Source organism: Sylvia atricapilla, chromosome 4, assembly GCF_009819655.1.
Source record: "Sylvia atricapilla isolate bSylAtr1 chromosome 4, bSylAtr1.pri, whole genome shotgun sequence".
In the NCBI taxonomy this organism is placed as follows: domain Eukaryota; kingdom Metazoa; phylum Chordata; class Aves; order Passeriformes; family Sylviidae; genus Sylvia; species Sylvia atricapilla.
In genome coordinates this window covers 5,683,453-5,755,225 of record NC_089143.1, presented here as the reverse complement: position 1 = coordinate 5,755,225, position 71,773 = coordinate 5,683,453, and the positions used below count along the sequence as shown (strand labels likewise).

The window sequence follows — 71,773 nt, the reverse complement described above, 5'->3', positions numbered from 1 at the left end:
ATCATAAATGGTATCAAAAATAATTCTATGCAATTAGAACAGGATCAAGCAAAGGAATCTGATGTACTGGATTTTGAAGCAGCAAGGAAAATTAAAAAAAGAAAAAAAAAAAGCTGTGTGTCTGTCAGAGAGCTCAAGACATTTCAAATAACAGAATCCTGCAGGCCTAGAACTCCCAAAGGGTCAGGCAATATTGATCTGGCCAAATTTCATCATATAGAAAACCTTACTGTGCTGTATGTCTTGAACAGTTACAGAGCCTGTAACATTTTCTAAGAAGACTTAAGTTCTCATGTCTGGGCCACAACTCTACGAACAAAGATTTATTGTGTTATGGAAAGTTTTTCCCATGGAGGACAAAAGGCTTTTTGGTTATGAAAACTTTATAGATGTTTGGTTTGGTTATGCTTAAGGCTCACATTTTTCAAATTGCATAGCAATTTTTTATGGCCAAGCTATTATAAATTAATTTTAAGAGCAAGACTTTTCAAGGGACTGTATCAAATGTTGTTGCTGTTTTTAACTTAAATTACCCCTACCATGGTTTTTTTTTTCAGTTGCTAATTTATCAAAAGAATTAAGAGCCAACAAAGGAAAGCTATCAGGTTTCTCAAGCAAGATTTGATCTTTATGAGGAAATGCATGCATAAGTTTCATTCTTATTAAACACTTGTGAGCATCCAAAGATAATGAAAATTAGGCTATGTCTTCCTGATTTCAAATGTGTAACTCAGAGGCGAAAGGCGCTTTGAGGATGTATCACAGAGAGAGACTAGATCTGTGAGCTTGACATTAATCGTATTTTTCATGTCATGCTTCACGCCTGCTGTATTGCTACATTATTTGCATTATGCAGTAAGCCCCAGTCATAAACAAATATATCTGAAAATCTGTATTGTGAAGGTTCGAGAACTGCTTGAAGACATCGTTCATCCTGCAACACTCAGGTACGTTGAAAACTGCTGGTAATTGCAGGAAACATTTGGAACTTTTTGGTAATTTCACCTTCCCCCCACCTTTTCCTTGATTGAAACTCAGTATTTCAGAGATGCCTGCAAAAAAGCATTCTGAAAAACCGTATTGTGAAGTTTTCCTACCAAACTAGGTTTGCTGGAGACACGCAACATACACAGAGGGAAAGTTAATTTACAGTCTGAATCCAAATTCAGATAGTGCCTGAAGAAGCTGTGAGTGCCAGCAGGATCTCCCCCAGCACGTCAAGATGCTGGACATGTTTGAATCAGAAGCTCAGTGCCTTTTCCAGACAACTGGTAACTTTAAGCTTCTTTAGAAAACTAGGATTTCTCCAGGAATTTCTGGAGGAATTAGATGCTGCAGAATCAAGCTGCCACACAGATCTATGACCTCTTAATTGGCAGGGAAATACAGGAACTCAGAAGGTAACCAAGCTTTTCTCAGATGTCCTGTGTTCTGCTGGACTTGGGGCTTGCTGCCACGCTGACAAGACCCAGAGGGCCACACATAGCATCACATGTATCCACCAGAGCTGCAGCTCCAATAAGGGCTTTTGGAAATAGTGGAAATTCCTTGCTTTTTGGAAAGTGGAAATTTTGGAAAGTGGAAATTCCTCACTTTTTTTTTCTGTCTAGAATTACGAAAAGGCCAACGAAACATGGCCTTTTTTGGTGCAGGAGTTATTAGAAAAATGAGGGAAGACCCCACATGGTTCACACATACAAAGTATTGCCACCTTCCCACGTATGCATCTCTGTCACTGGCAGCAGCCCCTGGCCCATCTCATTAAAGAGACACTGTAAAATTTAAATCGTTTTGAGCAACTGAGGTACAAGTAATGTGCCACAGGCTCCACGATCACATCTGGAGAAAAAGATGCAATTATTAGCTCCCTTTATTCCAGCCTTTCACCGGGAGTCTCAAAGGCCAGGATAAATGATCACCAAGTCATCTACAGGACGGTGCTGCTTTCCAAGCTTGAGTGAGCTCTTTGCAGGGCCACTGAACCCAGCAGAAACTCAGCTGCTTATGCTGATATTTGGGGTTGCAGCAGGATCCCCACGGGGAAGCTCCCTCAGCTCTGTCATACCACAGTAACAATAAAACAAAAGTGCATCAGCAAGAACAGCAGCTGCTAGAATAGTGATTTCTATAATCTGACATCAGTTTTAGTAAACTTTGTCTGCATCTAATGTGCCCACTGGGATTTTATAGAGGTTAAACCCTTCTCACATGAAACTGCAGCCTTGGGCTTTGCTTGCAATTAAAAGAAGTGGGACTAACGTAATATTTTTGTAATTAACAGTCTCCTAAATATGTGAGCAGAAATTGCACCAGATACAGGTCTGTATTAGGATGATTGTAATTTATATTATGTTAATAAATTGGTTTTGGTTCTTTTCATCCACTTTAAAATATGTTATAAGTATGCACCTTAATCTTTAGCACATTATCCATAAGATTTAAACACAATGCATGCTCTCTTGAGTTTGGTTATATCTTCTGTGACATTTATATTTACTTTCTCTTTTTCCTGTGCTGATAAGTTAAAGATGCCCTCAAGCATTTTTAGTTTATATCTGTGTATTTGTTTCCATGGAATTACACATTTCATGTTGCACAGAAATATGCTTATTTGGAGACTGGGGTTTTGTTTCTTTTTATCTTGCAGATATCAATAAAACCAAATCTCTCTGTTTCTCTTCTAGGTCAACAAAAAAAAAAAAGTAATTCTCTTCCCGTTAATGAACATTATTAGTGATGTTTTCAGTTTCCCAATTTAATAGTCACCTCCTGTGCTGACAACTCTTTCTTTCTTCACAGAACAAGGTCACAAAGCGTCTCATATAGGGAGAGCCTATGACAGATTGCCCCTTCACTAATGGGGGCTCCAAATATATGACTGAAACATTTACATCAGAAATGGATTGCCTAGACCTAAATTTTTACCCACTTCAAAGCCTGAGGGTGACCAGATCAATTCACAAATACATCTTTCTTCTTTCATTTCCTTACTGTGTCATCATCATGTGAAAGTCTTAAAGGGTTAGATCAGAAATAATTAGGAAATTTTTATTTATAATGAAGTATAGAAGCCAAAGGAAAAAAAAAAAAAAAAAAAAAAAAAAGAAAAGATGAAAGAGACCAAAAGGAAACTGGGGGAAGTCCCAGTAAGTCTGCTTAATAGATAGGAAACAGGTCAAACAAAGAGGGCAATTTGTGTGTGTCTGGGAGAGATTTCCTAGGGTTAGCAGAGATGCAGATTTCCTTGGCATATTAGAAAAAGTGAGATTTACTTTCTCCTACTTGGATGTTCACAGTCTGGATGGGGAGCAGTTTCTCACATTCAGCTCAGTGTAGCATCCCATCCTGAACACCTGCAGAGATGTTCCTAATTATCAAAAGTTGAAATAACTACCCACCACTTTCAGCTTTCCAAAGTCATTACTGTCAGTGAGGCACTGTGACAGGAGAAGGGGCTGGGGAGGTGGATGAGAGGCTAGGAATGAGAAAGGATAGGCTGGAAACAAAAAAAAAAAATCACAATAACATGAGACGATGGGTGGAGGAGAGGAATTCATAGCCCCTAATAATCATCAGTGATGTGAAAGTCTGAGCTCAGGTCATGTCCCACCATGAAGCATGGCTATCCATGACAGATCTTCCTGCAGCAGGAGCTCTGGAGACCCAGCTCAGTGCAAGAGAGAGCTAAATGACCTTGTGAGTCTCCCCATGAGTCATGGAGAGCATTAAAGGTAGAGATCTAAGACTGTAGTTTTAGGCTTTGAATATTTGACACTTTCTACAGCTAACCAAGCACACTCATACGCCTCTCATTTAGCTCAAAGCCAGACTTTAATCAACACTGACATCAAAGTTCCAGATACTATAGCCTTCCCCTGGGTCACAGGTAACGCTCCAGCTCTTTATTACCATCTGGGAGAGGAGTTTTACACTTAGTCTTCTTGGATGCTGAGGACTAAGCATCATTCTGAAGACAATATATCCCCAGGGGCTGCAACTCCGTCCTGAGCCATCAGTGGCTAAGAAATCTCAAAAATTTCTTGGGAACTTTAGTTAATGCAGTTTAACCTTTCTGTGCCAGCTGGGTGTAAAAACTGCAGTGCTGGTTGCAGCAAGAGCCACTGGTCATACACTATTTCTATGTCTAGAAAATTTAAAAAAAACGTTGCTTTTAAAAACTTTGTATCTTACCATGGGCTTTATTCTCAAAGAACAAAGCTTGAAGAAATGGCAAAGGTATATATAGCACATGTGTATATAAATATATATGCAGTGTGTGTCTCTTTAAAGGTATACTGCAATGGAATTTAGGCCCAGCACATAGATGGAGCATTGGTCTGTTTACAAACTTCATATTCTGTAAGGAAAAAATACTGGCTGCATATTTTCTGCATACTGTTTCCATGTGGAAAACTGAATGTCACTTCTGTGCTAGTTCTCTTGGTTTACACTGCTAATCACAGCATTAGCTGGGTCCAAAATTTTTGCTGAAATAATGATGTCAAGGAGGAGTCAATAGTACACAGCTCTCAGAAACACAGTCGTACTTGCAAACGCTGCTGGGACAGCAAAATTGTTTTTGGTATTGCTGCTTCTGTTCAGAAAACTGGAACAAGCTCTAGTGGGAAATCACTTTATTTTGGTGCAAGCAGTGATTCTTCATGAGGGTTTGCCAGGATTTCTTTAGAAATAAAAGCCCTCTTCTAGCATAAAGAAAGACTTTGCAGTTGATTTTTTTTCTTTTTTTGGCAGAGATGCCTTACAATTCCACGTTGTATTTGCATGTCTTGACTCTAATGACATTCTAGTTAAAAGTAAAAACATTTCTTGTTGCCTGGTTTGATTTAGCACAGAAATTAGATACAGTTTGTTTTAAAAAGAACTTTTAATTGTAGCTCAAAATAGAGTGAAATGGCATAAAAACTGATGTCACGGTCCAAAAATACTATTCTATTTTGAACATCTAAACGATGTCTGGTCTTATAAATGTTCAGATTATGATAAAAGTAAAAGAGAATCAGAAGAAAACTGAAAGTGGTTTTTTTGTAGATTGGGCAAAATCTATAATTTGCGTAACAAAAAGATGCCCTCTAAAGATATGCTTGCTGTTCAAACTGAGATACTGTTGCATACTTGTCTGAAAAGGAGTTAGGAAACATTTTCCTTTTTATCCAGCTGCAGTCAATCAAATAGTGCAAGCAGGCTATGAAGGAATATGAATTAAAGCTGTTTGTGGGAAATTGAGCATTTTCAGAAACAACATACCTGAGAATGTACCCAAGTCTACCAGCAGCTTGTGCACAAACAGTTTGTTTCCATGGTCCTTTCAACACAGGTATACTCCTGCCAATGCTATTTAATGCAGTGACATCAGTGATGTGACACTGATGTCACACACTGGGTGTCCCAGCTTTCTGGTAGTGCCCTTTTCAAAGGGGATCACCTGGACAAGGCACAAGTAGCCCTAACCCTCTGTTCCCAGCCTGCCAGTGACAGCTTTGGGTGTAAGTTGGAGCACACTCAAGAGTTCCACAGTGCCAGGAGGAAATCCCTTTTTGAAATGTAATAGTGCAGAGCTTTCTGAGTTCAGACTCTTGCTGCCAGTGCAGAAAAGGTAATCCCACACCATCTCTGACTGCCTGGGGAGCCATTTCCACCCCGTCACCTTCTCTTGCCCCAAACTGCACACTACTTGATGATGCTCCACAACTGTACAGTAGATGCAGTGCAAATGAACTCAGAAGAGCATTCCCTGTCTGTCCTTTAGTTTGTCTGTGAAAAAGAAGATGCAATTTATCTCAAACATCTTCTGTAGAAGGAAATTAAATCTATATGAAACCACAGCCTAGCTAAAGGAACTGAAAACAGAGCCAGTGGCCAGAATTTGCAAGCGCTAGAAAACAACAAAGAGTTAGAATACAACTGCTGGGGCTGCAGTCCACAATGCTCCTCGTTGACAGGGATGTGAATTTAATCAACCTGGTTCTCTACCTCCCTTTTGGTATTACTGTGATACTTCAGCTCAGCTAGTTCCCTGCTTAAATTCCACAGTGTGGCCCCACAGAGCTCTGCCTAGCACAGTGGAGGGGAGATAGCCAGGTAGGTCACAGAGAAGGCAGCAGCAGCCTACTGACACCTGCCTCACTGGGTTACCAGCCCTCCTAGAGAACGGTGACAGTGTGCACCAGTGGAGGAATTTACCTACAAATAGAGGTGCCAGGCTTGCTGCCTCCATCAGGACATTCTATTCAATCCACATCACTGTTAATGGAAGGACAACTCCTCAGGCAAGGTACTTTGGGAAGCACAGTGGGATGTTTCAGTGGGAGAGGGCATCTGCAACCCACAGCCTTTGTGCTATTTGTGTTGGTTTTGATGCATAGAAAGCAGAGCAGCTGCAGAGAGGAGTTTGTATCACCCAGCTGAGGAGGCCCTCTGGAAATGCCAGGAGGCATACTGGAAATGAATGCAGCACACTGGAGATGCTCAGAAACTGTTCTGGGAGGCTAATACCTAGCTCTACATTGCCCTCACTAGCCACAGAACACAAAGGTCAGTACAATTCATAGCTGGGAATAGCATGGCACAGAGAAACTTCACCAAATTTCTCCAGTGGGGCAGGACAAGTGGGGTCCAAAATCCCACTACCATATGGCAGTTGCAGGTTCCTTTTTTTCCCACTGAGCAAAGAGACTTGCAGATGTGTTTAAGGCTGTGCTGGTCACAGCTGAAAAGAGCAAAGAGATATGAAACAGAGCTGGTAGTGATAAAGATCTGGACAGATCTGTGCTTGTAACTCAGTCTCCATGTCCAGATATTTGGTTAGTTTTGCTTTGGATTTATTTACAGAGAAATTTCATTGATTGTATTTGTCCCCTTTATTGTTTTTTAGACATCTAAAGGAAATGCCTGTTAACCTTCGAGACTGAACAGCACATGCAACTTTCACATAATTTCAGCCACTTAAAAGTGAGATATCTGTCTAAACCATTTGTCTACATTCCCTTTGAGGAGGAGAAAGACATCTCCAGAGGACAATTCATAGCACCTGCAACAGGTTAGGTGACTGTCATTCCAGAGGTATCTGCATCTCTGCACTACAGACAGCAACTAGTTGTCCAGCTTAGACACAGGTGAATCTTAACCTCAGCTGGCTCATTTCAATAGAGATCCTGTCTTCACTAAGTAACCAAGAGAAGCAAAACTCAATGAAGTTTCAATCAATTATATTTTTACCCACTGTAGCCGACCACAGAGCAATATGACATGAATACAAAATGAATGTGATGCCGAATTGATTTTTTTGCCTTTTTTCTTTTATGTATTTTCTGTATTCTTTACACATATATTTGTAGCTCTGTAGCCTATCATAGTGTTTGTAGCTAGCATTTTACCTACTCTATTAGACAGAATGACAAGATAAATTCCACAGTGGCTCCAAGCTGGGTTCTAAGGTCAGATTCTCAGGGAAGCCAAGGTTGAAACTAGCTCTCTGAGACACATTTTCATTAACACAAATTAGTTCCTATCTAAAAGAGGGGGAATTCAAAGAGGGATGAACTGGGGAGAATGACCTCCACACTTATGTCTTTAATTGGGGATTTTTTGTCAGATATGCTAATGTGCTAAACATATAAAAATTGTATATGCATTTTGTTAGGGGTGCATCTTTGCTGTTTTCCATCCAGTGAATTGCACATCCAAGGATCATTATAAAGGTAACCCCTTTTCATCACCTAACTGTGCCTGGCTCATGATATTAGGACCAGCAAAAAGGCATCAAATGGACAGTTATTTGCTGATCCAGGACTGTGTTATGGCTTTGAACATAGGCTGCAGTTTTCTCTTGCATCAGCAACTGATAGTATAACTTTGGTTAGGTAGCCAAACTAACCCAAGGACTGTGAGGTGTTGCTAGTTCTGGATATCCCCAGTGGTTTTTTGCAGGATTTCTGAAGTGATTGGAAAGGAACTGGACATCTTCATGTTCTTCCAGGCTTTTAAGGGTCAAATTGACACATCCTTGATCATATGATTATTTCAGAGAAACTGAGAAATCATCTGCTAAAGAAGATGAAAGAAAACTTCTAAGTATTTTTTTTTTTACATTTTGTGTATGTTTCTGCTTATCAGCTGAACAGTAGCTGTGCAGTGAGGATTATTAACATGGCATCAAAGTTCTACAGATAAAAATGCCCCAAGACTTAGCTGCAGGTTGAGACACTGACTCAGATTCAGCTAATAGCACCTCTTAAATTCGCCTTTGAAAGGAGCTGCCCTACTGTGTTATTTTGATTTCTTGTCACTGTCATAAATCCAGTGCACGTTGTCATAGACTATTGAGTGGGCATTTGCCATTGCCACACCCTAATTGCACTACTAATTTCATCTCCAAAGCCCCAAACCCAATGATCCACTTCTGACACAGGAAAATTGAGCAAAATCTGGGAAGGAATTGCTGCCTGCTCTCTGAGGTGTAGCAAGAAAAGCAAGCTGTTCCTGGGCTGACATCTGTGTTAACAATGGGCCATATGCAGGCTGTACAGAGAGAGCTGGTAACACACCCAAGAGCACGCATTTCACAGATTGTATCTATTACTGACATCCTCTATAATATTTAATATAAGGATAAATAGAGGCAGCAGCTACTCGGACTGGGCACAAAACGATCAGCCAGCCAACCCAAGGCAAGGGAAAACAGCTCCACAATAACCAAAATAACCACTCCTAGGAGGAGCTGACTGCTGCCTTCCAGTGTATCAACCACCCTGGCTATTTATGTGTGCACCTACAACGGGGAAATCACCTTACAATGGGGTAAGTAGCTTCACATCTGGCTTCAGATAGAGGCATTATGGCATTTACTTTGGTATTTTGCCTCCTGTAGAAAAAAAAAAAAAAAAAAAGTGTCTGCTTGTATGAGATGCTACTTTTAGCAGCAAGCCAGTGTAATTTCCTTCTCACTGCTTGTTCTCATTGCTTTTCCTCCCTCAGTTTGGCAGTAGACCTGTTCACAAAGCCACACAGCAAACCAGATCACAAACTAGATTAGGGTGAAAAGTAGCCTTTTCTGTGGTTCCTCAAAATATCTGTGACAGCAAAACAAAGAGCTAGCCACTTAAAAGTGCCTCAAAAGGGGACAGAAATAGGGCAAGAAGGGTCAGGAACTTCCCAAGCCCATTTCATGGCCAGTCTCTCACAAACCAATGTAACAAACACAGGTCTGAATGACACGAGGAGTAGTTTGGGATGGACACAGACACAGAAACCAGCTATCAGCAAAAAAAAACCTCCCAGTCCCAGCAGAGACCCCTCCCCTCAGCAAAAAATGGCCTAGAGGGGTAATGGGCTCTTAGGATGCAAAGCTGACATTTACATCTGCATTATTTCCAACAGGGAGCAGATGGCATAAGGGATGCTCTGTAATTTCTATCTGAACCCTAAAGAATCCATAATCTCTCATTTCAGTTGGGCACTTTCGGGTCCTAAATCAGTGCTGTGTGCTGCCAGGTGACAAGAGCTCCCTCCTCGAAGGCAGCTGCCTTTCAGCAGGGGATGGCTGTCCAGGCAGTCAATTAGGGAGCCCGACTTTCAGATATAAATGCCTGTAAGATTTATCACAGGCAAAAGCGAAATTGCGGCTTTTCCACTGCAGGTACAAAAAGCTGGTGAGAATGCAAGCTGGTAGAGATGCTGAAGGTCACCTCCTAAGAGGTGAGTGTGGGAACCTGTACACAATTTGTGGCCTGGCACGGTGTCCACAGCTGGGATCAGGGGTTTTCCAGCAGCGCTCTCAAATTCAGAAGCAGGAACAACATACAAGAGGGAACCAACTTAAAGTGCCACAACAGAAACAGATAGGGTCTTTTTAAAATTTTTTTTACACTAATGCAGTTGTTGATATTGCATTATAATGCAAGATTTGAAGGGGGAAATGTTTAGAAATATCTAGATAAATTGCACACCTAAGTAATCATCATTTTAATAATCAACTCCCTAAAAGAACCGATAAAATAGGAAAAAGATCACAGAAAACATATTCTGAAACTCATTTGTCTGAATTTGAGCATACTGAAATGACCCTAGTAAATATTCTCAGACTCAGAAGAGGAGGAGAAAAAATGATGAGTAGCCATCCTATTTAACAGAATATCTAAATTCACGAGTCTTCTAAATTCAGATGATTTCATTAGTATCAGCAAGCTTTACAATACCTGTCTCACAGGGACAAATACCCTTTTTAATGCTGAGCATTTTCACTGTTTTTTATAATATATACAGCATTCACAAATACACAGAGCTGAAAAAAAAAAAATTAAAGCCCTCAAGCCTCTGGCAGTACAAGATAGCTGTAGGAAATATGAATAAGACTGATAGGAAAATAATCTCTTGCAGACTTTTGGTTACCAAGAACTGTGGAACCAGACAGTAATGAAAGCCTAAATACACACATACCTGCTGTGTGTATGTATGACCCACACCCCTTGGTAAGAGTCACCTACTCCAGGGAGAGGGGCAACAGCATTCACAGCATTTTAATTTAATAGGGATTTCTCAAAAAGGTTGCAGGGGCAGAAGTGAGAGGAGAAGTTAGCTCTGTGGACATTTCATCCATCGGTAGAAAGCTGCAAGACTAGCTTTCCCAATGATGGGAGTTACCCTCTCAAAGATGGAGATGCCAACTAGTAAGTGTCTTGTTCTCTAATTAGTTCAGCCACCCATGGCCATCCTGGGAATTGTGCAAAACTGAGCAGGAACTGAGACAAGCTTTGTGGAGAGGCAGCCAAGAAGACCTTGTGTCTTTCTACGAGAAACAGGTCACATGCGCAGTCTGTTTACTACTCTAAGAGCTGTCTTCTCTCAAGTAAAGACCAGCTGTTTTTAAGGCCAAACACTGATATCCTCGTTCCAGACAAGGTGGCAGAGCTGTGACAAATCCACCTGGCTTTGTACACGGAGACAGGCAGAGTGGGCACTGCAGATGGGACAGGGATAGAACAGGAGGCTCACAGGATGTTCTTCTCACAAAGGCTGAAGGCTCCACAAAAGACATGTGAGAGCAGCACTAACAGGGGAGTCAAAACAGGCAGCTTGCCCATAAAGTACAACCCAAGTTAGTAACAAATTTTAAAGCTGAATATGGGGGAACTGACACATTTCTTCGAACTACACAAAGCTATAAACAAAATGGTACCTAAAGAGCTTTGAAGATACCTTGTAAAGCTAAAAAGGAGCCAAGCAATTTATGATACACCTAAAGAATGCTAAATTAGAATAGGCTAAAGGAAGATACTTTGAGAGGCAAGGTGACAAACAAGACATGATAAAAAGTCCAAGTTTTTAGTTCATCTACTCAGGAAACATAAGCAAGAGAAACACCCTCTTCTCCACATCATGCTTTTGACATATATTATCTCAGTCAAGGCAGTTTCTTTGCTTTTGTTTTAGTTTACTTCCTATTTGATCCCCAGATTTATAAGCAAAATAGTGCAATTTAGCAAATATGTCAGAGGAGTCAACTGGATTTCACGTGGCTTTAATCACCTCAGAGAAAAATGCCTGACAAGCCCCTCTCCAGCCATTAATTTAGATTGCAGATATGGCAAAGCGCTGTAAGAAAACAAAGAAGGACTCTTTATAAACTGCAAAGCAAAGTTCGTTCTTGTCATGAGATTCAGAGTCTGGATATGGTTTCAGCAACCAAGGCATTAATATCCTGTGGGGAGCAGGCAGACAGGGTAAGGACAAGGCTCTCTGGGTCTGCAGCCCAAGGCTGCTGTATATGTGAAGGCCAGGGAAGAATGGGCAGGGCACAGAGCTGGGAAAGGAGAACGCCTTTGAGGAAGCCGCATCAGCCAGTTCTCCACAATTATTTTTATATGCTCAACTCAGGGGGAAAAAAAAAAAAAAATCAACCCCCAAACCAGGCCAGCAACAAAATTAAGTAAGACAAAAGAACACTTGGAAAGACCTAGGTTGCTGCATGGAGTCAATTCTCAACAGCAGCCTGTGCAAATAAAGCTGCAAGCGATAAAGGCAAGAACTTCACTTGGCAGTTCATAAAGACAAATCTCTTTTCTTAGTAAGATTGCAGGCTATAAACTAACAAAAAAAAAATGCTATCAAGAAGATTAGAGCCTTTATTTTCCACTTAAGCTTAGACTGATAAAACAGTTTTTACAATAGCGTGCTATGCATGCGATAATGCGAGATGTCTCCAAAACCAGCATATATTTCAAGCTTCAATGACAACTATATCTAGGCTCTTGACATTCAGTGCTGGAAAAATCTTTAATTAACTAGGATGGCAGTGCGGGTTTAAGATCACAGGCACAATGGGATTTAGTGAGTAATCTACACAATTGAATTAAAAGGGAATAAGACACACCTCTCACTTTAGTAATACTGAATGGATTCACTCTGAAGATTCTTATTCCAGGGGGAATGAGATAAAGGTGTCCACTTTATCTAAATTTATTTTAGTGTTATCCCTCTAAAAATAGTGGACGTTTCAGCAGTGCATGAAGACATTATAATCCTGCCATCTACAGATGAAGTTTTAAGACATATGCCTATCAAATGCTACCAGTTTTCTCCACTTACCAACCCTAACATGCCAGGGTGAAGTGCAGAACACTAGAGATTAATAAAAATAAATGCAATGGGATGTCCCAAAATCTCAAGGTTTCTAGAAAACAGGTCCAGCTGGATTATACCTTCCTGTACCAAGAGCTTAGACCAGCAGGCTTCACACTCTTTTTTAAAAAATTAATAAAACAAGAGGCTGAGAAAATTCACAGCTACAGTTTTGTTGATTAGGATCAAGGTACAGCGGAGTGCTGAGTATATATTTCTGCACAGTGGTCATATGACATTCCTAACAGCCACTCTTCAGAAGTGCTGTTTTAGATGAATGCACAAGGCAGAAATGTAACCACTTTTCACTTTAAAAAAGCTTAACAAACTTTAATGCCCGTGATCAGATAGCTTTTACAGCAACATTGGTAAATCAATATGTGTTTCAAACTCTCATAATTTCTCAAAGCCTTCAGGAATCACAGAGGAGTTAATTCTGGAGCTGTCTGGCTTGCTGGAGCTGCCAGTTTATATGAAAGAGCCATGCTCCAGCCTAAAGTCTGTCAATCTGCAATTTAGAAAAAGGAAAGTACAACCTTATAGAAAAAGTTGTTATTGTGGGTTATCAGGAAGAATTCTAGCCAGCATTGATTGGCTGTATCAGAAAAGTATTTTCCTCTCTTCTCAGTAGATATATTTTGTCACAGATAAAACAGATTCTAAGATTATTTATGCTGTAAGAAAGGTTTTTATAGCTCTGACAAATAAATTGTTTGAAACCATCAAACTCACTAATTTCCACATGCATTTCCATTCAGATAGAGAAATGCCAAGTCCTTTATTAGAGCATCAGTTTTTTGATGACTTTAGCTTAATCTTAGCAATATTATTGATCTATTGAATGAATGTTTACATCATGGATGCCTAAAAGCAATCTTTTGAATTGACTTTTCAAAGGAGCTCGTCCACAAATTTTAAATCACTTTCAGGCTTTCAAGCTGAAGTGAACTTTTCAAATATAATTTCACGTATTTCTCCAAGCTTATCATTCTTATCTCCAAATCTGTATCATGTCCAAAGTCTGTAGATCTCTCGTCTCTGTCTCTTCATGCTGCACTCCCCCAAATGTCAACCTACTGCAAGTTGTCTCCAGCAGATGATGAGCAGAGATGGCATTACCTGTCCTAACACACTGCCACAGCACCACAGTGACAACTGAAGAGAGGAACACGTGAGGCTGGCTGCAAAGCCACAGAAGAGCCTTTCTGGTTTATGCTCACATATTTCAGACAAAGGTAGGAAAAAGACCTAAGAGAAACCTCCACTGATTAAGAAACTTTCTTTTGCCTCTATAAAGCAACCAGGATATAGACAAGAGAACTTACAGCATTCAGTGCAACACACTGGAAAGGGCAACTGCATTTATAATTATAATTATTAAAAATAAATGAAGGGGCAAGGTTAAAAGCAATTCACCTTTGTTTCTCACTTGCTGTTGCTATTTATAGTCAGTCAAAGCACGTGGAGAATACTGTTGGTGCTTTGATTTTGAGATCTAACATTGAGCTAATGCTCGTGAAAATGAGGCATATGATGAGCCACGCGGAGTTTGGCTTCATGTGATCAGGGATGTGCAGGACCTTAAAGGCAGGCCACTAACTGAAAGAGCACTAATCAAGGAGAACAGGGGAAAACCTGCCACAATAACAACATCACATGTTCCTTGATAATGCTTTAGTGAGAACCTCTTGCAGTATACTCTGCCCTGCCTTTGCATCTTTAAGAAATTAAATTCTCCGAGTGTTTACATTAAAAAATTCCAGCTCACTTTTTTTTTTTTTTCTCCTACAGAAACAAAATCCAGAGACACCTGGAAAACTGGGGGGAAACATGAATAAATTAAGTGTTTCAGTTATTTCTTCCTCCCTAGGATTAATTTGATGAGGCTAGCACCTAGTAAGAAATATGATTTTAAAACGTTATTTGATTTTGAAATTGTTGGTGTGCTAACAAAAAAGTATTCTGTTTTGCAGCAGAGGAGGGATTCACCTATCAAAAGAGACTGGCTGTCAGAGATGAAAGAGAGTAAAGAAATGGAGAGAGCCACTTTAAACATATAAGACAAGACTTTCATCTCATGCTGGACCATGTGGGACAGCGCTATTAACCTTGGGAAAAAATCTGACAGGAGTGAAAAAAGAAAGGAAGATGAAGAAAAAAAAAAAAAAAAAAAAAAGGAGAATATTTTACCTTCAATAATTTTTCTGATCTGTTCCACCACATTTCAAGAAGCCTACATTTATGCTTTTCCAGGGGTGAAAGTTTTGCCATGTGTCCTCTACATCCTTCTGTACATCTGGACGTGTTGTTACGGGTTTTCTGAGAGTCTGGGTGTCCTTCACCCACCTGCCTGCTCAGGGGCTGCCTGTGCATACCTTGGGCAGAGCGTGGCTGGAGAATGCAGGCATGACTCCTTTGCCTGGGTTAGCTGTACACCTTTCCTTCTCCTCAGCAGTGTGGGACACTGACTGCCAAAGCAGTGTTAAAGCTACTCATTTGTGTAGTTTGTCTCATTTCTGCCTGCAGAGCAGTTCCACTCCAGTTCTGCAGCTGCAGAAGGGAATCCTCCCAGATCCTCGCCAGTGGTCTCATCAGTGCTCAAAAACCTCCCTCTGTGGGATTCCACAACCCCTTCTCGCAATGCATTTGCAGTCTAAATCCTCCTTGCTCTTTGCTATTGCCTTCCTTACATTTAAGAGATTTTCTTTTCCTGAGAACTAAATGGATAACTTTTTACCTTGCCCTTGAGGGACATGAAAAACAATCGCTCACAATCCTTTTCTTAAGGACCTTTTCCATGTTTAAGCTCCCTGTCAGCTTTCCTTCTTCCATACCAAACCAGCCACTTCAAGTCTTCGCTTTGTGCCACAGCATACACTTTTAAGTCTCACTCGAGGTGCTCTGGCACTTGTTAGGTGGTGGCCCCCAGCGGGCTCAGTCCATCTCAGCCAGGGCGGAGGCGACACCTTTGGCGCCTCCACAATCTATTGTAACACCCCCAGGAGCGCTCAGTGAGGATTTCAAAGCTAGGCATACGGCTTTGTACCTGCCCTTTCAGGGATGCTCTCTCCGTTTCCAGCTCCCCGCCACCTCTCTCCGGTCCACGTCCCACTCGTGCCCACGCAGCCCCGGTTCCCCGGGCGGGTGCTCGGCACGGCAGAATGCTGCCCGAGAGGGGGGCGAGCGCGACAGCACTGCGCGCACATTCACCCACCGGGCTATGTCCTTTTTAATCTTTAACCATTCGGTTTGGGGGCTTTATTACGAGCCCGAAGGAGCCACCCGGGAGCGCTGCCCTTCCCCGGGGGGCGGGGGAGCTGCTCACCTGCGCCCATCCCCGCGGCGGGGCGGGGGCGCGGGGCGGGGCCGCCTCTACTCCGCCGCGTCCCGCGGGGCTCGGGCATCTCCGCGCCGGGCGGTGCGAGCGGCGGCGGCGCGGGGATGGAGGGCGCGATCCTCGCCCGGGAGCTGGCGCGTACCCTGCTGCTGCTGCTGCTGCTGCTGCTGCTGAGCCTCTTCCCCGCAGGTGGGAGCCGCGGGTGGGCGCGGAGCCCCGCGGGGCCGGGGTGGGCACGGGCGGAGGCGGCGGTGGGGAAAACTTCGGCGCTGGCGGCCGCTTCCACGGGGCAGCGCCGCGCCGGGGGTCGGGCATCGGCCCGCGGTGTGCCCGGCATCGCCCCGCCGCTGCCCTTGTGGGACGCCCCGCCGGGGGAAATAAAGTCCTTTGTTTCCCGTGCGCCGGGAGAAGGGCCGGCGGGGAAACCTCTCCGCCCCCCTCCATCTCTCCGGCCGGGCTGTTTTGACAATAAACTATCCGGGGATCAGGACAAAATGTCCCCGCGGTGAAGTGCTCGTTGAACAATGGGCAGGAACGGCGTCAGGTGTCCAGCGCTGTGCAGCGCGGTGCAGCTCCCGGGGCCGGCTGGGCTCCGTGTCCCCGGGTGGGCTCCGTGTCCCGGGTGGGCTCCGTGTCCCCGGCCGGGCTCCGTGTCCCCGGCCGGGCTCCGTGTCCCCGGCCGGGCTCCGTGTCCCCGGCCGGGCTCCGTGCCCCCGGCCGGGCTCCGTGCCCCCGGCCGGGCTCCGTGTCCCCGGCCGGGCTCCGTGTCCCCGGCCGGGCTCCGTGTCCCCGGGTGGGCTCCGTGCCCCCGGCCGGGCTCCGTGTCCCCGGGTGGGCTCCGTGTCCCCGGGTGGGCTCCGTGTCCCCGGGTGGGCTCCGTGTCCCCGGGTGGGCTCCGTGTCCCCGGCTGGGCTCCGTGTCCCCGGCCGGGCTCCGTGTCCCGGGTGGGCTCCGTGTCCCCGGGTGGGCTCCGTGTCCCCGGCCGGGCTCCGTGTCCCCGGCCGGGCTCCGTGTCCCGGCTGGGCTCCGTGCCCCGGGTGCAGGGCTCACCGCCGGACAGGGCATCGGGGCTGGTCTGTCCTGCCACTGACCGACCTTCGTGGGGAAGAGGAGAGCGACGGCTGCCTTTCAGGCCTGCCGGGGGTCAGCTGGTGCTAAAACTTTGGTGTGTTGTAGGTTCTTTTCCACGCCTTTTTTAAAAAGGGATTTATTTGCTTGATCTCACAGCCCTGGAGCACGGGTCTAATGGTTTTAAAATACTGCATCTGGCTGCAGAACTGGGCAACTTCGCACGCGGCTTTCAGAGGCGCCGTGCATCTACGCGCGTGGTTTGTGAGGCTTAGGAGGCGTTTGGAGATGTCCAGGGGAAGGTGCTGGAAGGAGGTCGCTGCTAGACTTGGGAAGGAATTTGGCCACGGGCACTGAAGTCTGACGGGAGATAACGTGAAAGGTTCTTTGGCTGCTTATCTGGGAAGGAGCCGAGGATCCAGGGAAGCGATGCACAGCGATAGGTGTTCAACGTCTGCTGCCACCAGCAGAGAGGAGCTTTGCAGAGCACCCCGTGTGACACAGACAGGGAGGGTTCCGCCAGCCTCTGCCCGTGGGGAGCAAAAATACCGCCAAAACACCAGAAACTAGCAGTAGTGACAATGTACACTTCTTCATTGCAAAACACTTCGCTTTAGGATGCATTAATGGTTTCGTTTAGGTGACTTTTTTGTTTGCTGCTTTTTGCTTATTGGTAATCGGAGTAAGTGTGGTATCTGGCAGTTTGGGCTTTCCTATTTAGAAGTAGCCACATAAGGCTGCAAAATGCTGTGGCCAGAGGAGTGGGAAAGTCTCTGACCAATGAGTTATTCCTAGAAAGAAATTTTAAAAACGTTGTAATGATTAATACCTGCCAACTTTCTATACTTCATGCATTTCTTGCCTGCACTTTAAGGTTATCCTTCATCATATAGTAAGGCTGTCCTTAAGGAAAGCTTGGGAAACAGGTCGCCCTGGCAGCGTGTCCTGGAGGACAGAGGTGCAGTTTCCAGAGTACTGGAGAAACAAGGAAGGAACCTTTCTCCCAATCTTTTTCCTCATTCTGGGTTTATACACTTGTGGGAAACTTCAGGGATACATCAGACAAAACCTTGTGTGAACAAAACCACACCATGTTGTAAGGAATAACTTGCTGCTGCAAAAGACAGCTGTCCTTGGGTGTGTATGTGCATCATCTGTGTATCACCCAGATGTAGGAGTATTCTGGGCTGGTTTTGTGGTGCTGGGGGAGGTATCAGCATGATGGTTCGAGTCCTGGCAGCGGCATAGGAAGATCAGAAGTGACAGGCAGGACAGAGCTGACGTGCTGTTCTGGATTGCTCTAGAGCTAGTTTGACCTTGTGTTACTTTTGGGTTTGCCTCTGTGCAGACACTTGTCTGGGATGATCTCTGACAGTCGCTGTTGAGACCTATCCTGTTTATCAGTATACAGATTTATAATAAGTATCTTTTTTTGGCGGTCGGTCAAGAGCTTCTTCCTTTGGATGCAAACTGGGAAGGAGGGTGTAGAAAACAACTTAATGTAGCTTCTCAAAGGGTGAACCATTCATCTTTTCTCTTCATAATCCCTTCCTACTTTTTGTTTTTCTTGCTAACTAACGTGCTTCCATGCTTCCTTCCATTTGGGACTTGCCTCGTTCTCATTTTGATGCAATATTCTGGAACAATCTTTTCTCTCTGCTTCTCCTGTCCTCCCTCAAGGCTCTCTTTGTCCCCCACCATCCAGTACCCTGCCAGAGTCTTGCATTTCCATCCTGTGGTCATGGAAGACAGGACATGGTTCCTTTCAGCATCCATCAATTTATTTTTTTTTTCCAATCAGCTGCAGAGTAATAAGAGACTCTGCCTGTGCCCAGAGGGAAGAATGTCTGTTTTCATGATGCTCCCTGCTACCTGTCTGCCATGAGGGAGAGGAAGCTTGAAGGAGGAAGATTGAATTTGATGAGGATTCTGATTGCTGTCTTTCAATCACTGCCTTGATCCCCCTCAAGCCATCTGAGTATCCTGCCTTTCCTACTCCTGTTTCCATCTCTGCTCTCTCCTTCTCCTTCTCCCCTGTGGCAGTGCAGAGTCTCCTGTGCAGAAATGTAGCCTAAGGCCACTGCCAGGAGCAGAATGGAAATGTCAAAGATTGCTCAATATTCAACTCTTCTTCCTTGCACTGCCACTGGGAACCCTTTCCCTGCAAGTGCCTAAGTGATTTTTTTGTTCAGGCTTTATAATAAAGAATGTGACAAATTTGGCAAGAAGTGAGGCTCCCATTTACATCCTGTTTAAATACCATTCACAGAGACCGAAGGCATTTCCATGTGCTTGTTTTGCCAGAGAGCCTCTTGTCAACAGATGACTGCAGCTGGTAGTACTGTTGGGTTGTGTTGGCTCTCTGTGGGTTTTCCATCTCCTTTCAGCTCTCCCAGTGATTGTCCAGACAGTAACAGTTCTTTGCAGGTGCCTGAATTAGGCAAAGGATCCTGAGTCACCTCCAGGAGGGACATGCTGCACCAGGATACAGGTGGAATTGGAAGGGATATGTCTTTAGCATGTGCAAACATGAGCTAGGAAAGGTCTTGGGAGAAACATCTGGGTCATATTCCAGTCAGTAGGAGGTTCTCCCAGTGAAGCTTGTCCTTTCTGCTCTCTGGTCGGTTCTGAGAGGCTGACGGTGTCTCTGTAGTATTTGGATTTCTGTCTGAACTACAATTTATTGCTACTGTAAGCTATTAGAAAGATTTTTAAGGCATGTTTGGAGCTGCCAAACTAAATGCCAGCTACTAGGCATTTGTGTTTTGAAGGAAAGCTGCTTTCTAGTCTGAACAGTAAACAGTCTGATGGAATCTGAAGGTAAGGAACAACAAATTCTGGATTAAACAAGAGCCCACAGCATCAAAGAGTTTAAACAACATATATGTTTACCTGCAATACACAATGACTGATACAATCTCATATCAGTCTTGTAGAAGAGAGGCAGTAATTGCTCAAGGTTAAGTCACTTTTCAGCTTTTTTTTCCTCTGTCCATGAAGATGAATGCCATTACAGAGCTCAAGTGTTACACGCTGTCTTGCTCTATGGATGTGACACATGATTTTACAGATGTTGTTTTCTTTTTCATCTAGTACAAACATCTTCCAGGATTTTGACTCATTTCCTTAAGTCTCTTTCAGCTGTTCAGAGAATGGCTGGAGGAAATGAGGTCTGATATCCTAATGCATTGCATTTACTCTAAGTACCTTCTCACTTTAAGTACAAAGCTTTACCTTTTTAAAATTTCTGGGTGTCTTTCTGACCATTCCCATGCACAAGAAACAACCTGCAGATGTTTCTGTCCCTTAGAGACTCAACTTCCCTGGCTGGGGCTTTTCAGCTGTAACAGAGTTTAAGGTGTTCACTTGCAACTTTAGGCTGGAGAGAAGAACAGATGCTGTGGCATCTAAGGAAAGTGTGTTACATCTTTTGGTCATTTATTTTAAAAAGTCTGAAGAGAACGCACACAAATTATGAGACCTTGCCACAAAAGGAATTTTTAAATTACAATATTCTTCTATATGCCTGTATTCTATAGTACTGTGCTTGGCTTTTCCAGTGACTTTTAGGAAACTAGAAGGTTGTTTTTTTTTTATTCCAATAGGCTCCTGTTTGACAATGAATCCTGCAAACAGTCATAAATGAACGTAATTTTACGTGTGTGAGCAGTCCCCTTGGCTGGCTGCCAAACATAATGACAACTGAAGTGCATTGTCTGTCCACTGGCCAAGATTGCTGCCGTTGTGGTAAAAGCATAAGGAGAGTGTAAACATCTGTGTTTGAGGGGAGAATGTGACTCCTATTTTCTAGGGGATACCAATTAGAAAAGCTCAGTAAATGTTATTCTCTCAGTGGATTTCCTCTTGGGGATTCTATTGATTTATTCTGAAAACACAGGTTTTGAGATTTAATGGATTTTTAATGGTATTTTTCATGTTGCAGAAGTTTGGTTGGTTTTTTTTTTTTTGTTTTACGGCATGTAAGGCTCTTGACTTTGACAACAAAGAGGCATGTAAATAACAGACAATTTTCTAATGTTGCTACCATGCTATGGAACTTGTAGGCTGCTCCATAGGGATCATTCCTGGAAATTGAGCTAAAATGAAGCATCACTGGGTAACATTAGGAGCTACAGGGCTTTTTTGTCACTGAGGAGGCTGACTGCATTAAATGTCTATAATTTTAAATGTCATCTTGGCAGCTGAATCTGTGATCACGTAACACAATCAAATACCTGATACGGAGAAGAATTCTCTGGTCAACCAGGCACTGGCAGTTGTACATCTTAAGTGATAAAGAGGCTGATTTAAGTTAAGAAGAGATGGAAACTGTGGCAGGCAAATGTGAAAATCAGCAAGATGCATCTCTTAGAGGTTCTCCAGAAGCATGGCAAATGCCAGGTTAGTCCTACATCTCCTGTCTTTTCCTGTCAGTCACTGGGTGAAGCTGTGCTCATCCTGGGTGACCATGCTCCTCATGGGGGACCAGAGGGCTGCAGCAAGTCTCCTCTGAAGACAGGCAAAGAGTGCTGGGGTTGTTCAGTCTGGAGAAGGCTGGAGTGGATTTGTTTTCCAGAAAGGCACCGTGCAAAGGCCACACACGAAAAAGAAATCAAGCTTGTTGGTTATAACCTGTCATTGAGAAGCCTGCATGCTTTGAAGGGGTGGAAAATCCCAGTGAGCTGTGTAATAGAAGTGTTTTGGGTGTTCACATACCTAGGCCATTCAGAACAAACTAGATTCCTGCTGACGGGTATCCTGAGATTTAAAACCTGCACCTGGCTCTCTTACTTAATCTCAATTTTTTTTTTTTTGTTCAGGAGTTAATGGTTGCACTGGATGTCAATGCTGAATGTTTTATCTGCAGGCCTCAGGACCTGCAGAAAGTTCATTCTTTGCTGAATGAAACGTGACTTCGTCATGCATTCATCTTCTTCCTGCAGCTGGGTTCCTAAGAGACATGGCAAGTCTTAGGGAGCTGCCATAGACCTCCCTGGGTAAGGCTGGAGGAGAGCTGCAGGCACCTGGTGTGTCCCCAACTCTTCCTTGGAGTCAGATGGAGCAGATCTTCCCCACGCAGACTTCTGTCCTAACCTGCTCTAAGGCAGATTTGGCCTGCAGACTCTTACCACCTGTTTTTTTCTTGTAAATAGTTATTAAAGGTCAAAAGCTTCTTCTGATACCTAATCTCCCTGGCTGGTTGTTTAATTCCACCCTTTTATTCTTCTGATCTTTTGGATATAGTGAACTACTCACCACCATCCTTTTTATAATCATATTTTGGCACACCGACAATATAAACCCTTCAGCTTCTCTTTTCTATGATAAAGCTTTTTTCACCTTTTCTTTTGGAATGTCTTCTGTAATAACTCCTTTTCCTCCTGCTCTTCTCAGCCCTCTCAGACTTGTTTGTGTTTCATTCAGATATGATGTGTAAAATTGACATCTGACTGCAGATGAGAAATGCAGTTTTTCCAGGTTCAATAAAATAGTTACTTCCCCCGTACTATGTGCTTCAATTTGATTCAAAGCATTGTAAATCTGATTTTAATCATGATTTAAATCAGCCAACAGTAAGCCTCATTTTAACTGTTTTGCATTTGTACTTAATCATTTTGCAAAGAAAGGTTTAACCTCCTTTATTACCATTGAGAGAGAGTTTTAATTAAATATAGCCCTTGCAGTTAATGTTATACTTACTTTGATTAATCACTGTGCCTGTATTTAAGCAATTATGTAGCTTGTTATACATACACTGATCCTGATTCTTCATGTGTATGTTTTAGTATGAAAATAGAAAATGTTGACATTTCTTGTATTAGCTAATTGATTTTTACTGATGATTTGCATCGATTACAATGAAGGAAACAAGAATTCCGAAATGTTCTTCCGTTAGATAAAAAATAGCACCACATAGAAGCCAGCCAATTGAGAAGAAAAAACTCATTGAGAAATGTTTTGAAATAAAGAATTAATGCCTGAAAGGCCTATCTGTAGTCAAAACTGGTGGCTTCTAATCACTGTGCTACAAAAATTTTAGAATGAGTCCATGTCATTCTCTCCTTGTTCTTGGAATAGCAATGGAAAGAAACATCCATGGGTTTTTTTTTCAGCTCCAGATCAGTAGCTCCTCTTTGAATGGACTAGTTGCTTAATTGAGTTGTACTGAATGAACCAAAATAAAGGAAATATTTTCTCTGCACCTGCTAGGAAACTCCAGATGCCAAAGGCTGGTTTATTGCTGTAGCACAACGTACCTAAAGGTGCTCAGGGCCTGACTTTGATGAATCCAGTAGTTGTATTATCTTTAAAATGTTGACAGCAAATGTACAGCTTGAATAAATTTTTGCTCTTATTTTTTTTAATGATTGGAGAAGCTGTAAATTTAAATTTACGTTGCATTTTCAAAATCACTGCTGAGTATTTTTACCTTTTCGGAGGAAAACGTGCATCATAAAAACGCTGTGATTTTACTTTTCATGTGATATTAAATTAAGTATGCAGCTTAACAGGGTAGTTTTACCAGAACTAGTTCTGTTTATGTGCCTTATATACAATTTCATGTCAGGATCTGATCTTGAGGCATTCATTTTCTGCTGCTTAGTGGCTGGCTGATTCTCTTCTTCACTTTTGGTGCTTGCTTGCAATTGTCTATGCCATGGAGGTGCTTTCTATGCCTGGATGAGCAAAACTTTTGTACTTTGAACAGAACTTGTGTTATCTTCCACAAAATAAAAGCTTCCTCCCGGCAGTGTTCATTTTAACACAAGCTGTTGAAGTTTCCTATTCCATAGCATGTCTGACTTCCAGGTATTATACATAAAATTGCTGACTTTGCAGTAGTATTAATGTTATCATACCTAGGATTTGAGGTATGCAGCACAATGAAAGAGGTCAAATGGAAGGAGCCTGAAGTAAGCCCTGTGTTTATGGTCTCCTGGAAAGTAGATATATTCAGAAGAGATGCTGAAATGGAATTCCCTGTTTAAGCAGGCACTCAGGCTGCCCTCCCATTAAGCAATCCCCTGTGTATCTCCTGAGCAGGAGGGAAGACTGCCTTTCAATAGGTAGTTACCTATATCTATGCAATGTATATGCAATTTCTGATAAGGCTAATTAAAGTAAACTAGAAAATAAAGTACAATTTAAAAGCAAAACCTACAAGTTGGACTTCCCTGATATTGGAGATGAAGTTCAACAGCCAAGTTATTTCTCTCACTGCCAGAAGACTGAGGAAATGAAGCTGAATTGTCAGAAATATATCCCAGTCTCTGTATTCAAAGCACTTCTATCTAAGACAACACCAGTGACAGATATTGCTGGCTGGTGGTGTGATTGTCTGAGGTGAAATTTTTCATCCGGGGTTGTTCTGAAAAATGTACCAGTGACTCCTCCAGAAATTCCTAGTCATAGTTTGAGAAGGCACATGCGAAGATACTTATCTAATACACTGGGTACTTCACTGAAAAACAACTTAATAGATTTGGGTTTGTCTGTAAAACAACGCTTTTACAAGAATTTTTTACCAACATCTTCACAGAAAAGTTTAAGTCTTGTTTAGACAAGGGCAATCTAACTTCTTGCAGGCTTGTCAAAAATCTCTGAATAGATACAGTTAATTTATATGGACAAATGTGGAGATATCCTAAAACCTGCCCATTAAATGGATCCTGTGCCATGATGCAATGACATTTATTTTAGTAACACAACTATATAAATGCTCTATCTTATTACTAGACCCAGAATTTTTCTCATTAATCTGTCAGTTCTTTCAGTGAAGGAAAAGAATACAAAGTATTATGGACATAAAAGATAGCTGTGTCTTTTCTGCAAAATTTGGTGAACATGTTAATCTGAAAGTCTTGTTTATTGCTGTAATCTTCTAGGAAAATGTACTGAACTAAATATCTAGAGAAAGTAAAAAGCAGTCTTCCTCTTTGTGGTATTTAATGTGGTCCATCATTCGAGCAGTGATAACATAATTATGCAATTATTGGTATATTTTCCCTCTGGAAGCCTTATGTAGATGATTACCAGTGCACCTTTTAATGAAATTGCTACTATTTGATAAAATTACTGCCAAGTCTTGAAATAATTAGAATTCTCATTGCCAAAAGTCTTACATCTCCTTCCTCAGTTGAGCCTTTTCCAAACAGGCATTAATTCAGATTGCAAAACGATTTACTGTTCTGCAGTTTTCTCATTTCTCTTCGTTAAAATTACCTTTTCACTGCATTTCAGAAAACATGCTTTCAAGCCTGTGTTGCTCATTACAAGGAACCATTCGTTCAAAATGGAAGTTGAAAGACACTGCACCTTTTAATGTAAATGTCAGCAAAGAGAAGTGAGAAGAAAGCCATTAAGGGAGTAGATGGGATGCTTGACAGCTGAATATGAATACACTATGCATTAGTGTGCCTTTTCATGCCTTCTAATCATTCTCCATACTTACTTCATAATTTGTTTGTTTATGTGTCTAACAGCTGACAAAACTAACCGTGGGAACAGCTGGTTAATAAGTAATTTTGGAAATTAGAGGGAAGAAGGCAATAATTCAGTAAGAGTAAGGATCAGTCTAAATGTATAAATCTCAATACTGACAAGTGCTGTGGCATACAGCTGTTTTTTTTTGTTGTTCGTTTCTTTTTTTGCAAATCTACTTGTGTGTGTACGTATATACATATTTAGCTGTTCTCTGTATTTGTCTTTGAATAAGAATTACCAGGTAGTTGTTGTAAGCAGAGACCATTCTAGTTATAAAAACAAAACAAAAAACAAAACAAAAAAAACCAACAACAACAAACAACCTGGCAGGTCAGTCATGCATTTGGTTTGGTTTTTATTCTTTAATACATTTCCTGTAGATTCCTTTCATGGTGGGAAGTTTATGTATAAGAGACCACAGTGCTTCAATGTAATATAATGAAATTAATTAATCACCTAGCATAGGTTGTCACACATACTACTTCAAGATAAGTGACTGGGCTACTGTAGTGCACATTGTACTCCTTCAAAAAAACAAACCCTGAAACAACAGGAAAATGCCCCAAAGCCACGACTTTTCGAAAAAGGAGGAATAAGGGAGGTACCATACTCAGCCTTGGAAAGGAACACGGTGTTGGATCCTGCTGTAGCCATTGAGCCTGTGTGCTAAACTAGAATTATATTCAGCTGTATGTCTGCCTTTGACAAATGGCTCTATTTGCAGAGTGAAGGATGCCTGTCAGAAAGGGCAAGCTGCTCAGCAGGCAGGAACAATAATAGCCTGTTTGCATGGCTGGGTTCTCCTCACCCCAGTAAGGCACATAAAGCCAGTGGGGAGGAGGAGGGTGGGTTGTGTCTCTGGAAGGTGCAGTTGCCTCCCCCAGCCCCTGGCCTTGAGGGGATGCATGCACAGGGCAGCTCTCACATGGTTTTGGAGGTCATGTGAGGAATCTGCTCTAAGCCAGCTTCTGAAGTACAGGAGCAGAGTCCTGGGAGCTACATCACTAATTGGTGTGACAAGACCCCCCGCAGGAGGATCTGCTGGCTTCCACCCACAAGTCACAGCTTGTCCTAGATGCTGGTGGTTATCCTGTCTGAAGATTCTGTTTTCTTGGAGAGTGGGATGTACAGGGTCCGTAGAGCTGGCTGGATTTGTCTTCTTGCTACCGTGTCTTCTCTGATACTAGTGATGTCAGGCTCTTCCTGATTAACCACATCTTGTTCTGAGGGGGGCATCACCTCTCTCCAGATGTGCCTGGGTGTCCCCTCAGTCTCCTGAGCTCTTTTCACTGCAAGTGGTAAGCACCAAGTGCTTCTTACTTGTTCAGTGAAGTGCCCTGCCAGGACATGAGGTGTGTCATGGGGCAGGTCTGTGTAAGTGGAACCCCAGACTGTGATGCTGGAAGGTTACCGTGGGCTTTCAGTGCAAAGGGGGGTGCCTCACAGCCCCAGCCTCTGTAGTTCCTCATGCCCATGCCTCCACAGACGATAAAGACAGCCTTTGTTCTAACCTCCTGCCACTTCCTCTCTTGGGTTTGCCATGGGTGGGAATCAGCTGGCTGGTTCCACACTTGCTCTTTGTGTGGGAGATCTTCATTTCTCCTCGATGCTGTTCGCAGATGGAGTCAGCTTGGCTGTGCCTTTGAGCGCTGTGCTGGTGAGCTCCCGCCTCCTGCTCTCCTCTGCCCTTCCTCTGCCCCCTTCCCTTCTGGGGTAAGGGGGCAAGCAGGGCTGGGTGACAAGACAGGGGTTGTCCTCATGCAGCTGGGTAAAAGTCAAAGCCCTCATTAAGCCTTTACACTGGTTTTCTGCCTGTAATGTATAGCTTCCAAGAATTGAAAACTTCAGAGCAAGCGCAACCTCGCGAGCTCTTAATTTTTTTGCTTGGAAAACACAACATTGAAGAGTCTGTTGGTCAGCAGATAGCACAGACCCTGGGAGATGGGTTAGAAACAAACCGCTTCGTTCTGCAGGGAGGTGTAATCAGCCTTCAGTATTGTGTCCAGTGACAGATAATTTTTCAGTCTCTGAAAAGAAGTTGGGGCAGAGGAGACAGCAAGGATTTGTCTTTCAGATATGCTGAGAGTCCGTGACACTTGCAGGGACAATCACGTGTTGGGTATTTTTTGGTCTGTGTCTTTGAGGAAGACACTAGTGTGGGTGTTGATGTGGCTGGTTTATTTGGCTGGCCACCTTTTCCCTCACAGCCTGGCTGAAACGGGATCTCATGTAGCTTTCAGATCAAATAATTTAAAACTGACATTTGCCATTGCTAAACTTTCATCTAACATAAGGGAGAGTGTCTGTTTAGTGAAGTGGAACGAAACAAGTAAGCATATGATAGCGTCTCTTCTTTGAAAAATCTGGGAGGTTTTATACATCAGAGTAAATTCAAGTTGTTCCAGGGCAATTAACATGCACGTTTGACACTTTATATTTTTCCTTGGGGCATGAAATGGCAGGACAAAGAAAATGTAATTGGAAGGATCTTACATTTGTGTCCATCATAGCATATGTCAGCTGTCATAGTGGCTTTGACAAATAAGAGACAGAGTTCGAAAGGTGATATTCCTCAATTAGACCTGTGTGTAAATACTCTAAGAGAAGATTGAGCGGGCTTCTGGCTAGGACCTATGCACTTGTATAAAAGAGATAGTTTTGCTTCTGCTCTTCTTTCAGACCTGCAGGGGACTTGTGTGTCCAAAAACATGTTCATTTTTTCCAGCAGTGCAGGGTATGCTGAAAGAGGATATTACTTCCCTGCAAGCCATGTCTTGCTGATATCCCTGGACCACTGCATCTACAACACTGCCACTACTTTAACTGATAAAGCCTATCTCTTGTTTCTGCTCTCTTATGTTGTTGCAGATGAAAAACCACGGTGAGTGAGGTCTGTGTGATAGCCCTTGAAATGAAGCCAGTGCCCAGAATGCACGGGCACTGAAAAAAATAGTCTCTCCAGCTGTATCCAATCCCCACAGTCTTACACAAAAGTTGTGGACATTGTGTAATTTGAAGTTTAGCTCCTCTGTGTATTTATGATAGAAAAACGTTAACTGCTTTAGAAATCGTGGCCAGGGATCAGGTCATGGTCAGGTCACTGTTTTCGTTGCGCCGTGTTTGTGCAGCTCAAATGATGATGAGTATGAGGGATATGGACAACTGCAAGGGGGAAAAGGCAGAAAAGAAGAGCTTTGCCATGCCCTTTCGATGTGTCCCAGCCCTTGGGGAGGCAGGGTGAGGGATTTTTTGCCCCTGCTGAGCAGCAGTGACCCTGTTGGCAGGGCACTGCCATCCCGTGGGCTTGGCAGAGAGGCTGGCACTGGATGTGTGCAGGTTGTGACTGTGCTGTGAAGTCTCACTGTCCTTCTGCCTTGGGAGATGTTTGACACGACATGAAAGTGGAAGGGCGTGGGATAAGGCACAGGGTTTTTTGTTTCATTTTTCTTTGGAAGCAATCTGTTGTGTTATAGAGCTGCCACAAACTTCTTGTTCCTTTTAATGCTTAGATAAGAGTTGAAAGAGGAAGCTGCCGCAGAGAGACTAACCTGTTGGCCTAAGGTTGTGCAGGAAATCTGTGGCAGAGCTGGGAATAAAATCCACAGTGTCTGACTCTTCATTTTATTCCACGGCAGTCCCACATCCTTTGTTTGCTTGGCAGCTGGAGATGGTTTCCAGTTGCTTGTGAGCTTGATGTGGACTTACACCTGATGTGCTCTTCCATGCTACAAGAGTGTTGTGCTGAGGCTGAAAAGCTGCAGCATGAAGTGTTTTTTTTCCCAGGATGGTTCACTCCTTAGAGTGAGCTTTTGTTGTTTGCACATCCCTTAATTGTTACAGGAACATTCTGCTGTCCTTAATCATATCCCTGCAGTTTGACCTGCATTTCCTATCAGTATTATCTAGAGCTGTTTGATTTTCTAATTCCTCCAGCCTGATTTTCCCAGATGTTCCTTCTGTATGCAGAATTCACAACTGCTCTACTCCTCCTCTTTCCTCCTTCTCTCTTCATTTTAATATATTCATATATTCTTTTTTCAGTTACACAGCCTTGTTCTCAAGTGATTCCAGCATTGTAGTTCTTAACTCAAGTTTGTTGTACAACAAAGAGAAGTTAGGGCTGTGGAAGTGAAGCTCTTCAGCTGTAGGACTCAAATTTAGAATGTCCAAAATGGAACTTGGGTTGTCCAACTCTGAGCTTATAAGTTTATTTTAGTTTTTTTAGAATTGTATTTGTTTGCCATTATTAGTGTATTTTTGTTAGCATCTAACACCCTCTAGTTGCCCTTGAGAAGAGCTCTAGAGGGTCATCCAGAATCCCAGTGTGGTACTCTGGCTATGCACTGGTGGGGAATGTTGAATGTCACAGTGGGATCCACAATCTGTGATTTTCAGTGGGATCATCTGCCCCACTTGAGGCCACAGGACCCATGTGAACAGAAGACAGGTTTCCTCTCTCCTGCTTGTCCTGAGTTGTTCCTGTGATCAGGTGGGGCCTCCCTGAGATGGGGACACTCAGCTGACGATTGAAGTACTACTCCACCTCCTTTTCAAAGGTGTAAAGAGGTGGAGAGAGGGTGGAGGCATGCCCAGGTGTGGGGTAGGTAACAAAGCAAGGATGCATACCCACACTTGGAAAACTTCAGCTGGGACATAGCAGTGGGTTTTTCCATCCCATTGCTCAGAAAGTTTGCAGTCCTGCTAGTGACTGGTAAAGCCATTATCCTGCCCGAGCTGAACCCAGAGCTCTGGGAGGAGACAGCAGGCACTGTATCATGGGCTTTGGCACCTGGACATCTCACACCATCTCTAGCATATATATTGCCGACACAACTGATTCCTGAATTATGACTCTTGGTGCCATGGCCATGGTTACATGGTTGATGTTACTGGAGTCCCCAAGAGCAACAGGGAGCCTGGAAAGAGCCCCATCACTGGGGTGCCATACAAATGGAGCAGTCTCAGACACGAGTCTGAGGAGAGATGATGAGAGAGCAGATGGACACATGCTGTGGGGATTAGTGCACAGGATTAGTGCCCAAGTTGTTAGTTAAACTCTCAGATTTCTGTCACTTAATTATTCCTCCAAAAAGAAGATACAAAGTCATTCTCATCTTTCTAAACACCGTTTTAATTCTGTTTTTAAAGACAGATGATATTTTGGTGCATAATGCAGAGCAGATCTAATAGTCATTGTGTTTACAACTGGTTGTCCCTACACTGTCATAGTTTTTTTAAAGAGGCATTATTTTCAGAAGACAAGAGGAAAAAAGCCACTTTACACTCTGGGAATCCTTAGCACGAGGCATTATTCAATTTGTAAATTGCTTTGCTGATAATTCATAGATTGCATAAAATGAACTATAGCAAAATAATCTTAAAATATGAGTGATGCTTCACCACATTGTGCTAGTCTCATAGGTTTGTTTTTACAGTTTTGCTATATAATGTATTTCTTGTGCCTCTGGACAGGTCACGCTCTGCTGTGTTGTCTACTACCTTTAAAAACTTTCCAGTAACTTGCTAGATAGTCCAGCTAGTAAGTGTTGCAAAAACTTGAACTCCTAACTGGAATGCATAGGATGAGACCTAGGAGAAAAGAGTAGGTAAGGGTCATAAACATTCCATAAAAACATGAAATGATGTTTTTCTAACCTTCCTGGCAATTATTTTTTCCAGGATACTTTTTAATCTGTTCAGTAATGTGAGTTTATGTAGGGAATTAGCGGAACTCCTCCATAATTTCTGGTAGTGTTGGAAAAACACTTGGTGGACTTGTCTATTGGGTTTAGCACTGGTAAATCTTAATCTCAAGGAGATGGGGGGAGAACAAGGGTTTCCTCCAAAACCCAGACCAGGAACAAAGTAATTAGTATCTGCAGGTGGTCTGACCATCCTCTGCTTCCTATTTTGTGATGGATTTGTCAGGAAGAGAAGCAGTTACCTGACCTGGTCTTAATCCAGTATATACCTTAAGAGCAACTAAAGCTGTGAGATGAGTGAATTAAGTCTGGAGTGTATAACCTCATCCCAAGTCATTATCCGATTGTTTTTCCTGAACGTCTGTTGTTATCTGTGTGGGTAGGGAAATGCAGCCTCTGAATGGAGCTGCAGAGTGTGTTTTTGCATGCAGGCGGTGTTGGGTTTTCAGAAATGTTCCCTCCATCTCAGGCATGGCTGTTACACATCCAGTCCAGCCGTGCAAAGCTGTGCTGTGCTTCAGAGGGACGTGGCAGTGAGTATTTGTAGGACCATTGAGCTGGCCTTCATAAGGGGAAGGGTTTGTTTCTGCAGAACCTGTCAGCATTTACACACAACACAGTGATATGTATGATTTGACAAATCCACCCTCTGGTAGCAGGTCAATTGTGACATTAAGCTTTACACTGATGGTTCCATTTTCTTTTGCAAACCTGTTGGTGACACCCTGCACTTGACCTTCCCACACCCCTGTGCCCTAGGGCTGTGTGCTGGGGTTTGGGAAGGAGGAGAAGCCTGGTGTCTGTCTGCAGGGCTTTACAGGCCGGTTTTGGCTGGGCAGTTTGGAGCCCTGTGTGTCATTTTTGGGTGGGTAAATGGCCAGGAGGGGAGTGGAGGGAGCAGTTCAGCAAGCCAGGCTGGTTTGGCATTTCCTCAGGGGCGAGTGAAGGAGTTTGTTCTCAGTGGAGCTCTGGACACTTGGGATGAAGCCACCTCGTGCTGCAGCTGGGGCTGCTGCCCAAAGAGGGGGAGCAGAGGTGTGGCCAGCAGGCTGGTGTGCTCATCCCTGCTGCCTGCATGGTGCCAGGGGCTGGGAGCTGGGGACACAGCAGCACGTCACCTTGTGCCAGTGCAGGAGAATTGGGCCAGAATTGGGGACATGCTGGTGTCTGCTCTATGGCAGGGTCTCTGTGACTCCCAGGACTGTGCTCCTTGAGACAGTGGGGCCATCCCAGTCCAGCTCCATGTGCACCTCCCTGGCAGGGCCCAAGCTGAAACCCTGAAAGCTGCAGATGGAGTGATGCCAGTGAAGGTTGTCCACATGTTCTGCTTTCTCTATCCCCCTGCCTCATCTGTTAAGCTAGTGCCAGGATAGCTGTGCCACACCACACTTTTCCTGTTCTATGCAGCTCATGTTGTTTGTCACTTGAACTGCCCTGTGGGCTGTGGGAAGCAAGCAGAGTCGTCTTCCAAGGAGGTCCCCTCCTTGTTCAGGAGCTCTTCTCAGAGGTCTTTGCCCTCCGTCTTCTCACATGCCAACAGTTCCTGGCTCTGATCTGAGGGATTTGAAAATCAGAGGTTTTCTTGCCTCAACTCTGCTATCAGGCAACTTTTTGCTCAGGGCAAAGGATTTTTTCCAGCTTTCCTGTTTACCATGCCACTGCTGGCTGGGGCTTGTTCTTCTGACACCTCAGACTTTCACTCTTCTTGTTCGAGCTACTGTACCACAGCTCTGACACACACCTCCACTTTGAGGTAGCAGACTTGAAATTAAAAGTTGGGGTTTTTTTCTGCCTTTTCCTGGCAATCTTTATTTCTAGGATGGTTGTTTATTCGAGCAGTCATGGAAGCATACACGCAGGATTAGTGGACCTCATGTGGAAAATTGCTCGGTGACACTGGAAGAATAAGTGCCAGTTGACTTTAAGGCTGATAAATTCTAATTCCAAGGAGGGCTCCTTTCAGACTACAAACAAACAAAATAATTAGTGTCTGCAGGTGGTCTGACCATACTCTGCTTCCTGCTCTGGGGTGGATTTGTCAGGAAGAGAAGCAGTTACCTGACCTGGTCTTAATCCAGTATATACCTTAAGAACAACTAAAGCTGTGAGATGAGTGAATTAAGTCTGGAGTGTATAACCTCATCCCAAGTAATTATCCGATTGTTTTTCCCGAACGTCTGTTGTTATCTGTGTGGGTAGGGAAATGCAGCCTCTGAATGGAGCTGCAGAGTGTGTTTTTGCATGCAGGTAGTATTTTCACTGGCCACTACACACGGATGTTGTGCAGTCTTGTACAGCTGCGTGGCATGAGCAAACAGCACAGTTATTGTAGGCTAAGGATTACTTGTAGCATTGAAGAGCTGCTCTGAAAGGGGAAGGGTTTGTTACTGCAGGATCACCTCAATATTTGAATATGCTCTTCAAGTGGGTCGGAAGCAGTGAGAATTCATCTGGATTTTTGTCTATGAACTCCATTTTTGTAGGCTTACCAAGACTTTCAAATCGTGGGTATGCTAACTGGAGATGGTTTGCTAACTCAGCCACCTCCTGGTGGGCTTGTCCTAACAGTAGAGCCAAGGAAGCCTAAATGTGCCCCTTTCTATGTGTAGACACTTGCCAAGTGATTGGGAACTGTGGACTGGAGCTGTTAGTTTTACAGAGGTTTATTTTGTGGGAATGCTTAAAACGTGTTAGGATGCAGTGAAAGAAGCTGATTGGTCAATCAGAGCAGCTTTGGTGACTGGGACATTAGTGCCTCAGTGAAACTAATTTGATAGCACTGGGATGGAAACTTGAAGAATATTTTGCATGGAGTTTTTTTGTTTTTTTAGTGTAAGAAATGTTGACTTGGCACTTCAGGTAAAGAAACAAGTGAATATGGAAAGCATGTACTGATGCCTTCATTAAACTGGACACTTCTATTTCAAGAGTGTGCGTGAAGCAGATGAATACATGAGAGAGCAGTTATAAAAAGATAACTGTTGAGCAAGGAAACTTTAGTTCTTGGCAACATACTGAGTAAATGACAAAGAATGATTAAAAGTGCTGCCATGTAGGATCAGACTCATATGTTCTTGAATTTAATTTTTAAATAGCTTGGGTCTGTTCCCATTCAAAAGCCAAAACATTGCAGAAAGTGGTGTATCTGAAACTTCAAAAGGTTTTTTAGTGGCCAGTTTCCACTTGCACTTGGTTATTTTCTCTGTGTGCCAAAGGTCTTACAAGCCAAAAGGTGTCTGTAGAATTGCACCATTGCAGCTTAGTATTTTTAGGAAATAATTCCCCAAATATTAGTTGCACAAACACAGCTATAGATGATAATTTTGCTGAAGGAAAAATGAGTGTTGTGTTGACAGACATTCTATTTTGTGCCTTTTTTTTTTTTTTTTTTCCCAGGTGGTGCACTGTCCCATATAGAGTCTTTACGGGTTGTGAATAAAGGGGAGGAATTAAAGCTGATATGCAACGAGGAGGGACCTGTGACTTGGAATTTCCAGAACTCGGACCCATCAGCAAAAGCAAGGAGTTCCAGTGACAAAGTGTGGTACACCAAAAACGCAACAATCAGAGACATAGGCAGATACACATGCAGAAGCAAAGGGAGTATTATCTCCTCTTACTATGTTTTTGTTAAAGGTAAGTATCAATTAAGGCATTATTTTTGCTTCTCACCCCTTCCCTCCCTCCCCCCCCATCTCCACTCCCAGAATTATAGAATAATAAGTGTTGGAGGACAGAATGAATTTGAAGTACATGAGGAGAACACAGATTTTCAGAAGAAATCTTCCCCGTCCAGTAGGAAGAAACCCCATTCTCTGTTTGCTTGCAATGGCCTTTGTCAGCAGTGCAAGGTTCTTGATGAGTTCCTCTTTAACCTCCCCATTAGTTTTGTGGTGAAGTTTATCCAAGTTCCCTTTCTAGACTACCTAAGTGACCCGATTCTGTTGTGTGAGTCAGTTATATGGTGAAGAAGCAAGAAATACGTGAAATGTCTTTTTAATTCTATGCCATCCCTCATTATGAAGTCACGTAAAGTTTGGTCACAAGCTTTTAATTTACTGAGGCAGTCAGCCTAAAGGATTTGGTCTTTTGAGACTGTGCTCCCAGGCCTAAGCCAGAAAACAGTGATGATTCCTCTCCCTTCAGCTTCTGATCTACCTTGTGACTGGTCAGCAATGTCTCAGACAGAAAAAAAAGTGCTTCTGTGTTGGGGGAGATGAATCAGGGAAACCTTATAAATATGATTGCTTAGCAAAAGATTCTGAAAATATGAAACCTATAATCGAAATAGAAATGAAAGCTTACTTTGAGTTGTAGGATACTGAGCCTTAGTTACTATAGAACCTGAAAACAATGGTCTAGCCAGCTGAAGGAGAATCCCTTTTGATTGAACAATACCTTTCTGCTGGCTCAGGGATCCAAAGGTCAATGTAGAAAACTGAAGTCTAAAGAGTAGTTTTTAGAGATAAAAATATAACACAGTATGGTAATATAGGAGTTCTTATAGGCTGTATGTAGATTCAATAGGATTTTGTGTCCTGTATTGGTTGGTCACTGTAAATTAGAAAATTCATCACAAAAGGAGATATAATGTATTGTAACAAGAACCCGCTCTCTTAACTCTCTTAACTCTCTTACCTCTTACCTCTCCTCTTAACTCTTAACTCTCTCTTACCCTTCCTCTTCCCCCTACTCTTGCTCTCTCCTGCTCTCTTCCCCCTGCCCTTTGCTCTCTCTCTCCCTTCTCTCTCAGCTCTCACCCTGCTGTTCTCTCTCCCTCTCTCTTTGGGACTCCCCTCCAGCCCAGGCTGGTGCCTGAAGGCAAGGCCCTTTTACCCACGACCCTTGCAATAAAATCACATGTTCTAGAATATACAGGTCAGCAGAGTTCATTGTCCCAGCCGTCTGCGGATTCGCCTACACTTCTGCTCTGACACATTTCTCAATCCTTTATTACTCTCTTTTGTGCAGTGTTTTCTTCAGATTTCTTCTCTGCTGATGTATGTCTGTGTCAGCTGCCCCTGAGCTCACAGTTTTGCCATGCCTGGCATTCCATTCACTTTCCAAGGAAAATGGTTATTTTGCTTCTCCTTCACATAGCTTTGGTGGTCTTCCCAACCTGTTGATGGAAAAAAGTCCTACGGCATCAACTTTCTTGGAAACAGCATTCCTTGACCAACAGGGGTTGTCTCAAAGAGCCCCCTCTGAACCCTGCTAGTCCTTTGAGAATTACTGCAAGGTTGTCCTCCAGGACAGGGAGATACAGCACAGCACAGGGAAGGTTTTTTTCTCGAGGGAAGATAATCTGGCATAGAGGCCAGATAATTTAAAGAGTGCTCCTTTAACTGCTCCTGAGTTCTGTAAATAGCCATGCAGTTACCATGGATAAGTTTTCTTGACTTTCTGTTTTTCTCTGAGACTATGACTACTATGAATCTGACATGTGTTTTACCTATATATGGTAAACAATCTTGACTTCACCTACCATGATTTTTTTTTTTCCCTGAAGATCATGGTAATTATCCCAGACAGCTATGATCATAGAGATATTTTTACCTTCCATTACATGAGTGACTCCTTCACCTCAGGATAGCAGGCAGCTCTTCTGAACATGCTGACCAAAGCATCAGGGAAGTTGTGTGACCCTCATGCCACATGTTACTATCTTTTTTTTTTGTGTCAGTTGTGTGGAAAAATGGGCAACCTTAACTTTGACAAGTTCCTGGCTGTCAAATAAGTATGTGTGTGAGGTTGGCCATCATTTTGCATCAGGCGTGGTTCAATGACATCTTTTAATGACACCTGTAAGATGCTGCCATATGCTCTGCTGCTTGTGGGGTTGCCACAAACACCCCACTATAAATTTCTGCTTGTAAAGGTGGGAGTGAAGAGAGAACAGGACCAAGAACCTTGATCCTGCGTAGTGCCACCTAAAATGGTGGCATCTGTTGATATCTTACATTCTTCTGAGCCTACTAAATCCAAATTTCTTCTGTTTCTGAGATCAAGAATGACTCAGTGTTGACAGACTGGATGTGTACCTGTTTTACCTTTCTCTTTTGGGAGAAAGTACCTGTGTTATGTCTATAAAAGCATTATTTTTCCTCATCTAAGCAAGCCTAGATCAGACTCCTGTGCAAGAGAGAAAAATCTCTTGATTTTGATCTCAGGTCTTTCCAGATGGAAGCACTGATAAGCACTACCATATCTTGTGTTGGAAACCTGCAGTGTGGCCAGAAGACAAGGGCAACCCAGGATGTCCGTAGGGCAGAAGGCCATGAAAGGAAGAACATGACCATGAGCAGCCTTGTTTGCATCTGAATTCTCTATAGCAATTCCTTTCATGTCTTCTCACCGTGCTGTTCCCTTCCAGACAAGGATTGAAGATGCAAGGGGAGCACCTTGGCTGCAGTCAAGGCCTCCCCTGCAATTTCAGCTATTAGTGTAACAGGTCTTTGTTCCCACTGTTTTCAAAAATTTCTTTCTTTGTGTGTGTTTGCAGGGAGCCATACTTTCTGCCTAATGAATCTTGGTTCTGTGCATTCTGGAGAAAGGGGGCCTGAATAGAAAGCAATCATTGTCTGTTAGCAGGGACATTTACATGAGCACTTTTAATCCATTCTCCTCCAGCTCAGAAGTGACAGCCAACCATAGCATTTCTTTTAAGATCTTTCTGTGCAAAATGTCACATTTTGATTCTGTGCAGATTTTTTTTTTTTTTCATTTCTTAGTAGTCTCCATCCTCTAATTCTAGACTGATGCCTCAAAACCTGTAGTTTGTGTGGCTTATTGAGTGGTGATATCAAATTCAGCCGAAGTTACACCATCACTCTAAGGTAGAAACCAGCCAGTAACTTCTCTGTTCAGTGATGAGGAACCCCTGATGTAGCAAATTGCTTACATAAACATCCCAGGCTTCATTTTCAGCCTGGTGCTTCTTGTCTTAAACCAAATACACATTGTCCATCATCTTAAAACAATTCCCTCAGTCTTCCTTGGTAAGCCATGGTTTGTTGATCTCTAATCATTCAAGCTGTAAGCATGTTAGCAAAAAGAAAGAAAACTTTTCTCTCTGGTTTTGTTTTTCTAATTCATTCTACGCTGTAGAGAGGGCAGATGGAATCTGAAATGAACTTTTAGACAGTGTTTGTCATCACACATTCCTTTATTTTTGTGTTTGCCGGCTTCTTAGCATTTCAAGGTCACGACATGGACTTCAACTTTCGTTGTAGAAGCGTTTGAAGTACTATATGTTTGTGTGCTGTGGTTTGCTGAGATGAAATGATGCAGGAGAGTTACCTTGTGAAAGATTGCGTGATGATTTTTCAATCAGATATGCTATTTGTATGCCCAGTTTTTCTTCTAAGGAGGCTAAAAATAATCTATGCTTTCAGGGAGCGGAGAGAAATAGAGAAGTTGTTTGCTGCTTCCTCTGGTAGCAATGTGTTTTCATTTAGATTATGTATTTTACAGAAGTGAAAACCATAATTTAGGTGCTTTTCAACTTCCATTTGCTCATAAATTTCTTTCAAATCCTCCCGTGGGCATGAAACCTTACAGCCCTGCCGCTAGCTAAAAGCAAATCACTTCTAGTGGTGTGTTGTCAGTTTGCTCCTTTGGGTTTCCCAAGGCTCTGGCTAGCTCCAGGAGCAGGCAGCATGGGGAACAGCAGGCACTGTTCCCCAAACGCTGGACCTTTGGGGCATCCAACCCCAAGCTGGACAAGGAGACACCAACAAAGAGCAAAGGAGTGCTCTTTCTATGAGGTTCCAGCAGGTTTATTCCTGAAGGGAGGTCACGGAGAGAAGAGCAACAGGCGTTGCTGTGCAGCAGTTTTTAAACAGGGGGTGGAACAAAGCGACAAGCAATGGACATCCTGCAGGTGGGGAAATCAAGGGGAGGTACAAATAACAACCAATGGGGTACATAAAGGGGAGGATCCAAAGCTCAGGCACCAGCCAGGTGTCGTGGAATACAGAACATTCTAGGTGAAGGGATGATCTTTGGTGGGTAGGCAGAGGGTTGGCACAACTGAGAATTGGCATAGAAGGGTCAGGAACAAAAGGCAGGGTCAACTTGCTGGACAGGAGGGGTGGCAGGAACATTATATGCAAGACCAACTCTGAGGAAAAACAGAGGGGACTTGGGGCACACTACAACAGTCTGTAAAAATCTGTTTACTGTTGTGGCGATATTTTGGACCTAAACAAGGCAAAAAATGCCCTCCATCTCCAAATGAAAAAGCAGTAATATTATTTTTAGTGCACACAATTCTTTAGTGTATCTGATATTGAATGCTAGTGCATGTGTTTTGTTGTGCTGCTCTTTGAGGAGAAAATTTAATGTCTCTTTGTAAACATGAATTGGGCAATACTCAGTTTCACTGGCTGAAAGCAAAACTTTCTTTGACAGGTTCCCAATTGTAGAGTTAAAGTAATCAGAAGTTCCCGTGCCAACTTGTCTGACAGATCTTTGTGTTTCCTCACAGATCCAAATGTGCTCTTCCTTGTTGAATCTCTGATCTATGGAAACGAAGACAGTGACATCCTGCTAGTGTGCCCACTAACAGATCCAAATGTTACGAATTTCACACTGAAAAGATGTGATGGCAAACGTCTCCCCAAAGATATGACATTCCTTCCCAATCCCCAGAAAGGCATTGTTATAAAGAATGTACAGAGGTCATTCAAGGGCTGCTACCAGTGCTTGGCCAAGCACAATGGAGTTGAGAAGGTGTCAGAGAAGATTTTCCTGAACGTGGTACCAGGTAACACAGGATTTTTTGCCTTCTTGTAGAGAACCTTAGGATTCCCAGGAGGTGTAGGAAAGGGCTGTGAAGCCTCACTGCTGTCTAAAGGAAAGAGGTGAATTCAGAAAGCTTGATTTGGGCAAGTTGTGTCAGGGCACAGATTGATCTCACGACACTCAGCTTGTAGCTCTGCTAAGGAGGTTGGGCCATGATGAGCTTTATTTTTTGTTCCTGGTGATTTCCAAGCTTTTTTTTTTTTTCATCATTATAAGAAATGTGGGTTATGCTGTTAAATACTGAGGGCAAGCCAACATCCTGAGGTTTGTACAGGTTTGTGCAGGCAAAATCATTTCAGTGCCTGACTCCTGTGTCTGTAGCTCACAAGTGACAGTAGAAGGAACTGATTGATGACATTGAAGAAGAGGGATTTGTTGGCAAGGCAGAGCTTGTGGAAGAAGGTCTTTGTATTGAGTGAGGATGGTCCCAACAGCAGCCATGTGCAGAGATGATGATGTTGAATGCATTGTGGCTGAGCTGCTACATACAGCACTACACTTGGTGAAGCTGTTGGTGACACCCTGCACTTGACCTTCCCACACCCCTGTGCCCTAGGGCTGTGTGCTGGGGTTTGGGAAGGAGGAGAAGCCTGGTGTCTGTCTGCAGGGCTTTACAGGCCGGTTTTGGCTGGGCAGTTTGGAGCCCTCTGTGTTATTTTTGGGTGGGTAAATGGCCAGGAGGGGAGTGGAGGGAGCAGTTCAGCAAGCCAGGCTGGCTTGGCATTTCCTCAGGGGCGAGTGAGGGAATTTGTTCTCGATGGAGCTCTGGACACTTGGGATGAAGCCACCTCGTGCTGCAGCTGAGGCTGCTGCCCAAAGAGGGGGAGCAGAGGTGTGGCCAGCAGGCTGGTGTGCTCATCCCTGCTGCCTGCATGGTGCCAGGGGCTGGGAGCTGGGGACACAGCAGCACGTCACCTTGTGCCAGTGCAGGAGAACTGGGGACATGCTGGTGTCTGCTCTATGGCAGGGTCTCTGCGACCTGTGGCCCGTTCTCCTTGGAGGTGGGGCAAGAGGTTGAGGAGTGAGGACTATCTCAAATGTGGAGTTTACTGTGGCAAGTTTCCTGAATTTTGGAAATTCAGCATTGTTACTCTCAGTGTTCAGCTCTGGTGTTCGGTCCTTACTGAATTCACCAAGTAAAACTCCCACTTTTTCCTTGGCTCAACATTTAAATGTGTTAGAGACGCTTTGGTGGGTAACGTTTTTGTAGTGATAACCATGGCACTCAGACCCTCAGATGTGAGCTTCTGGTGCAGAGAGTCTGAAGAGGCATCTGTGAAACAGGGAGCTGTGCAGGAGTACTGAGACACACAAGAACAGCTGTGACAGCACAGGGAGTGTTTATGTACAGCCCTTCTCAAGACAGTGAGGGGCTTTATGGACTTAGGGCTTATTTTTGGACGTCCAGAGATATTTCTGGCAGATGAGAACACAGAATGCCTTCTGCACTGGCATCCTCCTGTCACTTGGGTACTGCTGAGTGCTCCAGGGGGATTTTTGTGTGAGCCTTTATATCTGAAGAGGGCAAACATGTTTCTTTGTTCTCTTCTGTCGCTTCTTACAGCAACATGAGGAAAACGTTATTGTTAAAGTAAAAATGGCTGAGAAGCACGGGGTTTTCCTAAGTTTTGTACAATTTACCTAAGATAACTACAAAGGTTGTGACAGAGGCAGAAAGAGAGTCTGGAATACCTTATCTGATAAATGCTGTATTCACAGTTTGTCTTCCTGTGTAAAAGCCTTAGTGGGAAGATAAATGGAGTACAATAAAAGAGGAAAATTTGAAGAAAGGATGAAGAAAACAGAAAAACAAACCACAAAGGGAACAGGGGAAGAGCTGAAGAGCTTTGCCAGAAGCAGGAGACACATAGACCTCAGATACACTGGAGTGTTGACAAAAGACATCCTGAAGCAGAGCAGGGTTACAGCTACCCCATGTCTACCTGTCACCACTTGGGTGCTTTTTGGGTGACAAAGTGTGAGCCATCACTGTAAGCAGAGGCTGTGGTGCTTTCTGGCTCAGGTGTGCAGAAGTCCTTGAGCTGTACCTGTCTTTCCTGGGCTGTCCATCAGGAGCTTTTCAGGAGCCTGTCAGACAGTACTTTCTGCTGGCTGTAATGTTTTGTGATTAAAATCTGCAGTTAGTGCTGGGCTGCTGTTCTTCAGTGACTGATCCTCACCATGTTTTCAGTTCCAGAGTGCTACTTTTTAATCACTGCCACAAAACGAATTATCTCATTGATGGTTCAACATCATTCAGGTTTCTTCATGCAAGTTGCTATGCTCTAACAAGTATTATCTAACTTTTGAGCGTAATTTGAAGCCAGGTTGAAGCAGAAATGTGCTTGCTGTAAAGGAACAACTGTGTAATATGTTAAAAATTTTGAATATATCTCAGAGCCTTGATTTTATTGGAAAGTTAATTAACGGCTGTTGATTTTTATCCCCCCTGGAAGAGCTGAGACTAATGAAAAGTAATAAACTTCTAAATTGTTTTCCAGTTCACAAAACTCTTCCTGTCATCACCTTATCAAAAAGCTATGAGCTTCTCAAAGGAGGGGAAGAATTTGAAGTTACGTGCATAATCACGGATGTGGATAGCAGTGTAAAAGCTAGTTGGATTTCTCACAAAAGTGGGGTAAGCTGCTTTAATTGTCTCATGTGTATTGTCTCGTGCCTCAGCACAGTACACAGACTCTGTAGACATTCCCATGCTTGTCTGGGGTACCTGATGCTGTGTTGATTTGGATTTGTTTCATTTACACAGATTCAGTGTCCCACAGACTGGTGAGAGGGCAACATCTGTCCTGTACCCACGAGAGTGGCTGGGAGGAAAAAAACATCTGCATGGGCTTCTCTTCCTAAAAAGAAATGAAAGTTAGGCTCTTCAATGTGAAGTTTAGGTGACCTCTGTTGAGCTTCCTAAATATGGAAGCGTGGAGTGCCTACACATCACATTGCAATCAATGGGAGCTGCAAATATCAACACATGGACTGCAAATTACATATTCTAGTTGTTATCATTAACAGTAAAATACCTGCTAATTAGCATGGGGTTGTGTGTGACAGGAATAGTAGTAAGCATTCGCAGGAATGATTAATTCATTTAAATTACGTGGTGTGCCTCACTAACTGGAAAAGCTCTGAAAAAATGAACCAGTGAACTGGCTTCTGTCTGCCAGTGATAGGTGATAGTTACTGACTGGCATCACCAAATTATTTAATTATTATTAAATTACTGGCTCAGTGCTCCGGGAGTTTGATACTGGCAGCACAACTATCCTGCAGAAAAGGGGCAGAGAGATCCCCTTCCCTGGTAAGCCAGTGTGCTGCCAGCTCTGTCTTTGGAATGAGCAGCAGACATTGGGATGTTTTTGAGAATGCTTCTTGATCTTCTGAGTGTACCCTGAAATTTGAATTAATCAAAAGCCCTTGTGAAGACCTTTTAGTAACTCTTACCATATACTCTCCCATGCTAATTGACTGATCTTTTACTGCTAGTGGTAGTGACCAGAATGCATAATTCTCAGCCTGTGTATATGGAAGAAAAGACTCCTGTGATATTTGGATAAATGACATCTCCTCAGGCACATAACAAACAGGAGTCCTGTTCCCTGGGGCTGGGCATGCCGTGCTTAGCTAATCCACCAGCTCTGGCAAAGCTGTTCTTGCTAAGTGCTTGCTGTTCCAGAAATCCCACCCCACAGCTCTGAACGTTGAGCAGGTCTAAGTGACAGGAAGGTGGCTGGGGACATGCAGATCTGCTTTTGTTCCTGTGCAGGACCTTCATCTGAGAATTTCATTTCTTCTCTCATTCCTCTCCCTTTCCTGTGTTACAGATTGATGAAATTAAGGCCTTCTCTTCATTTTGTGTGCTTTATAACTTTTTGTTTAATGTGTACAAGCCACAAGGAAAGTATTTTCCCAATAAGTTTGACTTTTCTGTCCTTTGTAGTAAACAGTAGGAGCTGCTGTCTTTGAAATACTGACTATCAAATTAAATTTTGTATTGAAAGAGAACACATGAATTTCATATTTAAGTAGATTCAGAATTACATTTTGTCTTGAATAGATGAGAGAAAAAAATCAAAATGCATTTTCCGTGTATGACTGAAGTTATCACCACTTTGTAAAATTAGGAGACTGGCTATTAGCAAGCACATCCATACTAAATATACTTCTCTTGTGGTTATGATAAGTCAGGAGGAATCAAAATTGCATTGAGAAGCTTTAATTTGTCTAGAAGCTCTTAGAACATCCAAGAACTGCAGTAATTCAATTAGACAATCATAAGTCCAGGTCTGCATTTGGTGTAATCAGTATAAATTTTATCAGTCTTTCCAACCATGCCAAACATTCTCACTGACTAAAGTCAACATCTCAAAGCAGTTATTTTTCTATGCATATGTATAGAATCGTGACATATTTGAGAGAAGGAAGTCTCCAGATTCATTTAAGATTAATAAATTCAGATTGCTGTGGACCAAGAATCAGAGAGGGTACCAGAGGCTGTGTATAGCCTGCTACCAGCAGGGCTCTCTGCAGCATGCCTGCAATCAGAGGATGCTGTGGCCTTGGAACATAAAGCAACATGATTAAAATGAAACCCCAGGACCTTAAATTCTTGTCATTTGCTGGGAAGCATTGCAACCAGCAGAGAATTGCTGAGCTTCAGGCACCATTTGAGGGGTGAACCACACTGCTGAGATGCAGTGACTTCATACAAGACTTTCAGCTTCTGAGCACTAGGAAAGTCAGGACCCAGTGGTTGTTTTGCATCAGGCCCAACAGTGAGAAGTGCTGTTTGAGCAAATAAAACCTTAAATTGATTACTCACCCTGGTATTGGAAATACACACCTTGGTGTTGGAAATCTTTCCAGAGTGAGCTGGGTCTGACCTTGGGCAGAACAGCCTTGTCATCAGGTAATGGGGTCATTTGAAGAAGCTAGAGGTCTAGTTCTTTGGCTTGGGCTGGTCTCCTCCATTTGGTGCTCGTGGGGCAGGTGAGCACAGACCCAAATTCACCTCACCCCCACCTCATTTCCACATTTTTGCCTTAGAAGGGAGCTTGAGGAGTCAAAAAAAAAAAAAAAGAAGGGGAGGGGAGAGGACTTAAGAGAGGACATTATCTCCCAAAGGCAGCTGATCACACCCTTGTTTTGCATGGAGAGATTCTAGTGACAGGTTTATCGTGCTGGCTTACAATTCCGGTTTAAAGTTATGAATATTAATACAGCAAAGTTATAATTACTTCTATTTTTAATTTATCTAGGAAAGATGATGCATACACAGTGTTTTAGATGTTAATTGTTTTTTTACCGACAGATTGTTACAAGCAAAAGCAGAAATTTGGGTGATTATGGATACGAAAGGAAATTAACATTGAACATCCGTTCAGTGGGAGTTAATGATTCTGGAGAATTCACATGCCAAGCAGAGAACCCTTTTGGAAAAACCAATGCCACAGTAACCTTGAAAGCTCTAGGTAAATACTTCTTGTAGAAATCTTAACAGTTCTAAGAGCAGGAGATGAAAAGTGGGAACAACTGGGGAGACTTCCCTTCCTTCTTCGCTCCTTTTCCTCAAACCTCAGTGTGTAAAGTTGGTTTTCTGTAAAGGTTATTGGTGACTGGTACCATGTGGGATGGCTCAGGAAGTTGTAGTGTGTAGGACTGCTTTACTTTCTATAACCCCTTGCTTGTTGCTGGAAAGTGATACTAGAACAAGCACCCAACAACAGTGTTTCTGTCCCTCTGGTTTGTCTAACCCTTCCTGGTTTAATCTAAACTTTAAATCGGTTTTAACAAAGCAACTAATTTACCTTCTCCTGGTGCTATCCCTGTGCTTCAGTAATTTGGCAGCACAAGTGCAAAGCACATCTTCAATACCTGCCTTCCTTCACTGACAAGTGTGTCAACATTTCTTACATAGAAGCTGTATTTCTAGCTCTTTAAAATCGTGCTGTGAGCAACACTGTGGTGCACATAGACAGCATGGAATTGTTCCGGAGGTCACCCCCTGGTTAAACCCACTATCCATCACTTCTGCATGTTTTGGATCATGTCCCTAAACAGTGAGCAAACTCCCTTCCTCCTCTTGTTTAATAACAGATGTGTTTAGAGTCTGCCATATATTAACTTGGGTGACACACAGTGCCTTTTGAATTTAAAAGCTGCTGAAACCTGCTCATTTGATAAATTGAGTACAATTAAGGACATGTTGGTATAGTTAATAAGATCATTCTGGTCTGTGTAGTTGCTACAGCCGTTTCAGTTCCATTCAAGGGTGCAGCAACTGAGGGAAGTGTAGCCCTGGATTCTTTTTTTCCTTTTCAAATCCGTTTTTCTGTTGCACAGACACAGACTCTGGCCACACTGCTTGTTTTGCTTTCCCTGGTAACGTAAAGAAAACAGAAGTGTTTGACCTGCGTGCGTCAGATCTTCAGCAAACAGGCAGAAGTTTGAGTGCCCTTAACCTTGCTGTGCCAGTCGAGGGGGCAGGGCTCCAGTGACAGGGATGTTTTCCTCATTTTTTTTTACAGGAGAGACTACATTCATATGTAAAAGAGTGAAACAGTGTGGAGTATGAAAGAAAATCTTCTCCCTAAGGGGATCAGTGTGAAAGCTTTTATTATAAGAGGAGGGAAGTTCTTCACCACCGAAATTCTTAGTACTACTACATATGCAAATGTAGCTTTAAAAAGGATTGACTTTGGAGAGTGTGGGGGTTAAAATAAGGCATGGCATTATGTATAAAAAGTGGGAAATAAAATTTTTTTAGTAAATTAGTAAAATACAAAGTTTGTATTCGATAAAAAATGCCAGAGAAAAGGTGGAATCTTGCCTTTCTGAGATAGTTTTCTCTATGCACCCTCTCAAATTTGACTCAAATAAGCTCCAGTTTTTGGATACCTTTCACCATTTATTGTCAAACTGACTATATTTATCTCAACTGTGCCAGCTCCCAGCGTCCTGGGAAGTGGTGAATGGTGTGTACATAGAGAGAGATCTGGGATTGCAATAGATACTAAATCAGTTTAACATTAGCCAGAAGTTCTACAAGAAATAATGCATACTTTTTGTAAAATTCCTAACTACTTTTTCTATTAGTTAATCTGTCTAACTGTAGGAGGTACTAGACTGCATTACAGGGACAAGTAGCATTATAATCAAATTTTATTTGAAGGGTGTTGGGTCTGATTTTGAATACAGTTGTATAGGGAATCCTATGTTTATACAGAAAATTGAAATAATCTCTGCAAAGAAACTACAAACCTTCAGTTTACAGATTTGAAATCTTTTCCTCTTTTCTAATGATGGAGACCATTTGAGAGCATACCTGTCTGCTGTGAATTTGCTTCATCCTTTCTTCTTCAGAGCATCTGTCAAGTGCTCTGGCAGATCCATATGCTTTCACCAAGCCCCACTGGCTCTGGTTTTCCCAAGCTCGGGTGCCCAGCTGGCCACAGCAGTTTGATTACTACAAAGTGGGAAGAAGCAGGGATCTGAGATAGACTTTAGGTCTAAATTCAAGCTCTCAGTAAATGTGTTTCCTTGTAATTGCAATCTGCCTGTCAAACTGATAATTCCCTTAGGAATTTCTGTAATTGGACTGAAAAACTTGTCTTTTTAAAGTGAATCCTCAATCTGATGAGTTTATTAATGAAATTAAAACCACGACAGCAAGGATGTTGTTAGACATGATATTTTGGATCGGAACTGAGCAGTGATAAATGGTATCTGCCAAATGAAAGATTAAGTCCCAGCAGCAGATGTACAGAAATGCCTTAGTTTAAGATGATTGGTATCCAGGCCTGTGGACTTAGCACATTTTTCTGTAATTACAGCTTTAATAGCTTCATTTGTAATGTTGTTCTTAATTACACTTGACAAAGAAAGCTTTAATACTCTAGTATACTGTAATAAATTATTTTAGTTTGTTTTTTTTTCCGTAATGTTTCTTTCACACCAGACAGTTAGCAAGTCAAATTTTGGGAAAAATAGAAGTACTTGAGTAGATTCAAACATATGCTTGCATTTTTCCAAAAGCATATAGAAGGTATTTGTCACCACAAGATGGAATTATTTATGCTGAAGTGCTCAAGGTTGCTTTAAGTCCTGTGCCTCATGCAATATGTAGCTAGTAGCCTTGGTTTTGGCAGGTGAGGGTTTAAGTTCTGCTTTGCAGATAAGGTTTCCTGTTTCACAGTGTTTGAACACTGATCTTGAAGTCGTCTAAGTGTGGTTGGAGTACTCACAGTCTTCTAAATGACCCTGAAATTGTTTTTCTTCTCCTTTCATGACCATCAGCTAAAGGATTTGTCCGTTTGTTTGCGACAATGAATACCACAATAGATATAAACGCAGGACAAAATGGAAACTTAACAGTTGAATACGAGGCATATCCAAAACCAAGGGAAGAAGTCTGGATGTACATGAACGAAACATTACAGAATTCCTCAGACCATGATGTCAAGTTCAAGACTGTGGGCAATAACAGGTAATATTCATGGCTGTAGGTGTTGATTTCACTTTGGAGCAGCAGACCAGAGTCAGCTCTGGAAAGAGGAAAGTGAGGATGGTGAGAAAATTGTGACTGTAAAAGATATAGTGCATGTGGCTTGCCACAGTGCCTGGTGCAAAGTCTGCCGACCTACATTTGGAATAGGGTCGAGCTAACCACACCATCTGAGGACCAGTATGCTGTTTACTCACCATTCACCTCCATTCCTGTCCAATGAGCAAAAAGGAGAATTAAAGTTGGTTGTGTGCAGAAACTCCCTTCACTGTCACAGCAGACCCCAGTGCTCTGGATAAAAAAAAAGCTTTTTTTTTCTGCTGAGCACTGTTCTCTTCTGATCCTTTGTCTTCCAAAAATCCAGTGAAGCCCCTAGAACATGTGGCCTTGGTTGTGAATCTGTCCCTCCTCAGTGAGAAGAGGAGCAGGTGGTGATGCTGAGCCTGATGCTCAGCTGCCACCCAGGCACACAGCTGGGTGTTAGAAGTGGCAAAACTTGTGGATGTTAGGAGTGCAGTGACAATCATAATGTAAGATAAGAGTGTTTGCATGGATGATGTCTGCAGAAAGTTGCCTCCTCATTTTTCCATGCAGCAATTACCTGTTCAGAGCCAGTTGTGTGTCTTAGTAATGCTTAAAATTTTTCTTTACAGTTACACAAGTGAACTTCACCTTACACGATTAAAAGGAACAGAAGGAGGCATTTACACTTTTTTTGTGTCCAACTCTGATGCCAGCTCCTCTGTAACATTTAATGTCTATGTGAAAAGTAAGTAAAGTGAACAGTCTGAAATATTTCATTATCACAGTCATTGTATTTTATACAACATAATGTATGCACAAGATGTCACAGTGTGGTTCGGCATATGAGAGGCTTTCTGAAGTGAAGCACATGCTGGAAAACTAAATGTCAAGATATAAAAGTGCAAAGTACTCACACAAATCCACCTACTATCCAGCATGACCTTATATTCCAGCAAATGTATTCCAGAGATTACCAGAGAGCAGCTAGGTTGTTTATACAGAAAAAAACCCTGTAGCACCTGGAAACATGATCTCAAAAATAAGTATGTATCATAAACCTTTTATAATTTGAGGTGGAGCAGGATACACGGGGATTATAATTTGCATTTTTGGCAACCAAGTTAAGCTTATAATTGTTCTTAATTTGTTTAAGTTGGATGAAGAGTTTGAAAGCTTGTCAGGAGAATTACTCACATTTAGATGCCTTTTGGCAACTAAATACTTCTGTACAATAGTATAAATCCCCATTGTTTTTGAGAAATCTGCATAGCTTTACAAATGGCTGTGTTGTCATCTTTGAGGACATGCTTGTTAAGATAGAGCGCTGGCCTCAGTTCCAAATAGCATTCTTCAAGACAAAAGCTGAATTTCAAAATTAATTCAATGAAACCTTCAGAAAACCCTGTCTTTAGTGGAGCCATCCTCTTAGAGCATTTCATGGGCTCAGCAGACAAACCCTGGCTGCTGCTAAAGGCCAAGCTTAAGGAAAATTAAACCAAGAGGGGCTTTGAGCCCAGTAGGAGGAACTGTATGGAAAGTAAGTGAAGGTGCTGCAAATGCAGTTTTGTGTTGGTGCTATGCTTTAGCAGCAATATGTCCTTTTTTAGGCATAGTTTTATGCAGAGGACTGCAAGACTTCCACAAATGCATCAAGTCCTTTTGTTAATTTCTGAATTTTTCTCATTTATCATTGAAGATCAACATTCTTAGCATCTTTATTAGCCATGACATAGTTTGGATCTAGAAAAGTCACTTGGGCTCCTTCCAGAACATGGCATTTCTTCCTTCATCTATGAATACTGACACTTGCACTGGGCCTTCTGTGTTTCCTAGCTCTAATTTTTCAAAGGGTACCTATGATCTCAGATGTCCTTTGTCTCAATGAGTGAATGTAGGTCACAGTGATGAGGGATAATTCTAGTGTTTTAAAGATTAATGGAGCAAAAGGTTGAGCCAGAAGTTTTAATTTCTCTGAAGGAATGGGAAAAATGGCAGTTCTTGGGCACAAGAACCAAAAAAACCACCATCTCACAGTTTTGGCATCATCAAGTGTCAGTTCTTGATGCAGATCTCCAAGTTGCTGCTTTTGAGGCATGTGCTACTTAATAAAAGCTGAAAATTCCTGTGGCTCATGGTTAGGAAACCAGGAAGAGAATAGTGAAGCAGAATGACAAGGCAAGAGGGAGCACAGACACTTCAGTTCATCTGAATGGCTTGTCCATACAACCAGCAGCATTCAAGGCTCTTTCTTTCTTTCTTTCTTCAACTACTGGTCTTGCAAGTAGCAAGATCAGCCTTGGGATGCTGTGAGGACACTGAAGCAGTCTCATAGAGCCTGTATTATCATGCACTGTAGCCCTGGGTGGATTGCAACCATTGCTGAAGCAACTGGATTTGATGCGCTTAACTCAAAAAGTTTCTTTTGGCATTTTGACTAAGCTTCTGTAAACATTTTTTCATTAAAAAAAAAAAAAAGACTAATAGATTGGTCTTTTGTAAAAAAACAGCCCCTAGAAAAGGAGTTTTGACTGTTTTGTAAAATGCTTATCATTTAACTGTGTGACACAAACTGCATGACAACATATTACATTGTTCAACATAGAGTAACTGCCACGGGTGAGTCATGTATGGGTGGGTCAGATCCTGATCTAATGGTGTGTCCTCACCTGACATTGTTGTCAGGGATTTTGCATAAATTGTGCTTAGATATAGCTCGTGATGTTTGTGTCTGGCTTTGGCGTGTAATCAGCAGAAAATAACCAAACAGGTAAAACAGGATTCATAATCAGGAGAATCTCTTCGTGTAAACAAGTACCAATGCTGAAGCATTTGCTGAAAAACATGAAAAACCCAGTGCAGAAGTATTTGCCTTGGGTTTAAACATATTTAGCAATTGCATATGCTAATCGGAAACAACACTAAATTGCTTTTAAAATAGTGTAGTAATTCATAATAAAGGTATAGAGGTAAGCAGCTCTAAAATTAGGAGCCAAAAAGAAAATTAGAGCTTGACAAGCAGCATACTGTATTCAGTGACAATTAAGAAACTGTAGTAATCTCCAGAGTGGCAGGGTATGGTGTATCTAGCAATTAGCAGAGGAATCTTCCAACTAGTAACGGAATTTAGTGCAAAATAATATCTCAGCTTAATTACAGTCAACAAAACATTATCTATGTAGTTGGGGCCCCTGCTGCAAAGAGAAAACTGGTCATGGTATTATAGATCCCATGGAGCCAAGCTCAGCTGTTTTCCTATCATCAGACTATGCAGTGAACAATGAGGAATCACCATGATACTGTAAAAAGATATGTTGCAATCCAGAAAATGCAGCTCTCTCTTTGTCTGGGATGACTGACAATATCTATTAAGTGTTGCTTTTTAGACATTTGCTTCAATGAAGAAAGGGAAACTGGCAATAGAAAGCAATTAAACGCAGAATTTCATTATACAGAGCATTGAATTAAAATAGGAATGACCTCTTATAAGTTGTCTTTGATATATTCAGAATCAACATTAATAAAAGCTGAAAAGCAATTAATAAACTAAGTGAAATTAGAAGTATAAGACATTTAATGCCTGATTACAGAAGGCGGTACGTATATATGCTGAACAATGTAATGAAATGTGAAATATTGAAGGGGTTAAAGTCAGAGCAGTTAGCAACATCTAGTCATTAGGAGTCTGTCTGATAGCAGGAGGGATAATTAGGCAGTGCAAGTCATAAAATCTAGCACAGTAAAATCCCTTTTAAAAAGAAGATCTGTGGTGACAGCTTGGCATCTGTTTGCGAAAGCCAGTCCATCTTTGCTCCAGCATCCCATGAAGTACCTACACTGGTGCTTGAGGAAGGTGGTCTGGCTGCCACAAAGGGGTGCAGGTGCTGAGGTGGCAAAGGGGCAGCCAGTGGAGACTGCAGTAGCAACCATCTCAGTCCCCTTGGGTACTGGTGTGGGGAGCTCTTTGCTGCCTCAAGTGAAATGCATCCCTTAATATCTCAGAGCCAGGGAGACCTGGGAGCCCTCAGTGCTGGTGGGGAGAGGCTGATCATGCTAATTGCCACATCAAAGTGTTTCAGCAGGCGCATGATGGGGCAGAGCTGCTCTTAGGTCAGCACTTCTCAGAGGCTGCTGCAGCTCAGCTTTCCGTGGCACCACGGCTGGACCACTCTGCCTGGGCTGCATAGCCTGTCATCTCCTTCCACTCCTGCAGGATGAGTCCTTGTGGGCTTGTGGCCATGTAGACAGGCATTTTTTGCACTAGGTTTTTACAGTGGAAGGAGCCTAGCTAATACAGGGGTTTTCCTTTCCCTCACTCAGCTTCAGATGTTACATGGAGACCGTCTTCTGGCACAGTGTTTTTTCCATTTAATGCACAGATGCCTCCTAGATTTGGCTTCTCAGTTCTCTCATTTCTTGAGTTACAACGTGCTGTTACGTTGCCTAAAACACAGCATATACCTAAACAAATGGGTTGTAGTTTAGCTAATTACAATTTCACAATCCAGCCATTTTGATTGGAGTTTCAGAAACGTGAATTACGTGTATTCCGTGAGCATCGAGGCTGGGTGGGATGCTGTGTGCTCTCAGAAAAGTTCCTCACCAAATGAGTAATGCTGAAAATCAGTCTCAACATTTTGCAACAATGTTTGGTTCTTGGTGTTTTGCATAAAACACAACATGCGGATTTAGAAATGAAAGAACATTCAGTTCCTGTAACACGAGTCACGAGGAGGTGGTGTGTGATTGAGAATATACGTGTGCTGTGTTGACTCCAAGTTAATCAGTCAGTAGAATATTCATTAAAAACTAACGCTGTGCAGTCTTCATACATGGGTTTTATCTGAAATAAATGTATGTTTTCCCACTGCAGTCTGTACAGCTTTACTACTTTCTAGAATTAGGAAATCTTACATTTCTGTATTAACTGATAATGGGCTCTTGTGCCTATGAGGTGAGCAGCATCATTGCAATGTAGGCTTTCATGGTTTCTTTAATTAACCTTGTTTAGGTGATTTTGCAAGGAAGCTAAGGTTATTAAGGGAAGTAAGGTCACTAATTCCAATTTCATCAGGACAAAACCTTTCTGTGTTGGTGGTACTCTTCGCTGAATCCTGTGATACTGGACTGATGACTCTAAATCCACCTGACTTGCACTGATTTCCTGCCATTCTTGAAACAGGGGCTCCCAAACCAACTGCAGGACTAACTCCTGTGCCGGATGTGACAGGAGGCGTTATCTGGATGAATTGCTTTCTAAACTAGCAGAGCAATCACAAATTCTAATTTGGAAAGCTAATACATTCAGCCAAGTGTTGGCTTCCTCTACCTGCAGCGTTTCAGAGAATCGGGCAGTTGGACAGTTCAGTATCCAGAGGGGGATGTGTGTCCTCTGTCGGGAGCTCTGCACTGGTTGTCTTCCATTGTAGTTCTTTCCTGGCTGCAGTGGTGATATTGGATACACAGGGCAGATGTAAGAGGAAGGAGTTTGACAGATTTAGTACACTTTTAACTGGGAAGAAACTGTCCTTTTTACAGTAAAAGTCGTGCTGTGCAGGAATGGGAACTTTACTGTTGTTCCAATAACACACTTCTTTGGGTTGTTTAAGCTCTTAGATTCGCTGGTTTAGGATCTTCCATCAAATCAAATACTCAGGTGAGATGAGGTATTCTTCTAAGGTCCAGCCCAAGCATTCAGTATAAGAGCTAACATTTTGTTTGATTTTTGAAGGACACCAGTTGAGACCCAGACATCCTTTGAGCATAAGAAGGTCTTGCTTACCTGAGTGATTCCATGGATTGTGAGGCACACAGGTTGCTGGTGTGAAGAGCAAATAGCAGTGTAAATTCTCTGTTCCCCTAATGGATGACTATTGCTTTTCTTTATTGCAGCAAAACCTGAGATTCTCACTCTGGATATACTTAGCAATGGTGTTCTCCAGTGTGTAGCAGCTGGGTTCCCAGCCCCTACCATATACTGGTATTTTTGCCCAGGAACTGAGCAGAGGTAAGTTAAGTAAACAACAGTCTCCAAAGATGATTTTAGGTGCAGCACATCCAGTTGCTAATTACAAATTAAGAACATGAATTGTCTTGGTAGTGGTTAACATTCAAATGTTGCATCATGGTTTTCATCCTTTTTGGCATTGCATTATTTGTAGTAGTTTGTGAGAAGGCAGGGATACATTTTATTTTTCTCCTCTTTATTCTCTCCTTGAAAGGGGAACAACCAACACTTTCTGCTGTGTAAAATGTAAAAGCCAAAGTTTCTGCTCCAAGCCAGCTGTGGACTGTATCAGCTTAGCCCCAAATGACACATGTCCTATATGCAATTTCACAGAATGGCAATCACAGAATCACTTGCGAATATGGCTGTTATAATTTGTTTTATTGTGTAATGAAGTAATTTTTCCAGACATAATGTAATTAGATTTCTGTTCGCATGAAACATATGACAAGTAAACAAGTCCAGTGTTGTTATGAATAAAGCCGGATGATTTTAAAACCAGGTGTTTATAAGAAGATTGGAGAGTTTCACTGTGAAGTGAGTGAGCATTTGTGAAGCAAGTTTTAAGGTTCTGCTTGACCTCCCCCATGGTTATAGATACCATACTAACAAGCAATCTCCTTCCCACCAGTGTAATCCGTTTTATATCTAAAATAACTGTTATTTCCTTAATGCTTTCAAATAGTACCTTTTTTAAAATCTTAAATGTGTGCTCATGTAGTAAATATGCGACATATGAAGGAGAAGCAGCATCTTGGGAGAAAAGAACTGGCTGTTTTCTAACTGTGTGTGAGGTGGTGTTTATATATATCACGGATTTCTTTCGTGCTGTAGTAAGATGATGCTTGGGGAACATTTTCAGAAGTGGGTACTAGACCACAACTGCTTGACAATGGAATTGAAAATGCATGTCAAATGGTATAAAACCAATAGGAAAGTTACAGACCTGTAGGTATGTCTAACCAAAAGCAAATGCAAAGACATCATGGTCTTAGCTGGGCCAGGCTAGGTGTATGTATCCATTTCTCCCACTGCATACAAGACCATGAGATACCATGAGTAGGCTGTTTCAGGGTTAAGATCTTCAGCTGAATCCCTTTGTAGACTAGAGTTGTTCAGTTCTCTGTTGATCCAGCACTTCAGGTAGCAACCCATTGCAGGTAAATGTCAATATTGTTCCTCCAGGTGTTTCGATTCACCAACAATATCCCCCATGGATGTCAAAATTGGCTACACGAATTCGTCGGCACCGTCGTTTGAACGAATCCTGGTGGAAAGCACTATTAATGCCAGCATGTTCAGGAGCACGGGCACTGTGTGCTGTGAGGCCTCCAGCAATGGGGACAGGACCTCTGCTTTCTTCAACTTTGCTATTAAAGGTAATGTCCGATGTTGGAGAAGATGAATCAGGGAAACCTTATAAATCTGATTGCTTAGCAAAAGATTCTGAAAATACGAAATTTATAATCAATATGAAAATGAAAGCTTACTTTGAGTTGTAGGATACTGAGTCTTAGTTACTATATAACCTGAAAGCAATAGCCTAGCCAGCTGAAAGAGAATCCCTTTTGACTGAGCAATACCTTTCTGCTGGCTCAGGGATCCAAGAGTCAATGTATCAAAACTGAAGTCTAAAGAGTAGTTTTTAGAGATAAAAATATAACACAGTATGGTAATTTAGTAGTTCTTACAGGCTGTATGTAGATTCTATAGGATTTTGTGTCTTGTGTTGGTTGGTCACTGTAAATTAGAATATTCATCACAAAAGGAGATATAATGTATTGTAACAAAGACTTCTCTCTCTTACCTCTTAGCTCTTACCTCTTACTCTTACCTTTCCTCTTAACTCTTACTCTTGCTCTTCCCCCTACTCTCACTCTCTCCTGCTCTCTTCCCCCTGCCCTTTGCTCTCTCACTCCCTTCTCTCTCAGCTCTCACCCTGCTGTTCTCTCTCCCTCTCCCTTTGGGACTCCCCTCCAGCCCAGGCTGGTGGCTGAAGGCAAGGCCCTTTTACCCACGACCCTTGCAATAAAACCACGTGTTCTAGAATATACAGGTCAGCAGAATTCCTTGTCCCAGCCATCCGTGGATTCGCCTACAGTCCACAAAACATGGGTGGTGTTTGGCTATTTCTGGAAAAGGATTTTAAGTGGTTTTGCCAAAAGAAAGTTTACAGTACCGTGGTTGAGCACATGATAACATACTGCGTTGCATGTTCTGCCTGTCAAAGTCTTGCTTTAATTTTTCAGTGGTTATTGTGGTACTGTCTTTTTATGGCACCTGTTCTGCAGTGCAGTAGGTAGGTGAGTTTCTTTCTGTCTGTGCAGCACAGAGGAAAACCACCTACAGCATTACCCTGGCTTTCCCCCCTCTCTCCCTTTTGTTTTCTTGTCGTTGTCTGTTTTGACTATTTAGGCCATCACTTTTTTTTTCAAAGAAAGATTGCATTTTATTTTAGGTTTTTTACAATGTCTCAGAAAAAATGCAGTCTCCAACTTGCCTGGAGCCTAAGTGTCCTGCTGCTATAAAAGAAATAACAACAACAACATACTACAAAAGGGCTTATGAGTTTTGTAGTGGTATTTGTAGGTTTGTGGGGGAGAAGAAAAACCCACTAGAACATAGATGATTTGAAATGCGTTTGTAAAGCTGTGCTCTTCTTTGCAAAACCAAATGTTCTGCTTCTTTTTTTTTTTTTTCCTGTTACATCCAGATATAACATACAAACAAATACACTAGATTTGGGGCAGATGGGTTGTAGTGGAATGGTATTTCTTCACTACTCGGTACAACCTCTTCTTGTAAAGACTTTGCTGTAGTGATCATGCTTAGGTGGGGGGCAAAGGGGAAGAGAAGAAATTGGGACTTCAGACAAAAGCTTCTTTCTTTAACCCAAGTTGACTGAGATCATGCAAATCCTTGCCTTAATTGATCTTAGTGCCAAACCTCCTGAATTAATGAAGCTGAGACTCTAAAAGGCATCGAACTGCACGTTTTCTGTGCCAGCTCCATCTCCCACAGCTCATTCAGGAAAGGCATTCTGGTACAACTGGAGCACATCTGGACAGGTCAAAGCCCCAAACTGTATTTCCCAAAGAAGAACCAAGGGAAGGTTTCCACCTGCATCTTTTTAATTTAGTTTTTCTTGTTCAGTACTTTTAGGAGAATTTTCTGTTTCTTTCCAGAGCAAATCCGTACACATACCCTTTTCACCCCTTTGCTAACTGCATTTGGAGTTGCTGCAGGACTGATGTGCATCGTAGTCATGATCCTGGTGTACATATATTTGCAGGTAAAATCAGAAGCCCCTTTGCCTGAATTAAAAAAGTGTGTGAGCTACTTGTGGAGTCTTCAGCAGTAACAGCCATTCTCTTTTCTTTTTTCCAGAAACCCAAGTATGAAGTTCAGTGGAAAGTTGTTGAAGAAATAAATGGAAACAACTATGTTTACATAGATCCAACACAACTTCCTTATGATCACAAATGGGAATTTCCTAGAAACCGTTTGAGTTTTGGTTAGTTTAGATTTATTTAACTTCATCTGCAAGGTGGAACCTTCAGGTCTCGTATGAGACTTTGGTCAAACACAGCAGGGTTTTGTCACAGAGGTGTTGTGCAATAATGCAGATAATGATAATTGCTCGCTTTTGCCTTGGGACAAAAGGCAAGCAGGCGTGTCTGCAACAGCTTCTTTGATACAATAAAATAAAATGTTAAGCCCTACAGGAGGAAGTCATTACAGAGTATTTTGTTTGCTTTATTAGGTAAAACCCTCGGCGCTGGAGCTTTTGGGAAAGTTGTTGAAGCCACTGCTTATGGTTTATTTAAGTCTGATGCTGCTATGACAGTGGCAGTAAAGATGCTGAAAAGTAAGTTGATGTAGTAAGCTGTATCTTGTTTTCTGTCTTCCATCTGGTTGGTGTGTTACATACTGAACACTGTGCTTTGCCTTGCAGCAAGTGCCCATCTAACAGAGAGAGAAGCCTTGATGTCAGAGCTTAAAGTGCTGAGTTACCTTGGAAACCACATTAATATTGTGAATCTGCTTGGAGCCTGCACTATTGGAGGTGGGGTTATCTGCAAATTATTGTTTATTTCTGTTCTTTTTTTTATTGCTGGGAGAACGAACTTTGTGAAGAAGAGTCCAAGGTGCAGCTCCAAGTTTAGAAATCCTAAATTTCACCTGAAAATCTTACATTTCGTGCTTAGACAGGTTGCAGATCATCATGATTATCACCTGCAATTTACTGAATCTAGATTCTAGGCTCATTGTAGAAACAGTAGTAAGACCACTGTAGCTGCAGCTGAACAGGAAGGTTGCTTTTATTCTCTTTCATGTGAACCATTGGGTGCTTCCTTCTTGAGAATGGCAAAAATGTATGGTATATATTCTTACCTCCACCATACTATTCCTCATTAATGAGAACTAGTTCCTTGTTGGTATCCAAGGTGAAGTCAACAGGCTTGTCTTGTCTTCCAGCCTTCTGTTTAAACTGCAGATGTATCTCTTAAGGCACCACTAAAGGAACAAATTCTAAGCAGCAGAAAGTTGAGAAAAGTAATATTCCAAATACAGTATTGCTCAACACTAAAGTTTCACATTTAGTATTGACTTCATAATACTAACTTCTTAAGTTTGTTTTCTTACATAATAAAAGCTACAAAACCTCCTGAAGTTCAATAGAGAGTAATAGAAACCTGTATTTTTAATTTGTGTGCATTTTACTGTGAAAGAGGGTATTGCTTCTTACACATTTTTCAAAGAAAAGGAGCTTGTAAAAAATCATAGTTTTAGAAAAAAGCAAAACATTTCTCACAATCAATGATTTAAAAACAGGATCAAACAATTTTGTTCAAGCAGCCAACTAAGTAGACTCACTGGCCTGAGTGCTTGTCTTTCTCTGTGGAAAAAAAATGGTGTCTGTAGGAAAATCACACCACAAACACTTCGTTTTCTATTGTGAAAGCTGTAATTTTGAACTGCAGAAAAAATGGAAATAAACCAGTGAGGTTAGGAAACAATGGTACAGAGTAAACTTGGAATATTAAAATGAAATCAGAAAGGGGAATCAAGTCATCTTCAGCATGGATGTTTATAGATCAAATATATGTCTTTTGAGTGAATGACTCCAGCCATGGACCCTGAATATGTAATTACACTGTGTGTTATTTCATCTCTAAGACCTTGTGCAGTGTAGTTTTCTGTTGCAGCAGGCTGTTCTGTTTGAATGATTTTTCCTATTATACTGCAGAATATAACACTCTACATCATTTCCAAAACATTACTGAAGGAGTGTGAAGCTCCACTGTAAACAGAAGTGAATCAAAAGGATTAATGTTTGAAGCTTGAATTACTCTTAACGTTTGGAACAAATAACTTCCTTCAGGAAGTGAGCAAAATCAAACAGATGTGTCTGGCCAGAAACATTATCACATGAAGAAAGAGAAGAAGACTTATTTGTTTAATTTTTGTACAATGCAATGCTGTTGAGGGGCAGAACATTAATTGGGACACAGCTTTAGCTGGACCATAGTTGTTCATCTGTGAAAGGGAAGACGCTGGATTACTTTTCTATAACTTTTCAAGTCTAGACAGTGCTAGGCAGTGTGATTTTTTTAATAGTCCAGCCTGTGTGCTTTATTGAATGCTAGCTTTATGTAAGGTTTTCTGCATTCAAAACAATATTCACCATTTCTAAATGTCACATCCATCTACAGGTCCCACTCTGGTCATTACAGAATATTGCTGTTATGGTGATCTTTTAAATTTTCTGAGACGGAAACGAGATTCATTTATTTGTCCAAAACATGAAGAACATGCAGATGCAGCTGTTTATGAGAACCTTTTGCATCAATCAGAGCCTGCAGCGTAAGTATGACCTGCTGAAATGTGCTTGTGTTTTTAAAAGATTGGAAAGGAGGAGAAATCAAAGTTTATTAGGGATAAGAGGTGTGGAGAAACATTCAGTGCAGCAGGCTTTGAAGTTTCTCTGCTGCACAAGAAAACAATTTAATTAAGAGGATATTTGTTCAGGAGGTGGTTTATTCTAAGAGTGTCTTTATATACAGAGTGGGTTGTGTGCAGTCTTTGGTTTTACTTCTTTATCAAATTTTCTGTAGTTATTTCATGCACCTCCTTGGCTCCAATCTTTGTACATATTTGTGTTTAGTAGTATTAAACTTTGGTAGTGCTTATTTAGCAGCTTGAATGGCAATTTCCCCAGTGTCAGGCTGTTAGTACCTTGAGTTCTCCCACATTCCTGCCTTCAGAAATGACTTTTTACAAAATCAAACCAGTGTCTTTAAATGTCAGCAGCAGGCTGCCACTGACAGCTCACTGAATTTTGTGGTGAAACAACCTGTGTCATGGCTCTGAGATTGCTCTTGTACTTAATTCATCTATATTTTTAACTGCTGTGTTCTATATACCATCCCAGAATTCTTTCCAAGGGCGTTTCCAAGCAGATTTCCTTCCGTTTGCAGAGTGAGAGACAGCTCACCAAAACCTGGGGGCTATTACACTACCTGCCATACTGAATTTTAGTCTTTTTATTGCCCCAGTGGGCCCATTATATTGTGTTTGCAGTCACAAAAGAAGCAGGCAGACCCAAGGAGTTGGAAAAGTTCTTTATCCCAGTAAGGCATAGTTCTGGTGAAGCTGTTTGTGCCATAGCAATAAATGGGTAGCTGGCAATGCCCCAGAGAGGTTGGGACCACTGGGGTGATGAACATAAGGCTGTGATTTACCATTGGAGGTGTGCCCTCTGTTCAGTGAAGGGATCTTGCAGTTTAAGCATCCTGAGTTATTGTAAATTGAGTTTACAAACCGCAGATTGTGAATAGAGTTATTAACAGCAGAGTATTTACAGAATTCTTGTGTCGGTATTTACTGCTGCTGGATGTGTCAGATGTGTTTCTGGTGGTAACTAAAGCTATTGGTGATCTCATTGCTCCTTCCCATGTTAGCTCGGTGTCTGCATTTATTGTTTTTAAACTAAGCAGATGTTTGAGGCTAAGGAAGTATATGAATTCTAATGGCAATGAAGTGGAAAATGTCAAAGTACATCCATCATTCCTAAAGGTGCCTAACTGTATATTTATAAACCATATAGTATGAAAACCTGTACATTTGGGTTATATATAGCAATAAGAAAATTTAAACTTAAGGGAATGTAGCAGATGGCTGTCCCAAGCCTTGGATGGTTTTTTGAAATACATATGAATCCCCTATGGAACTTCGAATTTCTGAATTTAACATTTTTTACCGTTTGTATTCTGCATTTCAATTGCCAGTTGAGCTGCTGAAATATTCTGGTAGAAGTTGGCCTAAGCAGAAAAAGGAAGTACTAGCAGATCCTGTGAAACATCTGGATGTTCATTTATAGAGAAAGAAGTCTATACAAATAGTATTCATGTAAATGGTTTTGTTTGCTCACCTGAGCCAAACTCCAGACTTCAAGGTGTAGCATTAACTGTACCAACAAACCTCTCTTTCTGTATATTTCCTGAGGCAATTCCTCATTTTTTTTTCCACACACCCATGAATTTCAGGTCAACTGATCATTTGTAAAGCAAATATTCAGAGGGTTGGCCTGATGTTGGCTTTTTGTTTGGATAGCTTTTGAAACCTTTTTCACTAAACAATGGGCTTTTTTTTGTTCTGCTGCCTCTACAGTGATGCTGCCAATGAGTACATGGACATGAAACCAGGAGTGTCATATGCAGTCCCACCAAAGGCTGACAAAAAACGACCTGTGAAGTCTGGTGAGTTCAGTAACAAGGAATTCTGATGGGAGTGCAGGAGGATGGGCTTCATGGATTCGTTCAGTTTTAGCAGATCTGGTTTTTGTGAACGAGGACACTTAAAACTCAGTAATTGATGTCAGAAGGCTTGAAAAATAACAATATTCTAAATTACAGTATCCTGTATTTCTTCACACTTAAATGGAGTATCAGGATTATTTTTTACTTATTGGTGATGAGCTCTTTATGTGATTCTAGACGTGTGCTTACTAAAATTGCTGTTTTGTTTAATGTCAAAACAACTCTACGTGATTTCTACATGATTACACTTGCTTAACTCAAAAGCTGTTGTTGTTTATATCGTGTAGGATCCTACACTGATCAGGATGTTACCCTTTCTATGCCAGAAGATGATGAACTTGCTTTAGATGTAGAAGATCTGCTAAGCTTTTCTTACCAGGTGGCAAAGGGCATGAGCTTCCTTGCCTCCAAAAACGTAAGTTAAGAGTTTTTCAAAGATGGCCAGAATCAGTAGACTTTTAAGTTTTAACAGCTTGCCACTTCTCTCCTGCAGAATGCTGCCTTAAATGGGGGAGATACCACATTGTGTGCTCCTTCTTGTAAGCATGGCTTAATTCATAGGAGATGTCTTGATTTTTAATTTTCTGGAAAGATAAAAGCAGCTGAGAGACCCACAAAAAATCTTTATTTGCTACACTGAACATTTGCATTCCTCAGTTTGGTAGGAGAGGTGTTGCATAACAGAAGGAGATTTATAAAGAAGTCTTAAGCACAACATCTTCCTGTTAGTACTATTAGTATCTTCCTCTGGCTGTTCTTACATTTTATTGCAAAAATGCCTTTTAATATGTTAAAACATTACAACTAATGTAGTTACTACAGGTGCACCTTAAATGAACTGCAAAACCAAACTTAGACAATTTAAGGAAAGGGAGACAATCCTGGAGTCCCATGTTACTATTGGGAAATGTGTCTTGAACTCCACTCTGAGGAAAGTGCACATTCTTCCTTTTGCACTTTTTTTTTTTTTTTTTCTCTCCCGTTGTTCCTTATTCAAAACCAAACCATAAGGTTCCCTTTAGTTTATTTTTCATCTATCAACACATTCAAAACAGGCCTGACATGCAAACATATCATATTACAGATGATAACACAGATTCACCACACTCCTGCATCCTTCACTGTTGAGGACATCCAGTGCTTAGCACTTAGTTCTGTATTTCTTCTGTTTTCCTGAAGAGTAGCCCCCAGATCCACTATGTATTATTCCTGGTGACTTTTTCTTTATAATCTTTCCATTTTTGCGGACACAGTGGCATTAAATAGCAAAGACAGTAAAGAATGTAACATCACCTCACCTTGAGGATGGGAAGTAATGCACAGAATTGCTTTGGCAGTGCTGAGTTAACACCTCCATCACAGAATTTAACTGCAGTGCACTAATATGTTACTGGTCCTCTTCAGTTGTTGTATACTTACAGGCTTTTGGCTCTGGCAGTAAAATTAGTTAATGCAGGGTGCTGTAGGGTAAGGTGCCTCAGATTGCATGGTAAAGGGACAGAGATTTAGGTTACTTGTGCAATTTTCAGTTATTTTCTCAGCTTGATTTTCATAACTTTTGATATTTCAGGTCATTCTTTGGTTAGAAATTCCAAAAGTTCTGAGTTTCAAGGAAAAAAGAAAAATTGAACTGTCTTCAGTTATTTATTTTTTTTTTACAACTGTGGCCTGTGCACTAAATACCATCAGTAAACCTGAAGCTTAATACTCTCCTTTCCAGATTAAAAAAAAAAAAATCATTTTGTTAGAGAATCACCTCCATTCTCTAACAAACACACATGGGCTCCACAGTTTTATACAAAGAAACATGTCTGCTGGGAAACTCAAGCACCCTTCTGGAGCTGCACTTACCAACACATGTCCACTTCTAGAGTACAAACTGGAATATAAGGTGGTGAGGTCACTGAATGTTGACTGTCTGTGAAAAATACTGGCATGTGAGAATTTCCACTATTTTAATATACTTAAGTCTGCTTAAGCTCTTGTAGGTACTTTATAATTCAGCTTTTTCAGAGGAGTACTTCTGTTACAGGATTCATTTTCTGTGTTTGTGTGCTTTCAAGTTGTTACCAGAATTTCCCCTATTTTCAGATTTTCAGCACTTTTTTATCAACAACAATAGTTACTTAATAGAATTTTGGTAATATTTTGGAAACAAACCACATTTTCCCTCTCTTTGTCCTGTATTAGAAAACAAGCAAGTGATGATTTTGGTAAATCAGAAAAAAGTACATTACATTTTAGCTGAGAATGTGAAACACTGCAAAATTCAATGACTGCGACTGGTATTTTCTAAAATGCATTGACAACTTTATTAATGTGAATTGATGTAATTATTGTAAAGATACAACATCAGAATGTTTACTCATCTTAGTAAGCTTATTAGCACATGGCTTCTTTGTGATTTACAGCTTGCCTTAAAATGCATAATACAGTAAGTTACACAGCTGAGTAAACGTGTAACCAAGCAATAGCCTGTTAGGAATATTATTAACTAGTTTTTTGGGTTTTTTTGTTTGTCTACTATTCAGTGCATTCATAGGGATCTGGCTGCAAGAAATATTCTTCTAACTCATGGTCGAATTACAAAGATCTGTGACTTTGGCCTGGCAAGAGATATAAGGAACGACTCAAATTATGTGGTCAAAGGGAATGTAAGTATGCATGATGCTTTATGCACTTGTTTTAAGTCAAGTGAGTTCCTATTTTTTCAACGTGCAAAGAAAAGTCTCTCTTAGTTTGATTGAAATCTGGATTTTGCAGATTTCTGGTATATATATGTATATCTGTGTTGGCTAGGAGGAGAAATTTCTGACATAGATGTGTGTGCTGACAAAATCCTTGGTTTATACTTGTTACACTGGAAAATTCATGCTCATACCTGAATGTATTTTGTAGTGGAAGAGATGTTTTTGCTGCACCAATATAATGTCCAGTCTTCTTATTATACATGAATGTACTCAAATTTACTGCTCTGTAAGTAATTGCTAGTTTTGTCATGGAAACGCTCTGGTATCTGAGTCCTACATTTTGGGATTATTTGGAAACTTTTCTCTGGGTATTGCACTATTTGTCCATTATTGAAATAGTTTATTTTAAAAGTATCTAAATAATCAGGGAATTTGCAGCTTATCCTTTTCTGTAAGGGGTCACTCAGACAATGAAAACTGAAGTGTGAATTTACTGATAAGAGCATCAGTGGGAGGCAAAACCATCTTGGTTTTCTCTGATTCCATATAGACATTCTGGCCTTGTATGTGTAACAAACACAGCTTCAGCTTGCACCTATAGTTCAAACCCTGTAACAAGATTGGAACAAGACCCTATATTTGAATGAGAAAAGTTTAAAACCACCCATGTAGAAGAGTACCAATCTCAAGAATACCTATTAAACCTCTGGAGGGGTACAAAGGCACTTTGAAGTGATGCAGATTATCTTGGCAGCACTTGCAGTCCCCTTTAAAGTGCCAGTGCAGTAGGAAGAGCCCTACTACAAAAGAAAATCAAGCTTTTCTGTGGTTTAAGCTGGAGAAGTGTTTATGAAGTATAGGTATTTTGCACCTCAGACTGATTTAAGCTGCCTGGCTTAGTGTTTTAAGTCTGTGTCATACAGCTGCTGCCTTCAGAGTGCTTTCACTTGCACTGTTTCTCAAAGGAGAAGATCCCTGTTGAGCAAGGCAGCACCCTTATCCCCAGTTCAGTTGAGGGCTCCCTGATCTTAATGATAAGGGACTGGTCATTTCTTAGAGGCTTGACAAGACATGAACTGAAGCTTACTGGTCCTGGCTTTGGCAAGCTGATAAAGAGAGAAAAATCCCACACCTGAGCATCTCTCCCCAAAGGGGTTTGCCACTCGGTGAACTTCAGTCAATCCACGGTGCCTCAGGTATCTGACATGACTCTGCTGCTGTGCTGTCACCCATCAGGCCTTGATGTCTCAGGTACCTACAGCATCCTTATTTTAGGCTGTGGGACAGACGTGTTTATTGGTTTTCTTCAAAACAATATCAGTACCAGCCACTGGTTGCCTAGAAGTGGAGATTTGGGAGCAATAGGAGCTGAAATAATTCATGAATAACTGCTGTGACAAAATATTGGGTAGCATTTAGTGTAACCAAGCTACTTTCAGGCTCAGGGTCAGGTCAAGAGCTGCCTGATCATAAAAGGTCCTGGGTGTAGGAAGTTGAGACCAGCAGCTTAGGAGGGAAGTGTGCAATTGAGTTTTATTTGTCTAGGTTATCCTTTAAGTTTCCTGAGTTCATAGAATCACAGAACCATAGAATGGTTTGAGTTGGAAGGGACCTTCTAAGATCATCTAGTCCAACCTCCCTACTATGGGCAAGGACATCTTTCACTGATCAGGTTTCTTAGAGCACCATCCAATCTCACCTTGAACATCTCCAGTTTGGAAGTGTTGCCCAGATGAAGTATCCACAAACTCTCTGGACTACTTGTTCCAGTATCTCACCATCCTCATCATTTTTTTTTCCCTTGTTTCCAGTCTAAATCCATGCCCCTTTCAGTCATCACTGCTGATTTCAGTTTCAGTCATCACAGGTCCCAGTAAAAAGTCTCTCTCCATCACTGTTATAAGTCCTCTTTATAAATTGAAAGGCTGCAGTGAGGTTTCTCTTCTCTTCTCCAGACTGAATAACCCCAGCTTTCTCAAGCTTTTCCACATGAGGTGTGTTCAAGCCCTCTGGTCATTGGAAGAAAGAGGTCTGGTTTCTTCCAGAGCAGGAGAGGTGTTTAGGACAGAAGCCTGACTGGCTCCTACAGTCAGACAAGGAAAGGACAAACCAGGGAGAGGAAGGGAGAAGAAAATGCAAAGGCTACCCGTGTCTTTTCTTCTGTTCCAGCTAACATTCATAAGGGATGTTTCTATTCCCACACAAACTTATGAAAAATGACAGAATCATAGAATTAATCAGGTGGTAAAAGGCCTCTGAGATCATTCACTCCAGTTGCTAACCCAGCACCACAAAGTCCCCTAAACCATTTCTCTAAGCCCCACATCTACATGTCTTTTAAAATATGTACAGGGATGGTGACTCCATCACTTCCCCAGGCTGCCTGTTCCAATGCTTGACAACCCTTTTGGTGAAGAATTTTTCCTAATACCCAATCCCAACCTCTGCTGGCACAACTAAAGACTGTTTTCTGTGGTCTTGTCACTTGTTGTGTAGAAGAGACAGATCCCCACTTGCTACAGCCTCCTTTTGGGTAGTTGCAGAGAACACTAAGGTCCCTTCCAGCCTCCTTTTCTTTGGGATAGACAATCCCAGCTCCCTCAGCTGCTCCCTGTAGGGCTTTATGTTCCAGACTCTTCATTCCTTTGTTGCCTTTCTTTGGAAACACTCCTGCACCGGAATGTCAGTGGCTCATGTTGAGCTGCTGCTGACCCCAGCTCCTTTTCTGCTGGGCAGTTTTCCAGCCACTCTGCCTCCAGCCTGCAGCACTGCAGGGGATTGTTGGGACCCAAGGGCAGGATTCTCCACTTGGCCTTACTGAACCTCATACAGCTGGCTTGGCTTATCAATCCAGTTTGTCCAGATACCTCTGTAGAGCTCTCCTGCCCTCCAGCAGATCAACACTTTTGCCCCAAATATGTATATTAATATAGATAACTTTCATTTGAATTTAATTTTTTTTTTCTGATAGACTGAGGAGCTAATGCAGATGTATTGACTAAAGCCTTGAAGCATCTTGGCTATGTGAATCTTTTTTGTCTGCCTGTGCCAGCCAGTCCACCAAAGCAGACTTGCTTCTATGCTTAAGGAACCATGCTGTGATCACTTATATGATTTTCCTCTGACTTCCTGATATCCTTTATTAACTAAAGAAAGAGTCAAACAGTATTTGGAAAATCAGAGTGGCAAGGAACTGTATTAGCTTGGTAGACCCACAGAAAGATGGATCAGTAGCAGTGCAGCACCTGGAGACACTAAAATGCTAAAAGTTTCATTTTTGGTTGGATACTTCTTGATTTTAAAAGTATTCAATGGACATAAAAAACAGAACAAGTCGATTTTACCTTGTCAATTCTGTATGCCTTATGTCCATTGTCTTAATTTATTCCCTCTTCCCTGGAAAGGCTCGTCTTCCTGTGAAGTGGATGGCACCTGAAAGTATTTTCAATTGTGTCTACACCTTTGAGAGTGACGTCTGGTCTTACGGGATATTGCTTTGGGAGCTCTTCTCTTTAGGTGAGCTCCTGCAAGATCTGTACTTCATATCTGCTTCATTTGGGGGTTTACTGTAGATGCAGAAATCATGTTGCTCACTTGCTGTCTCAACAGGAAGCAGCCCCTATCCAGGGATACCCGTGGACTCCAAATTCTACAAAATGATCAAAGAGGGATACAGGATGTTCAGCCCTGAGTGTGCACCGCCTGAAATGTGAGTGACCAACCAGCAACTCCAACAAGCATCAGTAAAGATGCAAAGGAAGGGAAGCAGAAGCTTCTTGCCCTAAGACTCACTGCACTGCCCCATTGTCATTTTTTAGAGTTCTTTTCATGTTTTAAATAATTCATGTACTCTTAACTAGCAGAATTCATTGCTGTGTTGTTACAAGCGATGAAATACGCTCACGCCTTGTGCCATCTGATCACTCTGTCATGGCACCTGCTCTCTGTCAATAAATTATTGACAGATCACAGAACATAATTAAACATTTTTACTTCAGATAAAGAAGTCAGTGAGATGTATCACCAGACTGCACAGCATCTGCATTTGTGCTGTACTTCGTGACAGCAAGACTGGCTACTGATCTTCTTTATGAGACATTCCTAACACATTGTTTTGTAGATGGATTGGCATTCAACAAGCTGTCAAAGAACACTGTGTCCAGAGACTCCCATTAGTAGTGAGTTCTCTTTTGTCACAAACACAGATGTTAGCAGCACCTTTCCTGTTCCTAAAGTCATTTAAAGAAGATGCAACATTTAAGTTTCAAATAATAATGCAGGAGAGGTAAGAACTCCTAAGGATTTCTTCATGAGCAGTACTTAATTTTGGTATCTTTACAGGTATGACATAATGAAGAGTTGCTGGGATGCTGATCCTTTACAGAGACCAACATTTAAACAAATTGTACAAATGATAGAACAGCAGCTTTCAGATAATGCCCCTCGGGTAAGTTACAGATTAGGCAGTTTCAAGCAAGATGTTACACTAGAGCTGTGAGAAGTAAAGAGCCCATCTCTGGTATTAGTTATGTGGCTTTGCAGCATCAGTCTGGGTAGGAGGAATGATGTTTGGGCTGTTCCATTAGGCAGTAGCTATCTAAGCCCATACCCAAACTTTACTAGCTGCAGAACATTTTTTTGCATTACTGATGTTTCTCACTCACAACAGACCTGTCACAACAATTTTGATGTTACAAAATGCAATGGTACTGCATGAATTCATCTGGTCCTGAACTGTGAAAAATTCTGTTAGACTGGGAAACACCTCAGAAATAAAGTATAGTTCAGTTTTTTAGGAAAGCTATTGGATGAAGGGGTGGAGCCTTTGGTGCTCTTCTGTATCTTCTCAATTGCCTCCCCTAATACCATTTACATACCTTGGAGGTATGTTGTGTGACAAATCATATGTGCTGCTCTTTCAGCTATTTGATAGTGAAAGCTTATTCTGAGCAGGCAGCTGGACAAAACAGTCCAAAGGAAAACTGGAGACACATCCTAAGCTTCAATTTTCCCTCTCTGTAACTTTGTATGCTACTAGGGTTTACAAAAGTCTGTTTAAACATGATTTAAAAATAAAACTTCCTTTTACCTTCTGGATGCCTCGTTTGGGCAGAGAGTACATGGCTTCCTGACAATTTGAGAAAAGAGGAAACTGAAAGCTGCTGGTGTTCGATTGCATCCTGTAGTGTATTTTTGGCAGGTGCAGGCATTACTAAAACAAAAGCAAGAATCTGAAGGAATTATTAGTGTGGTTTCTCAGGGAGCTTAGTAATAACCTGAGCTTTTTTTTTTTTTTTTTTTTTTTTTTTTTTGCACTCAGCTGAAATTTGGCATGTAATTGGAAGCTACAGTGCTTTTAGTAACTGAGATTGAGCTTCATGATCCTTTAAAATAGCAGTTAAGCCCAAGACCTTTTGAAAACTGTTTTGATTTGCAAAGAAGCTCCTGAGCTGGAACCCTTCCACAGCAGTGTGTAGTACACACTCTGGGAAAAGGCTAAGAAAGGAATGCTCTCCAAGAATGTGTGAAGGGAGCAGTCTGCAGAGTACTGACACAAGTCTTTGGCTTCTGCAGGTTTATGCCAACTTCTCAACCCAACCTTCCAGCCAAGGAAACGCTCCAGATCACTCGGTGAGGATTAACTCAGTGGGCAGCAGTGCTTCATCTACTCAGCCTCTCCTGGTACGTGAAGATGTTTGAGTGGCACGTGAACAAGAGGAGATCACATGTGTTAGCTGTTTGTATTGTGCAAGGGGCTGAGAGAGGGACGACTTCAATAATTTCTCTTTCTTTTACTCACTACTACCACTGTGTAGCTGAAACGTTGTTGTAATACTGTCCTTTACCATGCACTGTTATACATAAACTTAATCTGCTGAGCACGGTTACAGGCATCATTGCAGTGTTAATTGAAGCTGTATATATTTTGCTATATTGTGTGTATTTGCAGTAGAGAGCCAGATGTGAAGGAAAAAAAAACAAAAAACAAACAACCGACAAAAGAAATCCTAAGCCAGGGTGTGGAATTAGATGTCTGTAGATCAAACCAAATCTGCAGTGATTCTTCTCTGGATCTGTGCCTGGAATGCATACAGTCGTTTTCTAGTTCATTTTGTTCTTCTGAATTTACAAAATAAACAAGTATTAAGTTAATGGTTTTGTAAACCCCCTTCCACATCCAGCCAAGCTTGAGAGGCTTTCCCAGGCAGGTATCAGAGGTTGGAGGCCAGCAAGGCTGCTGTATTCTCCTGGGAAAAAGAGGTGAAGGAACCAAGACCCTTCCAAAGTTGATCTGCACAGCTGGAAACCCTCCTAAGACCTCTGGGGTTTAAACCAGCAGAGAAGGGAGGAAGAGCATGGATTCTCATTTTTATTCCCCCCCATGCTGTAACCCTTGCAGACCAGTTGCACAGTTTCCATGGATATTTGCACTGCTTCCCACTGGTGCTTTCCCTGCTAGGATGAAGCTGCCCATTGCTGGGTCTCACTCCACTATGGAGCCTGAACTGCTCCAGTGCCCCCCTGCCTGGGGTGCCTAAAGACTTTGACATTTGTTTTGCTAATAGTTGCATCTAAAGGTGTTCACCGAAGATAGGTGGGCCCTGCCAAATTGGTCAAACAAAAGAGGAGGAAGGCTGCATCCAGTAAACTGTGTTGCTGGTGAAGGGGCCGTTAACGAGTC

At 42.0% G+C, this 71,773-nt stretch overlaps 1 protein-coding gene across 1 annotated transcript; it reads left to right on the top strand.

Moving 5' to 3' along the window:
- The first annotated feature begins 16,013 nt into the window (after nt 1–16,013).
- KIT (KIT proto-oncogene, receptor tyrosine kinase) lies at nt 16,014–71,080 on the top strand. Its single transcript, XM_066316988.1, has 21 exons — nt 16,014–16,162; nt 34,624–34,863; nt 39,716–39,994; nt 42,534–42,670; nt 45,359–45,518; nt 48,343–48,532; nt 49,204–49,319; nt 54,464–54,578; nt 55,764–55,957; nt 57,764–57,870; nt 57,966–58,092; nt 58,342–58,446; nt 58,534–58,644; nt 60,296–60,446; nt 62,253–62,341; nt 62,689–62,816; nt 64,933–65,055; nt 68,496–68,607; nt 68,701–68,800; nt 69,433–69,538; nt 70,666–71,080. The coding sequence occupies exons 1-21, from the start codon at nt 16,078–16,080 to the stop codon at nt 70,789–70,791; spliced, it is 2,901 nt and encodes a 966-aa protein (XP_066173085.1). The 5' UTR covers nt 16,014–16,077; the 3' UTR covers nt 70,792–71,080.
- The last annotated feature ends 693 nt before the right edge of the window (nt 71,081–71,773 follow it).

Bases quoted from the DNA above. Each gene is read 5' to 3' on its own strand.
- KIT (XM_066316988.1), top strand. From the start codon at position 16,078: ATGGAGGGCGCGATCCTCGCCCGGGAGCTGGCGCGTACCCTGCTGCTG. The intron at 58,093-58,341 runs GTTAGTTTAGAT...TTGCTTTATTAG, and splicing joins TAGAAACCGTTTGAGTTTTG to GTAAAACCCTCGGCGCTGGA. The intron at 68,608-68,700 runs GTGAGCTCCTGC...CTGTCTCAACAG, and splicing joins TTGGGAGCTCTTCTCTTTAG to GAAGCAGCCCCTATCCAGGG.